This window comes from Sorghum bicolor, chromosome 1 (assembly GCF_000003195.3).
Source record: "Sorghum bicolor cultivar BTx623 chromosome 1, Sorghum_bicolor_NCBIv3, whole genome shotgun sequence".
In the NCBI taxonomy this organism is placed as follows: Eukaryota; Viridiplantae; Streptophyta; class Magnoliopsida; order Poales; family Poaceae; genus Sorghum; species Sorghum bicolor.
In genome coordinates, this window is record NC_012870.2 from 60,461,294 (window position 1) to 60,532,714 (window position 71,421).

General features: G+C 42.5%; 6 protein-coding genes, 1 long non-coding RNA gene and 1 other non-coding gene across 8 annotated transcripts; 3 read left to right on the forward strand and 5 right to left on the reverse strand.

Moving 5' to 3' along the window:
- LOC8062616 (heavy metal-associated isoprenylated plant protein 39) lies at positions 14,743-16,160 on the forward strand. The gene is made up of 3 exons (XM_021459168.1): positions 14,743-14,917; positions 15,128-15,203; positions 15,276-16,160. Exons 1-3 carry the CDS (start codon positions 14,909-14,911, stop codon positions 15,734-15,736), a joined length of 546 nt encoding a protein of 181 aa, XP_021314843.1. The 5' UTR covers positions 14,743-14,908; the 3' UTR covers positions 15,737-16,160.
- LOC8062878 (probable lysophospholipase BODYGUARD 3) lies at positions 23,954-27,350 on the forward strand. The gene is made up of 3 exons (XM_002464984.2): positions 23,954-25,164; positions 26,627-26,944; positions 27,039-27,350. Exons 1-3 carry the CDS (start codon positions 24,095-24,097, stop codon positions 27,100-27,102), a joined length of 1,452 nt encoding a protein of 483 aa, XP_002465029.2. The 5' UTR covers positions 23,954-24,094; the 3' UTR covers positions 27,103-27,350.
- Positions 26,788-28,314, reverse strand: LOC110431809. Its single transcript, XR_002449269.1, has 5 exons — positions 28,101-28,314; positions 27,385-28,020; positions 27,187-27,270; positions 27,024-27,074; positions 26,788-26,929 (listed from the first exon to the last, which is right to left on the reverse strand). It is a non-coding gene; the product is annotated as an uncharacterized LOC110431809 (long non-coding RNA).
- On the reverse strand, positions 30,023-39,038 carry LOC8062879 (lysine-specific histone demethylase 1 homolog 3). Its single transcript, XM_002467551.2, has 10 exons — positions 38,733-39,038; positions 38,555-38,661; positions 36,815-38,374; positions 36,571-36,712; positions 33,981-36,305; positions 33,792-33,885; positions 32,937-33,427; positions 31,250-31,912; positions 30,984-31,058; positions 30,023-30,752 (listed from the first exon to the last, which is right to left on the reverse strand). Exons 3-10 carry the CDS (start codon positions 38,353-38,355, stop codon positions 30,684-30,686), a joined length of 5,400 nt encoding a protein of 1,799 aa, XP_002467596.1. The 5' UTR covers positions 38,356-38,374; positions 38,555-38,661; positions 38,733-39,038; the 3' UTR covers positions 30,023-30,683.
- LOC8062617 (NAC domain-containing protein 105) lies at positions 43,873-51,704 on the reverse strand. Its single transcript, XM_002467552.2, has 4 exons — positions 51,539-51,704; positions 47,936-48,128; positions 47,543-47,826; positions 43,873-44,726 (listed from the first exon to the last, which is right to left on the reverse strand). The coding sequence occupies exons 2-4, from the start codon at positions 48,087-48,089 to the stop codon at positions 44,163-44,165; spliced, it is 1,002 nt and encodes a 333-aa protein (XP_002467597.1). The 5' UTR covers positions 48,090-48,128; positions 51,539-51,704; the 3' UTR covers positions 43,873-44,162.
- LOC8062618 (transcription factor RF2b) lies at positions 61,888-64,732 on the forward strand. The gene is made up of 4 exons (XM_002464985.2): positions 61,888-62,955; positions 63,176-63,308; positions 63,412-63,496; positions 64,225-64,732. Exons 1-4 carry the CDS (start codon positions 62,138-62,140, stop codon positions 64,428-64,430), a joined length of 1,242 nt encoding a protein of 413 aa, XP_002465030.2. The 5' UTR covers positions 61,888-62,137; the 3' UTR covers positions 64,431-64,732.
- TRNAN-GUU lies at positions 67,533-67,606 on the reverse strand. Its single transcript has one exon. It is a non-coding gene; the product is annotated as a tRNA-Asn (tRNA).
- LOC8062880 (probable glutathione S-transferase GSTU6) lies at positions 69,933-70,990 on the reverse strand. The gene has a single exon (XM_002467553.2). The coding sequence runs from the start codon at positions 70,864-70,866 to the stop codon at positions 70,168-70,170; it is 699 nt and encodes a 232-aa protein (XP_002467598.1). The 5' UTR covers positions 70,867-70,990; the 3' UTR covers positions 69,933-70,167.

Consider the following 71,421-nt stretch of genomic DNA (forward strand, 5'->3'; position numbering starts at 1 on the left):
ACAAGCTCATCATCTTAATGTAGATGTCCCCAAGGCCGCTCCTGACCGTGAGCTCGGCTAGTATACCAGTTTTACACTCTGCAGAGGTTGTACATCTTTACCCATGAGTCATGATTTACCCTTTCGCCCGAGGTAGCTAATCTCTTAACCCCCTTCCTAGGGAGGTCGGCAGGGATCACTATGAAGCCTTTCAAAAGTTCGTCTAACATGTTAGGGCCGCAAGGTTTCCTTTGCGAGCAGATATAGATACCCCCCTTCCGAATGGCACAATGACGCGCAGCCTATACACATAGGGACAGGGGCTCGCACTATACCCGTGTCGGTTCAGCCCCTCCGCCCTTTCGGGTAACCGCTAACAAGCTAGAAAAGGTCTTCATACTGAGCTAAAGCCAGAGCCATAATAGCCCTCATGGTTGCACTGTTCTCCCGGGTGATCACGTACAGACAAGATCTCATGTCGTTATTTGTCATTCTTTTATGTTCATTGCATAGCTATTAATCATCTTACAAGATCATGGATTATATCAAGCACTAGCACATCTACTCCAAATGCATATCAAGTAGGTAGCAAGGAATCCAGGTAACAATCATCTATGATTTTGCTAAGGTCGACAAGGTGATAGCATGCATATGACATATATGTGTAGTTATAAGTGAATAGGTAACAAGGATAATCCCAAGTTATACTTGCCTTGCTCAAAGCTCTCCTGAGCTTGCTGATCCTCAAAAGCTTGGGCTTGGTCACCAACGTACGGCTCACCGTCTAATCCCAATCATCAATCAACAACACGCAATCCAATGTAGACAATCATACACGAAGCAAACAAGGTATAATTAGAACAATACACCAAACAGTGGTAAAACAAATATAAAAGTTTATGATAATATTCTACGCAGCGCTACGATCACACAAACGTAAAGTTCACGAAAATCGGAATTAAAACGAGTAAGATATGAATTTTCTAAGATTTCCTATAAAGAAATAATTAATTAAATACTACTGCAGAATTAAAAAGTTTCAAAACAGTAAACTAATATTTCTAACATGTAGAGATCGTAAATACGAATCTAACGCAATTTGAATGGATAAAAACGGAGTTAAAACGAATATTTTATGAGCAAAACAAAATCAGTGGCAATCTTGTAAATAGCAGAAAAAGCATTTTTTTTTTTACCGACCGTCACCAGCTCCGGTGCGGTGGCCACCATGGCCGGAGAGCCGAAGCTCGCCGGAGCTCCTCGACTTCTCCTTTCCGAGCACCGTTTTTTGAAAGGAAAATACCGGGATGAAGAGGAGCTCACCACGATCTCGTCTAAGCGCTTGGTTGGGTCCGAGAGAGAACGGAGAGGGCTTGCCACGGAGAGGAACAAGATCGGCCACGCCGAGATCCGAACTCCAGAGAATACGGCGACTAGGGCTCGGTTTCACAACTTGGATGCAAAGAGGGAGCCGCGGGGTTTACCTAGGGCTTTATAGGGGCTTGATTTGCACAAAAGGCAAGAGAATCCCGCTGTTCCCGGGATTGAGTCGGCCGGTTCGTGAGTCCGGGTCGACTACGAACAGAGGTAGGGGACGAGCGTTTTTTTTTTTTTTCTCAAATCTTTTTTTCAAAAAGGATTTTGGGGACAATTAAATACAAACCAAATACAATCAACACAAAATAAACTATGTCTCAGCATGAATGCACATAATCATGTTACTAAGCTTATGATAATTTTTAATTTTCACAAAAATTGTTTATTTGCTACATTAAATGCTCACTAAAATTCTTAAATAACTCAAATTAAATCCTATTAATTAAAATTCAAAATTTTAGGGTGTTACAAACTCTACCCCCCTTAAAAGAATCTCGTCCTCGAGATTGAGCAGTGTATAAACAAACCACTTGTGGATTTGATTCTCTCCAATCCTCTTCTCTTTCCCAAGTTGTTTCTCCTCGTGAAAACCAATCCCATTGCACTAGCAATTTCATGTCTCTAGTCGAGTAACATACCTGGTAACTCATTTGAAAATTTATTCCCTACACAGTCGTCAAGATCAACACCATCATCCAGCTGATTCACTGTAGCTGTGGGTGGAGCCTGCACTGCTACATCCACACTGATTCTCTCTCCCTTAGGTGTTGTCACAACTACTACTTTCTCTTTGCACTTAATTTCCGTAGCATATTTCTTCATCCAATCCAAACCCAATATCACATCTATGCCTGAGGTTCTCATAACCATGGGACTAACAGGGAAATCTACCCCCCTTAAAGAAAGACTTGCTGAGGGGCAACAATATGAAACTGGTATAGTCCCTCCCGGTGAGTTTACTAGCATATGGGTTTTCAGGGCAACTAGTGGTATGCTGTGAACTCTAACAAATGCTTGTGATATGAATGTATGCGAAGCTCCAGAATCAAATAAAACTGTAGCGGGAATAGAGTTGATACTGAACGTACCCATCATAATCTCCGGTCCCTCTTGTACTGTCTCTGCAGCCACATGGTTCACCTTTGCTCCATGAGAATTAGACTTTTGGTTGTTGTTCCGCTGGTTGAATCTCTCCGGGCAATCATATGACATATGACCTTCTTTCCCACAGCGAAAACACCTAGTAGGGGTATTGGGAGCACTTCTCTTCATAGAGGTGGCATTTGAATCTCCGGAGCGGGAAGTCTGCTGTCCACTCTGTTGATGATTAGGATTACGCTGAGATTGTTGGTTGCGATCCCATTGACTAACTGGTCCCTGGAACCTCTGTTGATTGCTCTGCTGAGAATTGAAACGTTGGCGGTTGTTGCCTCCAGACCCTTGTGCTAGCATCCTCCTCTTCTTATCCTGACCTTTGCGCATGTTATCCAACACAATGGCACGGTTCACCAGAGCCTGGAATGTAGGGTAGGTATTTCCAGCCAGTTGCAATCTGAGTTCATAGTAAAGACCTTTCATGAAGAGACGTTGTTTGTCAGCATCTTCTCTGACTTCGTTTGGAGCATAGCGAGCCAACTGCTCAAACATGTCATGATACTCAGCCACAGACATAGAACCCATCCTGAGAGATCTGAATTCTTCCTGCTTGAGCTCCATCATTCCTTCATTGATATGTCGTGCTCTAAAGTCTCTGCAAAATTCTAACCAAGTGACAGGGGGAGCATTGTTGGGACGAGCAGCTTGATATGACTCCCACCAGGTCTGAGCTGCTCCCTGAAGTTGTCCGGAAGCATACAACACCTTCTCTAAGTCATTGCACTGTGCTATGTTTAGTTGCCTCTCCACAGCACGTAACCAATCATCCGCCTCCATGGGGTCCGCTGAGTGTGTAAATACCGGAGGTCTTCCCTTCATGAATTCCCCCCGCTTATCTCTCACATGAACAGGTGGTGATGTTGGTGGAGGTTGTTGTTGTAGGTGTTGCATGAAGACGTGCATCATCTGATTCTGAGTTTGCATAAGTTCCTCCACAGTAATTGGGGCATTGTCACCATTGCCACGGCCTCTGCCTCTGCCTCTTCCCCTTGCTGCCATCTGCATTCCAAGGTATATAAACACATCTTAGTAATGTCCAACACGACAATTACAAGAGTTAACCGAATCTGAAATTTTCTGGGTAACATCCAACATCAGCAGATCAGAAAATCAGTAATATCTCGAGTTCCAGAATTCAAAAGGATACATGTTGTACACCGTTGGAAAGATAAAGAAATTGTCTACAACTTTCATTTAGATCATATTACCAGATTCCAATGTGAGGTTAACCAAAAACTGGGTACAACCGAAACTGTTCCAGAATTCCAGACTGCGCAGAAACCTCAACTGTAAACAGTCATAACTCTCAGCTCATAATCGATGATATGGTCATTCTTGCGGCATTGGAAAGATATGGAAGTCTACTTGTTCCCAGAAAAATTTGATGGACATTGCATGAACAGATTTTGAGATGTACCAGATTCATTGCAGACTGCTCCATAAAACAGCAAAGGACAGAAACAGAATTTTAACCAACCCCAACTATTTAGTTCATTAATCCTTATGCCTTAAGCCTATAAACTAAATGAAATTGTAGAGGAAATCCACAAGATCATTGCACTCATTACAAAGATCCAAATCAAGCATAAGCATAATAACAAACCAAACCAAGCATCAAAGGTTCACATTTCAAGCATTAACTCAACTTGCGGTACTATCGTTCTCTTCCTATTAAGGGCAAAGATTCCTAAAATTCTCTTTCAACTATGTAAGCAGGTGGTAAGAGAAGGTTCTAAAAGCATGTTCAAAGCAAGGAGTGGGGATGAGAACAAGTCTTTAAAATAAACAACAAGGTGAAGATGAATAGGATATAGTGTAGAAGAAAATATCAAGGTTTATAGAGCAAGGATTTTATAGCAATTTCAAAACCTTAAGACGACCAATTTCTAACTAGGCTTGCGTCCGACAGTCAACAAAGCTCTGATACCAATTTGTCACACCCATATTTTAAGAGCAAAATAGGATGCATAAAAGACTCATATGTGCCCCAGAAACAGTCGCACACATAAGTAGACAAATCTCAAATGTACCATCGCAGTGTTTATTACATAGCGGAATATAAAATATCACATAGTCTCATACAAAAATGATAACATAAAGTAAACAACGCTCTCAACGGAAGCTCCACACAGGGACACTGTTGACTGGTTGACTCCAAACCTAGTACTCATACCGATAATCCTCATTCCAGTCATCTTCATTATCATACCCTGAGGTGTTGGGAAATTGCAAGAGTGAGCACATATCGTACTCAACAAGTATAACCAGGGGTTCATGAGGCTCAAATAGCTGACACTGGTTTGACTGCATTTAGCTTTTAATAGTGGATAGCATGTTCATAATTAAATAGCAATTATCAAGGAAGCATAAATAACCCATTAATCCCATGATCAAATGTAAGCATAATTAACTCATAGCATAAACAATAATCAAATGAACATAATAACATAACAAGCTCATCATCTTAATGTAGATGTCCCCAAGGCCGCTCCTGACCGTGAGCTCGGCTAGTATACCAGTTTTACACTCTGCAGAGGTTGTACATCTTTACCCATGAGTCATGATTTACCCTTTCGCCCGAGGTAGCTAATCTCTTAACCCCCTTCCTAGGGAGGTCGGCAGGGATCACTATGAAGCCTTTCAAAAGTTCGTCTAACATGTTAGGGCCGCAAGGTTTCCTTTGCGAGCAGATATAGATACCCCCCTTCCGAATGGCACAATGACGCGCAGCCTATACACATAGGGACAGGGGCTCGCACTATACCCGTGTCGGTTCAGCCCCTCCGCCCTTTCGGGTAACCGCTAACAAGCTAGAAAAGGTCTTCATACTGAGCTAAAGCCAGAGCCATAATAGCCCTCATGGTTGCACTGTTCTCCCGGGTGATCACGTACAGACAAGATCTCATGTCGTTATTTGTCATTCTTTTATGTTCATTGCATAGCTATTAATCATCTTACAAGATCATGGATTATATCAAGCACTAGCACATCTACTCCAAATGCATATCAAGTAGGTAGCAAGGAATCCAGGTAACAATCATCTATGATTTTGCTAAGGTCGACAAGGTGATAGCATGCATATGACATATATGTGTAGTTATAAGTGAATAGGTAACAAGGATAATCCCAAGTTATACTTGCCTTGCTCAAAGCTCTCCTGAGCTTGCTGATCCTCAAAAGCTTGGGCTTGGTCACCAACGTACGGCTCACCGTCTAATCCCAATCATCAATCAACAACACGCAATCCAATGTAGACAATCATACACGAAGCAAACAAGGTATAATTAGAACAATACACCAAACAGTGGTAAAACAAATATAAAAGTTTATGATAATATTCTACGCAGCGCTACGATCACACAAACGTAAAGTTCACGAAAATCGGAATTAAAACGAGTAAGATATGAATTTTCTAAGATTTCCTATAAAGAAATAATTAATTAAATACTACTGCAGAATTAAAAAGTTTCAAAACAGTAAACTAATATTTCTAACATGTAGAGATCGTAAATACGAATCTAACGCAATTTGAATGGATAAAAACGGAGTTAAAACGAATATTTTATGAGCAAAACAAAATCAGTGGCAATCTTGTAAATAGCAGAAAAAGCATTTTTTTTTTTCTCAAATCTTTTTTTCAAAAAGGATTTTGGGGACAATTAAATACAAACCAAATACAATCAACACAAAATAAACTATGTCTCAGCATGAATGCACATAATCATGTTACTAAGCTTATGATAATTTTTAATTTTCACAAAAATTGTTTATTTGCTACATTAAATGCTCACTAAAATTCTTAAATAACTCAAATTAAATCCTATTAATTAAAATTCAAAATTTTAGGGTGTTACAGGCCATGGCCAGCTTGACATGCATGGGACCGCAGAGAGAAAACGCCGACGAATCGACGACGACGACGGGCTCGATTTGTGAGGACGGAGAGGACGCACGAACTCGGTGGCCGGCTGCCGACTGGCTTGGCCGGCCGCCGGCCCACTGATCGTCGGGTTCCAGAGCTTTCTAATCTTGTTCGGATCGGAGCTTCTTCAGAGTTTCACAAATTTAAATCTATCGGGATTTTGTTTTGCAAATAATGATCGTAAGCCATGGACATAGTGTTAGCGTGCACGGTTTCTCTCTTTCATTCTCTTGTATCACTATGAGCAAAAGTTGCAGATGTTCCTATCCCCGCTTTCGGAACTCAATTATTAGTAGCAGCATAGCATATCATCATCGTAGGCGACCGACCGAGGCCACAGCCTCCTGTTCGAAGAAGCGACAGGTGAACGAAACCTGAAGCAGCAGAAACCTACACCTAGCGATGACTGCTTATCCGCGAGGTACACGTAGCAACAGGCACGTACAATACAAGGTACAAGAGGCTACAATCGTGGAAAAAATGATCCATACTGCAAGCGGACGGGCACCTGTTTAAATTATGTTCTTGACACATTGCCGAGACCAAGCGTGTATATTGTGGAACTTAAATGAACCACGGTAGCTTCAGCATGCAAACCATTTCTGAACTAGGAATTTGGGAAATTAGAGTATAATATATAATATAGTTAATAACAAAGATGTTTGAACTATTTATGAACTGTTTTTTTCTTATAATAAAATTCGTACTTTTAAACAGTAATTTCCTATACAATTATAGTTACAAAATCCTACCCATTTCAAATTACAAATTACTTTCCAATACAAATCTAATCACAGTTTTTTTTCTAAAAAAGATATTTATACTTAGGTTAATTGTTGTTTGTGATGTGATAAAAAATGAGGGGACCGTTTTGACACACTTAAGATTTTTTTTTTTGGCTCAAAACTTGCTACCACAAACAATTTCAAGTAGTCCAATCTATACCTTGATGAGATTCATATTTGTTTCTCCACATACAAGTTGAGTTTAAGTTCAGATTTTATGAGTTCATAAAGGACATGGAATCCTTTGTTAGAAACTAGGTTTAATATTTTTCAAAAATAATTACTTATACAATTTTGTATCTTCAAGGTAAATTTAGTATTAGGCCTTGTTTAGTTGCACCTGGTAAAGTTTAACTCCCGTCACATCGAATGTTTGGACACATGCATGGAATACTAAAAATAGACTATTTACGAAACTAAAAACATAGCTAGAGAGTAATTTACGAGACAAATCTTTTAAACATAATTAGTCCATGATTGGACACTAATTACCAAATAAGACGAAAGTACTACAGTACCTGTTAAACTTTAACACCTCCAACCAAACACCCCCTTATATGTTCATAACCAGTGAAGTAATAATGTAAACTATTAGGGTACTTTTCACAAATTTATGATATCCTATTATTATACGTCCCCCACCCCACAAAATATGAACCTAAAGCTTAGCTTATATAAACAAATCCAAGATGGTTGTATTAACTCATTGCAGTTGTCTTGAAATTTATAAAACGTTTCCTTATAAAAATGTGAAGAAATAAAAAAAAAGAGAAAAACTCATTAATGAAAGCATGGACCAATTGAAATTGTTTGGTCAGTATATCAAGCCAAGTTTCTATTCATGGGGCTAAGTAGACAAAGTAAATTGTTCACAGATCTAGAATGAGCTTATTCCTAAAATGAAATGGAGGGAGTACTAAATGTAATATGTTATTGGAATAGTACCACTCTATCTCCTTATGGCACCTTTAAAAGTTTTAGTTTGGTTTTGGTAGTTGATAGAAAACATTAGGTGAACTTATGTTTTTTTATGTGAGATGGCACGGACATGTGATGAGAAGCTCAACACTTAGTGGTATTGAAGATGGATCAGAGAGCTATGGAAGCAAGAGCCCAAAGGCAAACGAAGGGCTTTGCTTTTGTCCTCTAAGGTATGTAGAGAAGTGAATGGCTAGGTTTATGATACATAGACGTACTATAAAGAGAGAAATTCTTTGGGTAATATGGTTGTTTAGTGCCACTAGGCGAGGACTACCAATGCAAATGTGTCAGATCAAGGGTCAGGTCAGGAAACAAGTGCAAACCTTTGACAAATGTTTTGAAAAATACTAACTCAGTTTTAAAGGATTGGTATTCTTGTGGAAATCCATTTGGAGTTAGTGCATCTCAAAAGGTTTGCTTGGGGCTCTCCTTCGAGTGCTTTTGCACTCACTAGATAGGTCGGGTGACCAGTGGAGTAGGGTCACCGAAGGCTTGGCGCCCCCAATTTTCTTGGTCTGAATATCGTTTTTCACTATGCCAAGGCTATTGAAAAAGTTCAGTGCTCCCGACATGAGGGGCACCAAAGCTTAGGGTTCATAGGGTGAAAAATAGTAAAATTAACCGTGTTAACCTCCTATTCTCATGCTATGAACCTGGTGGCCATCAACAAAGGCATACACACGAGATTCAAAGAAGGGGCACCTGAGAATAGGTTAGAGACATGTGGTGACCATCAACAAAGGCATACATGGGAGATTCAAAGGGGGACACCGAATAGTCTAGTGCATACCAATGAAAGGTCTCGATGCACCTAAAATGATACTACATAGATTGTTTTTAGCTCTAAAATTCTCTAGCAATGACCACTAGAGAGATCACCTGAGTAACAACTAGAGAAGGCTTTGTGCAGTGTTTTGTGTCTTTTGAAGCCACTAACAAACTATGGTGCCATTGGAGAAGTACCACCAGAGAAAAGGATTGTTGTCACTGAACTTGTTGTTAAAGCTTTCGGTGCCTCTCTCCGGTGAGTGTGTTGCTACAGGTTTTGTTACTCTTGGTTGCTGCAACCTAGATAGCTTGGAGTCATCATGACTCTGTTTAAGCATTCAATTGGAGATTGTGAGGCGCTCTATAGGAGGATTGGTTTGAGGCTCTTGTGATCATCTATGTGGGGGACAAGAAGAGCAACTATAGTGGAATCAAGGCTTGTGATGTACCTCATGATTGAGCCTTCTCATAGTCTAGCGTTCACGGTGGAGCCTACCTTGTGGGTTATTTGAGCTAGTGGAGAAGTGGTGATCCTTGGACACGTCTCATTGGGGACATAGGTGATCAGTGAGTCACTGCATCTTAAGATATATGTTGTATCATCCTCTACTTGTGTTTTGTGCAATATTATTCTTACTTGTGTTGTTTCTTAGCCCTAGTGTTAACTTGTTGTCTATATTTGCTCACTAAACTTTAGTAAGGTTGCTTGAACTTAGCCTTTGCTTGTTGTTCTAGTCGTTTTGCTATTTGTTAGCTTCACTACTAGAATTGTGTTGTGCTAGCTATTGCTTTGGCTTTCTTGCTAGTTAAGCATAGTGCTTATTAGGGCCATCGTATTGTCTAACTAATGCCTGAGTGTTGTACTTTGAAGGAATTTTTAATTAGCCTATTCACCCCCTCTTTCCATTAGAGACCCTTTACCGTGTAGATTTAGCATGTTCTGTTGAATGCCATGCTGAATCTAGCTGGTCACTATCGCTATAGCCATTAATAGCGGCAGTGGTTGTCCCCTTCTCTCTCATCTGCCTTGTTTCCCTCTCCCATTTCCCTCACATCTAGGTCATGTATTCAGGTTTAGATCTAGTAGCAATTGGTTTCTTCCTTGTTGGTACATTTGCATAGTCCTTCAGTAAATGTTGGTGATGATAGCATGACTATTGGGGCCTTCCTCTTGCCACTCATTTCTCCACTATTCATGGTGGCAGTCGGGCTAACCATCAACAGCACTACTAGCACTAACCGTTGGAGTTGGCCGGCAGTGTTATGTCTATGGTCGCAACGGTATTGTCAGGATGGATGTGTCTAGATTGATAGGGACTCACTAGTGAAAACCATGCCATGCCATTGGGCGGCCTCAACAACGGATATGTCCATCCTTTAGAATTTATATTTACATTTATTTTCTTCTTTTGTTGGAGGGAGACAGAGTTTTAGAGGCTTTGGCCGTATCACGACACTTCGTGGTAGAAGAGGATAGGGGAAATACATCATGCTATTCTTCGTATCCCGATCGTAGTGGACATGTGGTCTTGAGTTGATTATTGATTGAGACCCAAATGCTTAGAGCTTTTTGGGTACCATTATTCTTTTTCCTTTATTTCTTTTTTTCTTATTGCAATGGCTGTGTATACAGCCTTATTATAAACTTTATTTGTAATATCTAATTTGCATAGTTGATATACCTATGCTATGTATATATATCTACTATCCAAGTTAATTTTTTAATAGATACAACTGTATATATTTTGAATCGAAGGAAATAGCTACTCCCTCCATCTCACAAGAAAGTTAATTTTGGTCAAACTAACTCCAAAAAGATTGAAACGACTTATACTTTGCAAGAGATGGAGTAGCTCTTATACAATTTTCTTGGCATCGTGACTTCCACATTTCAAATTGTACAGCAACTTCAGAAAGGCACAAGCTAGTGGACACAATCCCACAACATCCATACAGGTTTGGTCGGTCCATGTGTTGGTGTCATGCTACGTCGACTTTGCCAGTGGCTGCAGGAATGACAAGAATCTGAAACTCCCGCTACACTACAAGCTAATTACAAGTGGCAGCACAATATTGCTGACGGACTGACGGTGAAACAAATCCACACGAACACGGCTGCGTTTCATATTGCAGGGTCAGTTGATGGAGGTTCTTCCGTCTGCCTTCTGGGCCCGGCCGGACCGGATCCAAACAGCACATAAGGCTGCAAACGGCAAACTAATCCCTGCACCTCAGCGTTATCATGCCACGTCAGAAAAGGTAGGGACTATAGTCTATATGGTGAGAGAGAGAGCGGGAAAAGGTTCAGAAAAACAGTGTGCAAACAGCGTTGGCATCATGCTCATCAAGAACTCCTGATGCCTAGGTTTAGCTCGTGTTGAGGCCCACCAAGCTCATTGAAAAATAATAATTCAAGTATTTAATGTTTGGTATATTCCCCTGTTCGAACCTGTCCTTAGAATAAACCGAAATAGCATGATGATAAACCTAATTTAGTAGACCCCAAACATGGGCGGCGCCAGGGGTATGCCCCTGTATTCCATGGAATACCCATGATTTTTGTAACAAACAAACAAATATATATATATATATATATATATATATATATATATATATATATATATATATATATAAGCAGTATATATGTTAGTTCGTTGAATGTTGCAAATATGTAGCCTATAAGAGCAACTCCAATAGTCTGACTAAAATTAATTGTCAAATCCTATTGTTTAGCTATTTTGTCGAATAGAAAATTTCTAAAAAAAAAGAAGAGATCTACAACAATATTATTATTTTAAGTCTTACAGTTAGCGTCTGTAAGCTATATATAGCCACCGAAAATCAAGGGAAAGCCAACTTCCTATTTTACAAAATTGGATAGCATATTAGTTGGAGTCTACTTTTTGCTATACAAATTCTAAAATAGCATAAACAACAAGAATAGTTAAACTCTTGAAGTTGCTCTAAGCCTAGTAGAACAACTAGTATCGGCATCTATTTTTTATTCTTCAAAGTAAGAATTGAAGGTTTCGTTTTCTTTTTTTTGTTGCGTTCTGATTTTTTTTAAAGAAATGTTGTATTATGTTCTTCTAACATAGATAAAAAAATTTATATATACTTTGACTATTACCAGGGGCGACACTAGGCTCACTTTGCCTGATGCCTTATTTCCAGGATAAACAAATATTTTATCTAGCATATATTTTAAGAAAATTATATGTACTACTTGAGCTGTGCATCAGGATCAATTTTGTATTGATTTTGTCCCCTATTACTATTGCACATATATATTGAAAATTTTTTATACGTGGAATACCCAGCTGCGAAATCCTGGCTCCGCCACTGACCCCAAATGTTTTCGCTGGAATGCTTGATTAAGATCGAAACGAAGTGCGCATGGACAGCTTGTTAAAACCCATGTATTTGTTGGGTTCTCTGTGCACTAGCAACAGTTCACTGAAACTTTACACTGTTAGGCAAAGATGATATATAATTCCTCTATTTTAAATTATAGGATGTTTTTTTATTTTTCTAGATAAATAGTTTTTTATGAACTTAGATATATACTATATCTAGATATATAGGAAAACAATGCATCTTTAAAAATCAAAACATCTTATGATCATTTTCCATCACTTTGCATTTACCGCCTCACTTCGTATCAAAACTCTGTCCTGTATCCGATACCATATTAAACTATATTGGATTATACATAGGCTGTGAAAAGGTTGAATGTTCTATTTGGTTGGTGCATAGCTTTATCATAACTACTACCTCTCCGTCATGAAAAGAATGAGTATAGCTCATCTTTGGTCCAACTCTGTAAAGTTTGATAAAGTTTACAGAAAAGTAACAATAATAATTATAACACAAAATAGATGTACTACAAAATTATATTGTATGACATATCATAAATATTGATGTTTTTTTGTGTAAAATTGATCAAAACTAAAATAGTTTGGTTTAGTAGCTATTTTTTTAGATGGAGGAAGTGAGTTACAGATTTAACAAAGAAAGAGGTTGCCTAAGAATATTTCCATGAGCAACATGTTTTAGCCTCAACGTATAGCAAGACGTTAGAATATTTGGTTGTTTCCCAAATTCAGTTCTAAATGGACAGAATCTTCTTGTTGTATGAAAAAAAACCATTAAGTACAACTATATATATGTTTCTAAATAATCACTTTTACCACTATAAATATATAAAAGGTAGCTCAAAGTAAAGATGCATGATGCATGCTACTTCCTGTTCCTGGAAACTTTAATTCTTAGAGTTGTCTTAATTCAAAATTTTTAAACTTTGACCGAATTTCTAGAAAAAAACGCTAAGATTTACAATACCAAATTAGTACCATTAGATTTATTATATAGTATATTTTTATAAGATATTCATTTTATGTCATAGATATTGATGCTTTTTTCTATAAAGTTGATCAAACTTAAAAGAATTTGACTGACACAGATTTTAGGAATTGAAGCTTTCAGAGACAAATACCATACATATATCAAACATACATGCATGGTAAGTATACATTTCGATAAGGACTTGTTCGGTCAATCTTCAATCCAAGGAGATTAGAAGGGATTGAAGGAGATTGAGGGTATTTTGACTTGAAGAGGTTTGAGAGGTATTTTGACTTCTTGTAGGTGATAAATTCCTCCTCAAGTTCTTTGACTCACCTTGGATTGGAGATTAACTGAACAAGCCATAAGTATGCTTTTACAGGAACTAAAAGTGTGGTTTAAGTTTTACAATCCTTTTTAATAAAATATAACAAGGAGTTTTGTATATGATGAACAATTAGTATTAGATATAAACTTAAATATAAAAAACTTACAAGAGTAAGTCTATCTTTTTTCACCAAACTATTGTTCGATCTTGATTTCAGCATTAAATTATAAAACTAACTAATTTTATCTATCGAACTTATTAGCTTCAAAGGTCCTATACATATTTTAAGAAAAAAAAATATGATTACATCTTTAAGAATTCATAACTAATTCATTTTAAATAAAATATTGAACCAGTATTTTGTCTAAAAACATAGCTTATTTGGTCAAAATCTATAAAGTTTGACTTTTCCTCTAGTCAGATATGGTTACCAATACCAAGGGGTTCACGGCGCAATGGCAAAGGCCATTGGTTGGGGGGCTCCCACCCAGGGTTCAAATCCTGGGTGCGGCACTTTATTCTTGATTTATTCCAGGATTTTCCGGCGCTATGCATTAAGTGGTAGGCGACGTGTCCGTCGACAGCGAGGCGCCTGTGGTGACTTCGTGAACTTCAAGATTTGCCGGCTCAATCCTTCGAAGGTGCTCATAGGGGTAGGGTTTGTGTACGTGTGTTCATAGGGGTGAGTGTGCGTACGTGTTGATTGTCTGCGTTGTACTGTGTAATTTCAAAAAAAAAATATGGTTACCATTTTTAACATAAGGAGTACTTCTATGTGCATTGTGTTAGAAAAATAATTTGTTTAGTTATATGTATTAAATTTATTCAATAACTTGTAACCCTTATGCTATACTATAATTTCGCTTGAAAAATAAAGCACAGGTCGATGAACTAGTGGATCTTATAATAATAATATAATAATAAAACTAAAAAGAGCCAACAGGGTGGAAGAGAACCAAGATTTGCTCCTCACCAACTTTCCCTGGCCACCCCCCCTTTCCCTATTTTCCTCTCTCTTTTTTGAAACGTGACACACCCAGCAGCCACAGCTGACGCTTGCTTTAATTTACAGCTTCACTCTAGTGTTGCCTCTGCCCTCTCCACCATTGCTTTTTATGTCTCTCTGACCCCGCTACTCCTCCCGGCGCCATTATATTCCTCCTCTCCTGCGCTCTCCACCCCCATCCTCCCTCCTCCAGTCCTCCTCCTTGCCTGCAGCAGGTCGCCTCTGGTACGCCGCCGGCCAGTGCTCTCACCACCCCCGGCGAGATGTCGAAGGTAAGCCTTTGCTCCCGCTGCTTGCATTGATCGTGATCTGATTTCTTTATTTCTGCCATTGCACAAAGCTGGTCGCCTTTCCAGCGGCATGGGGAGGATCTTGCTTTGGAATCCAAGAAATGATTCGTGTTGCTTTTCTCTTATTATGGACTCTCTCTGCTTTTTGCACTATATGCTCATCTCTGCTTCCCGGTTCGACTTTGGATGCAGAAAATCGTGGTGAAGCTGCACCTGCACGACAACAAGGACAAGCAGAAGGCCATGAAGGCTGTCTCCGCGCTCACAGGTACCATGTCAGCTTCTTCGTCTTCTTTTCTGTTTCTGATCGTGCGTCTGCTGATTGTGCTTTAATTTGCAGGCATCGACGAGATATCCGTGGACATGGCGTCGCACAAGATGACGGTGATCGGCATGGTGGATCCGGTGAACGTGGTGAGCAAGCTGCGGAAGGCGTCGTGGTCGGCGACCATCGACTCCGTCGGGCCAGCCAAGGAGCCGGAGAAGAAAGAAGCAGGGGAGAAGAAGGACGGCGAGAAGAAGGACGGGGACGGCAAGAAAGACGGCGAGGGGGACAAGAAGAAGGACGGCGAGGGGGAGAAGAAGGAAGGCGGCGAGGGGGACAAGAAGAAGGACGGCGACGAGAAGGACAAGGACGGCGACGGCAAGAAGGCGGCGGCGCCGCCGACGGAGCAGCAGATCATGGCGGAGCTGATGAACCAGTACCGGGCGTACTACTACCCGTACCCGCACATGACCTACCCCACACACTACTACGTGCAGAGCATGGAGGAGAACCCCAACTCCTGCACCATCTGCTAAAACCATGCATTCTCTGCAGGTTCTGGCTGCTGCCATGCACGAGGTAATTAAAAGTTAAACCCGATTATTAGTTACTAGTAGCTGTGTGCATGTATATATGCGTACTAGTACACACCTTATGGCACGGACGATCGATCTAAGAAGGTCAAGGTGATGTTGAACCGTGCATTTTGTGACGTGTAAGAAGAAAAAGTTTACCGAGATTTCACTTCTACTGCATGGAGTTCTGGGCTGCTGCATAGCGCCGCCATGCATGGTGCCATGGACAGGATGCGCAGCGTGTGTGTATTACTGTGTGTGTGTGTGTGTGTGTGTATATATATATATAACTTTGCTTTCTGGTAAACCAGAGCTGTAATGATGATTTGTAGCAACAATTTTGGATTTTAGAGTACTGTTAATTATTGATGCATGTTTGTGTGAACCCAATGTGCTATTTCCGGTTGACGCTTGCTCAGTCGCAGCAGCATGAATGACATGGGAAATAATATCCATAGTTGCTTCATGAAAAAAATAAAAAAATATAATCCATAGCTAGACTGACAACTGGGGCCTATGACTATATGCTTTTTTTGGCGAGGGCCTATGACTATATGCTAAGCTAGGACCGGTCCGTTTTACTTTTTTTCAACAGAAGTGACGTATATCTATAATGTGAGCAAATTGTCGCATGTTCAAAATCACTGTTAACTTTGTTCTTCGTCTTAGTCCTGTCAGGTCATGATATTCACAGCCCGTCCAACAAAAAAAATGGATTATGGGAGAAACAGAATCTTGATACGCCACATAATGCCAACCAAGAAATGTTTTTCACTGGCCTCTTGAGAGACTTATTGGTCTACGACAAGTTGAATAAGAATTGCAAGTTTCAAATCAAAGACAGAGAAAAAAACACACACAGATATGCTAAAAGATAGCAATTAGGAACAGAGTGCCAAACCGACAACTCACACATCTCACTCTCACTCTCTCATAGTCATAGTCTCGTTGATAAGCAAACCTACCCACCGTCCCACGCACACCTTTACTATCTTTCACTTGAAAATTGAAATTACATCACATGGTGGCCAAACATATTGGATGTCATGGCATGGCACTAGTATAATACGCTCTACTATCAATCAGATCAGCGCGAGCTATATGTATTACTGACTTCATTTTAGCACACCCATTTGGAGCTAGATTCACATTCTATTATTCCACAGGCTGGCTCGCCCCAAGTTTTCAGCAAGACCGCTCACTCAAACAGCTGAACTTTATGCCTTAAATTACTCATATTTTACATTAGAAAGATCATTATCCCATAGGCGTAGTTTAATCGCCACAATGAGGGTCTTGCTGCAGCAAGGTATAGTATAAGTTAATAATACAACTCGCATGCCTGTTGCTCCAATCTTGACAGAGGAAACAACAAAGATGCATGAGCTCACTAATTCTTCTGACATCAGCCATCAGGTCCAGCACATCTGAAGAACGGAATTAATGGATTTTTTTGGTAATACTCAACATGGAAACACCAAGGAGATGAAAGGGATAGGGGCGTTTGCGCACACGGGGTTGTGCCTAGTTGCATCCACGAAATGGAGATGGGAGTGCAGGCGTGGCAACTGTCAAGTGACGAAGGAAAATTTGGATGGTCTCAACCAAAACCACTCGTTCGTTCTCTTGTCTGAAACATTTGGGTGCTGGTGAGCCCGGATGAATGATCAGGACGTTTCAGGCTTATCTGACCAAATGTCAACTTTCATTTGCGAGGGGTGGGTGTGGGTCAAAATCTAAACCTGAACATGCTGCGAAATTCAATTTGCCTCTTTCGTTGTAGCTGACCAAAAGTTGATACGACGTGTATTTTTAGTACAAAAGTTTAGTTGTCTCATAACAACGTATTAGCATGCTACCTAGTTGTCTGAAAAAGAATGGAAGGACATTTACAAATTCACAACGAACTGTTCAGTAATTGGGCACAATTACTGCAATGGTTCTAGGAATCCATCATACATGCCACTGAAAGTTGAGCGATGCTGTCTTTCTCCAACAGTAAAATGATCATTGATCAGGACCGTCGTGTTTTTTTTTTTTTTTTGAGCAACGTCAAATGGATTTGTTGGAAGATAGAATCTAAACACAAGGAAGAAGAAGACTGAGCTGGGCTGCTGGGAATCGTTATTACTCTTTGGGCTTTCTCTTTATATTGGGCCCTCGTATTGATCGCTAACAGGCCAGTTGGCCGGGTTGGCAGCGCCTCCAGTCCGTCTGATAGGTACCGACTCCTCTGACATTGCATGTCACGATGCGTCCATTCAACAACGTGCTGTAATTTTGCTAAAAAAACGTGCTGGAATAAGTTAGCTAAAAAATAAACATCGTGTTGTGACATCTTGTTTCCATGTTTATTTTCTCGATTAAATATCATTTAAACTAAATTTTAGTTGGAGAGGTGTAAGCAAGTTTATCATCAAGATACGTCGTCGCACATTGCTAGCTTATCCTGTGGGGCTTATATCCTCAACTAAAAAAATACTCCCTCCGTTCTAAATTATAAGTCATTTCAAAAACTTGAAGAGTTAAAGCATTTCTAAGTTTGATAAAAAATATAGAAAGAAATATAAAGATTTATGTCATAAAATAGGTACACTATGAAAATATAACTAACACAAATCCAATTCCACGATCGTTCATCACTAAGGAATCCGGCCAACCATCAGCTACTCCCGCAACTTTCCTTATTTGGAAATGATAATTTCTGCAACTTTCCATTTTTAGAAGGTAACTAAGTTATACATATATGTTATAGAACATAACTTATTTCTATAAATTATACTAAGAACTTGGTATAACACTTTGCAAAACTTATCGCCATATGACTTATACCATATAACTTACAACTTATGCCAAAACTTTAAAACACAGAATTATAAAACATTTTTTAAATTTTTCTTTTGTCTTTTTTCTCTTTTTATTTTTTATATAGTCTATCAATTTTTTCTTTTTATATATGTTGTCAACCCTTATTTTATTTGGGCGATCGTTCACTTAGATTTGATGTAACAAAGGTTCAAACTACCTCTCCTTCTAGCAGGCCTTTCCATAACCACCGCTGATGTCATAAAAAAGTAAAACATTTATTTTAAAATGCTAGATGTAAATTTTAACCATATAATTTGTAATTATTAACTTTCTACACGTAACTTTTATACTAACTTTCTGTACGCAACTTTTATATCTAACTTTCTACGTGTAAGTGTGTAACTAGTAGATATTAACTTATAATTATTATCTTTTATGTCTAACTTTTTGCAAAGCTATTTGATTTATTATATTTTGTGCTTAACTTTCAGTTATTAACTTATATGTTAAAATGGGTTTAATTAAACTATATGCTTAAGTTTTAATTGTAACTTTTTTGAACGTTCGCTAAATTGTCTCGTCATAAATTATGTTAATAAACTTGTTCCATAAAATATTATAGATAAAAGTTATGCGTATAACTTTATCATGTAGTAAGTTATATGTATAAGTTATGTGTGTAACTTTGTCACAATGAAGGTATATGTTAAAGTCACGTATATGAGTTATACGTAAAAGTTTGTTCCATAAGTTATACGTAAAAGTTGTGAGTACAATTTTTCAAAAAAGAAAAGTAGCAAATTTTTTTTGCCTAAAATAGAAAACTTTCCAAAAATAGAAAATTACAGGATTTTTTTTTGTCAAAAAAGAAAAGTCGTGGGAGCTGTCTGATCGTTCGCTAGATTCAAATCTACTGAACGTTCGCTATTTAGTGAGTCCGACTAACAAAGAATTTAATGATACTTGGTTGGTACCAAAAATGTTATTATTTTGCTATATAAATTTGGTCAAACTTAAAAAAATTTGACTCTCCAAGATTCTTGAAATGACTTATAATTTGGAACAGGGAGTACGTATAAAGAACATAAATAGATTTAACACAAAAAGGCACACATCGATTTGAGTATTTATTATTACTCTCTGCATCCGACAATTGGATGTTGGTGCGATGCTGCAAATATAGCTCACTATATATTAGTTCTATAAGCATGAAAGTGATAATAAATTTGTTGAATTACTATACCAAAAAAACCATTACGCCATGTGTTGCCGGTGACGTTACTGACTTCGCCATATCTCAATTTTATTTCGTCTTCCGCCCCTGGTTGACTCGATCGATGCTGCTCCGTCATATAGGCAGCAATTCGTCAATTGCCAAATTGAAAATGACGAGAAAGCTCTGCTTCCTTGCACGCAATACACACACACACACACACAAACGAATCATCACGCTTGTCACTATATATTTTTTTCAACTCCCACAAACTCTCAACAATCACTGGTGCATGCAGTACAGCTAGTGCACACATGGACAGTGTAGTCAGCTCACCAATGCCATCGATCTCTTTCAGTAGCCGGCGACTCCTGCGCCCAACTTTCTATCGCCGTGTGGCGAAGGGAGAGGCTGCAACTACCTAAAATCTAGAACCAATTTGTGATGTGATTCGAGCTCTGATAAAAAAAAAATGTTCCAGTAGGGGCCTCTGGATTCCGGCTCCTGCTCACCTACACGGGCCGCTCGTCTCAGCTTTCCTCCCGCCTTAGCTCACCTACTAAACAAGTGTAAAATCACGTAAGATCACCGTGTCCTTAGCCCGTACACCGGTTGGTACTCTAATCTCGTTCGCTCCACATGCGCCTGCCATCAGCGGAGATGGTACGGTAGTGGTGATCTATGCTAGATTTAGGATTTCACGGCTTACTCATTTAAGATTATCTGTCGAATCTTCAGGTTAGTATTTTTCTCTTATAATAAATTAGTGAGCAATCAGGCAAAGCGAACAGGCTGTCAGGTTATGCTTCCGGTCAATCTGGTTGTTTCAGGTTCCCCCATCTTTTAACTTCTGTCAGTGAGCTAGTAGCTCATGTACATAAGGATGTTCAGATTGTGGACACTGGAGAGTTCGTTCGTTCGATTACTCAAACACAGAAGTACTTACTCTACAGTAAACCTGTACGCACGTACATAATAATGGCTTCTACGTATACGTGTCTGCACGGAGAGGCTCTTTTTTTCACCTCTTGGAGCACAGCGGCACGTGTTTTCCGGATATGGACGAATCGGATATTGACTAGTGCAAAGCAGGCCTGGGGCTAACAAGGGGTCTCGTACCAAGATCCTCCGGTCCAGTCCAGCAGGTACACCATGTACATTTACTGCACTGCACACACACACACACACACACACTACACAGCCATGTGCGTACGTAGAACGCGGCAAATGCTCGGCCATGCATGTACGCACAAAAGTTCCTCCTCTCACGAAAATGTACGCCGCCGAAAACGGGCGTATGTACGCGATATGGTTGAGATCTTCGCCTCCAGTCGTGTAGTACGTACCTGAGAACCGTATTTGGAAAAGAAATGCACACGCGGCGAGTTTGTGTTGCCGAGGCCTCACCGCGGTGGTGCACTCCGCCGCACCGGCTTGGCTGCGATGAAAGCAGCCTGCATGCAGCTGGGGCCTTTGGGGACACCGATCGAGCACTTAGATCGATTGGAGCAGCCGAGAAAAGGCTGTATCGGAGCGTACGTGTCAATACCGTCAGAAATTCACAACAGATATGGCCACAGAAAAAACATCATACATATTCTTTTCTACTCTATTCGCTTTATGATAAAAAGTATTGTTCGCAGTTTATTGTAAGAAAGAAAATACTGACAGATCAACAGAGCGTACTCCATGTGGACACCGAGCAGTTGATAGAGTATATACTGTACTGAATGTTTTTTGTCGGACGGGGAACCTACGCAGATGCTGTTGTTGCTACGCCTCGTGACTGCCGATCAGGGCGCACAAGCGTCAACGGCGACGCCAACAACAATGGGCTGTGTGCTGGCTCACAAAAATGTTGCGCCTGTGCTTTCGCTGTCTCCTTGTTTCCTTGGACCTGGCCTCCAATTTCAAGGAGGAAAAGGAGTGCTGTACTATAAAGGCCTTGTTTAGTTATAAAGAGGTGAGTGTCATGTTTTGTAGGACGTTGAAAGAGGTGTTCAAATACTAATAAAAAACTAATTATATAACTCGGCTAAAAACTACGAAAAGAATTTATTAAGTCTAATTAATCTATCATTAGCACATGTAGGTTACTGTAGCACTTACGGCTAATTATGGACTAACTAGGTTTAAAAAATTCGTCTCGTGATTTTAAACTAAATTATGTAATTAGTTTATTTTTTTATCTATATTTAATACTTTATGCATGTGTCGAAACATTCGATGTAATGAGTGAAAACTTTTTGGGTTAGAAACTAAACAAGGCCAAAGAATCTCAATTGCAACTTTGCAAATGAAAGGTCCCTGGCAGCAGTACTATCTGATTAAATCATCTTGTTTAGTTCGGAAAAAGGAAAAAATTATAAATATTATATAGAATATGTTAGTATATATTTAAATTATTAAACATGGACTAATAAAAAAACAAATTACATAGCGCATCTAGAAACTATGAGATGAATTTATTAAGTCTAATTAGTTTATCATTAACACTGTTGGTTATTATAGTTATTATGGCTAATCATAGATTCATTACGCTTAAAAGATTTGTCTCACGATTTATAATTAAATTATATAATTAGTTTTTTAATCTATATTTAATGCACTTTGCATATGTCGAAAGACTTTAATGGGATGGGTGAAAAGTTTTTAGGTAGAAAACTAGACCCTGTTCACTTCAACTTATTTAACGAATCTACCGGTCATTCAGCAGTATTTTTCTCTTATAAAAAAATCAATAATCAGTACATTCGGTCATGGCTTTTGAGATAAGTGAACAGACTCTAAACAAACCTTTAGATGTTAAAGTTTAACCGGTACTGTAGCTTTTTTATTTTGTTTGACAATTAGTGTTTAATTATGGACTAAGGGTTTGTTTAGATCCCAAATCTTTACATCCCAAGACTTTTGGCCGTAAACTTTACATTCCAAATACGTGTTTAGATGCTTCTCAAATCTTTTGGTCTGCAACACACAAGACACGGGCCCCTAAGCAAGTTTACACAGTTTTGGGCTCCAAGGTTCTAAATTCCAAATCTTTACAGCCCAAGTTTTACAGGCCCCTGCTTAGATCCATTCTTCCAAAAAGTGTTCATTTCTCCAAAAGTTTTGGCTGTTTGGCTGCATCTAGACAGGGCCTAACTAGGCTCAAAAGATTCGTCTCGCAAGTGTTTTAGTTTCATAAATAGTCTATATTTAGTACTCCATATATGTGTCTATACATTCAATGAGATGGGAGTTAAAGTTTATTGAAGCAAACCAAACATGGCCAAATTCTCGTTTAGGCCTTGTTTAGTTTGCGAAAAAATTTAGATTCTGGCATTTTCGCTTGTATTTGGTAATTATTGTCCAACCATGGACTAACTAGACTCAAAAGATTCATTTCGCAAATTACAGACAAACTATGTAATTAGTTATTTATTTTATCTTTATTTAGTGCTACATGTATGTGCCACAAGATTCGATGTGACGGAGAATCTTTAAAATTTTTAAAAACTAAGGCATTGTTTTGAATTTTTTTTGTTCCGGGTACTTTGTTTAGTTCACCCCAAAAACCAAAAACTTTTTAAAATTCCCCGTCATATCAAATCTTGGAGCACATGCATGAAGCATTAGATATAGACGAAAATAAAAACTAATTACACAGTTTGCCTGTAAATCACGAGATGAATCTTTTGAGCCTAGTTAGTCCATAATTGGATAATATTTGTCAAATAAAAACGAAAATGCTACAGTACCGAAATCCGAAATTTTTTCGGAACTAAACAAGGCCTATAGCATTTTCGTTTTTATTTGGTAATTATTATCCAATTATAGATTAACTATTTATCCCACGATTTACAGACAAACTACGTAATTAGTTTTTTGTTTTCGTCTATATTTAATATTCTATATTTTGAAAAGTTTTTTTTTTATTTTTTGGGTGAACTTAACATGGCCCGGCCTTATTTTACCGCCAGGCACCAACATATACTGCATGGCCTATGAATGGCCTCCGACAGGTGCAGGCAGATTACTTGGGCTGCCTGCCTGCGCCTGCTCGGTTGCTCCAAGCCTCGAGCGCACCAGTTGGCCGTGTCAGTTCAACTACCACCAACCCCTGCGCTTTAATGCCGGAGCACCTTCACTTCAATTCAATTCACCGCTCGCTCGCTGCATCCTCTGCTTCCCTTCTTTACCACCACCAGTCCACCACCACCACCTTCCCTCCCTCCCTCCCTCCCTCTCCTGCGTTGCTGCTAGAGCCTTCGTTCCTGGCGGCGGGCCCCGGTGCTCGTCGTTCGATCGTGGACGACATGGGCGCCGCGGCGGCGCGGTCGGCATTGGCGTCCGCCGGCCGTGCGGCGAACGAGGCCGTAAGCTTCGTGGTGTTCCTGCTGCTGGACGCGCTGGAGGTGCTGCTGTGCGTCGTGTACAAGGTGGCGGACTACGTGGTGGAAGGCGCGTGGCGTCCCTGCTACTGCTCGTCGTCGGCGGCCACGGGCAAGATCGTCGTGTCGGAGCGGGGAGGCTCCAAGGTCGTCAGCATGCTGTCCGCCACCAGGCTCCACCTCGAGGACATCTCCGACACGCTCTACACGCGGCCCTCCGTGCTGGCCTCCGCCGCCGCGGCGTCGTCGGCGTCCTCCCAGTCCCAGCGGCGCGCGCCGGCGCCGGGGGTCACCGTGCACTCCGCCATCGTGCAGATGCTCCGCGGCAAGGTCGGCGCCGGCGCCGGAGACGGCAAGCACAGGCCGTACCCGTCGCCGCGCTGGTCCGACTGCCACTGCGCCAACTGCAACCCGGCGGACACGGACCGCCTCCTCTTCGTCCACGTCGAGGCGCCGCCGCAAGGTACGCCGACGGAGGAGGACGTGCTGTTCATCCACGGGTTCATCTCGTCGTCGGGGTTCTGGACGGAGACGGTGCTGCCGCACGTGAGCCCCGCGGCGCGTTCCCGCCGCCGGCTGTTCGCCGTGGACCTGCTGGGTTTCGGGCGGAGCCCGAAGCCGGCGGACTCGCTGTACACGCTGCGGGAGCACGTGGAGATGATCGAGCGGTCCGTGATCGAGCGCCACGGGGTGAGGTCCTTCCACCTGGTGGCGCACTCGCTGGGCTCCATCCTCGCGCTGGCGCTCGCCGTCCGGCACCCCGCCGCCGTCAGGTCCCTCACCCTCGTCGCGCCGCCCTACTTCCCGGTGCCGCGCGGGGAGGTGGGCACGCGGTACGTGCTGCGGGCGGTGGCGCCGCGCCGGGTGTGGCCGCCCATCGCGTTCGGCGCCTCCGTGGCGTGCTGGTACGAGCACCTCAGCCGCACCGTCAGCATCGTGCTCTGCAAGCACCACCGCCTCTGGGAGCTCGCCTTCCGCGTCTTCACCCTCTACAGGTACGTCACCGTTATTCAGAGCAAGGTGAAATTAGGTCAGCGACCGATCGACCGGCTCAACGGCATTTTCTTGGCATCAGCATCATCATCATCCAAGAGGTTTAAGGGTACTGGTTCATGATCCGCATGGCCATCTTCCATTGGTTGGGTTTGATTTGCACAAACCTAGGGAATTTATTACGGCTTTCAAAAAAATTTTGCAAAACAGGCACCGTAGCATTTTCGTTTGTATTTGACAAATATTGTCAAATCATGCACTAACTAGACTCAAAAGATTCGTCTCGTCAATTTCGACCAAACTGTGTAATTAATTTTTATTTTCGTCTATATTTAATACTCTATACATGCGTCTAAAGATTCGATGTGATGGGGAATGTGAAAAATTTTTGTAAAATTTTTAGGGAAGTAAACAAGGCCTAATCAAGGTCGTAAAGGAGGAGATCACATTGATATCGATAGGATCTCAGGGTGCTCCACTGTCCACTCCACACTCTCTTTGTACTGCAGCATTTAGGAGCTGGGGCGGGGCCCAGCCTGCACCTGCAGCTGCCGCTGCACCGCTGCGTCGATGTGATCAATGGCAGTTAATAGGGTGCATAGGAACCAGTTGACCCGCGGTCAGCAGTTGGGGGGTGCTTTGGTGTAGGAGGGCCATCTGCCGGTCCACTGCCGGTGCCGTGTGGCATGGGCGCATGGCAAGTCCTAGTGATACAAACAGCTACTGTATTCCGTTCCAAATCTGATCTAAGTTTAACTTAGAACAAAAACTAAAACAACTTATAAAAATTAAAATTGAGGCACTGTCATATCAGTGAAGCCTTAGGCCAGGCAAGACAACATTTTTTTTTTCACTAACGTAGCCACGCATAAGCTTTGCAAAAACATCTGGGGTGGAATTTTTCACGTTTCTTGCGGCCGTAGACCTTCTTCTACGAAATTGTTGTTAGATTGGTATGAATATGGTTTAAGAGTGTTTATATTTCTTCAATTGTTTCAACACTTCACAACGCATGTTGGAGGAAAAAATACCAAAAAGTATCGTTCATTTTTAGTACCAACGAACAATAGGTATCTTTTTCACGAAAAAGGTGCATCATCATCGTATTAATGCCTAAAGTTAACGAATGTAGTCATCCGTTCTTTTATTTGGTTGTATATATACTAAGCTTATTTAGCAGTATAACAATAAAAGGAAATAGCCATTACTTTTCAAATACCCTCGCTTGTCGCTTCCAAGATAAGGGTGCCATAAAAGGAGTGGATACATACAGTTCATCCCTCTGTATATTCAGATATAGCCAGCGGGGTGCATGTGCATGAACAAGAATCTGATGAACTGCTCCAACTAGTAGCAGCTAAATCAAAGCACAAGTTTGGTTTGGTTTGACTGTTTGAGAGAGATACGGTTACATATTTCTGGCTAACCAAACCAACCATTCGTCGTGCTCCATCCTCCTGGCAGGGTGCGGACCTACCTCATGGACGGCTTCTTCTGCCACACCCACATCGCGTCGTGGCACACCCTGCACAACATCATCTGCGGCAGCGCCGGCAAGATCGACAGGTGCCTCGAGGTGGTCAGGGACCAGCTCACCTGCGACGTCACCGTCTACCACGGCAGCGACGACGAGCTCCTCCCCGTGCAGTGCAGCTACGCCGTCAAGGCCAAGATCCCGCGCGCCCAGGTGAAGGTCGTCGACGGCAAGGACCACGTCACCATCGTCGTCGGACGCCAGAAGGACCTGGCCAGGGAGCTGGAGGAGATCTGGGACAGGAAACGGTGAGAGAGACTGCTGGGTAATTTTATTTATTTATAGGATGGTGAAGAAGCCACAAGGAGTGTTAAGAGCACCACGCACCTCATAATCAATCAGGTTAACAAGAGGATGGGTCTTCGTAGAAGAAGATGGCTGCCAACAAGCACCAACGAAGAGTTAGAGTTTCCTAATGGAGGCTACAGGAAGGACGTGTTAAGGGCAGACGCGCTCGAGAGAAATGTGAAGAGTACTTAATTACATTTACCTTTTTTTTTTCTTTTGTTCATTGTTTTTCGACTGGTTCTCTGGTTTTCATATTGAAGGCCGAGAAAAAAATTTCTTGCACGGCCTGTGTGTAATTATGATATAAATGATTAGTGGTTTCAGTTGTAATCCCTGAACAGAAAGTGATATGGCCCGATTTGTGGAGCTTGTGTTCCCTCCCCCCAACACATACACTCACCTTTATAAATACACAAACTCTACTCCTATAAACACCTCCGAAGAATCGAGCTGATAGATCTCAAGATTTACTCTTACCCATGCACTCCTGCAAGATATAAAACTATATGACAGTAATATACAATGCAAAATGAATCATAAATGAAAACACAGGATCACGAATCACTCAAATAGTACCAGCAGAACTGAAGAGAAGTTTTTGACGTCTTGCATGCTCGATGCTTCCAACTCAACGAAAGAACCCAATCAATATAGAGATCTCATCAATCAATATATGATGAAGACGATCCAAGGAACCATGGTGAGATTGAACATCCACATTATTCCCATCATCTCATGCCAGTGGGTACGAGTGGTCGGTCCACCTCAGATCTGGCCTCTTGAGTCTAAGTCAACCTGCAGAGATTCAGAGCAAGTTTTGCACACCATACCTTGCTGTACCCTGTGAGCATATTGCGTCTAAGAAATTCATCGTCGCCTCAATGGTTTCCATAAATGATGCAATGAAATTGTGAATGGCCCCAACATGCTCCAAGAATAAATATACATGCCTTCTCACAGCATAGCAAAATCAATATACCTGCGCACTGTCCAACTCCTTCCCATCAACTGTTCACTCAGCTTTCCTAATCTTTACCTGATATGAATATATAGAGATCATAAGAGCCTACCACACAAAGGACAATAAAGATAAAAGACGCAGATACAGTCCCGCACCTCGGGCCACAGCTTTGCTGTAGTTGTGCAGATTTATTACAGCTGTCCTGCCCATGCCTGCACAACAGAACGACCCAAACCTAACAACTCGCCACACTAAGGCCTTGTTTAGTTCCCAAAAATTTTACAAAATTTTTCAGATTCCCCATCACATCTAATTTTTAGACACATGCATGAAGTATTAAATATAGACAAAAATAAAAACTAATTGCACAGTTTGGTCGAAATTGACGAGACGAATCTTTTGAGCCTAGTTAGTCTATGATTGAATAATATTTGTCAAATACAAACGAAAGAGCTACAGTGTCGATTTTGCAAAATATTTTGGAACTAAACAAGGCCTAAAAGTAATTTATGTGTAAGCAAGAGTTGACTGAACTGAATGGCGGATGCAGGACAGACATGTAAAGATTTCATAATGTGCTACAGTGAGCTTAAGCCTGCTCATTCAATACAAGTGCTCTCCATTTTAGGTTTCCATCAATCCTCCCGTGACCACCCAGGCGCCCAGGCAAGTGGCGGACCACAAGCCCTGGACAGTGTCACAGTGGCCTTATGCACCATCTAGGGTTCCTGCCGTTCAAGAACTGGGCAAAGCACGCCTGCATAAAGAACAAGAATAAGTAAGCAGCGCTGTAGCCACGTCCCAACCAAGCTAGGATCGTTGGGAGTGATTTATAGATCCTTCACGACACTTACACGTCTCTTTTTTTTTTTTCACTCCTACACAAGAATTCAGATAGCAAGCATAAGTAAATGATATCAGTTACCGAAGCTATTTAATACTTCCTCCAGTCCATTCCAAATTATAAGTCACTTTCACTTGTTTGGTACATCAATTTTCCTATGTATCTAGATATATTATATGTCTAGATACATAGCAAAATTTATATACCAAAAAAGTCAAAGCGACTTATAATTTGAAACGGAGAGAGTAAAATGGTTTAGATTAAATCTGGAGATCGAAACACATACCTTGAGTCCTGGACTCAGATTTTCTATGGAGCATATTGAAATTAACCCTTGTCCAGCAGGGAGAGCATAGGAAACTGCTGCAACATTTAACAACTCAAGAGCACACAAGATACACGTGAGAAGGCACAGTAATAAAAAAAAACAATACATCAAGAGAAATCTGTGCGGAGTAATTAACGAAGTCAAAAGAAATCACTGGGCAAAAAACTTAGATACCAGCTCTGGAAGATTATGCTACCGAACCTTGTGGGAGCAAAAATTTTAGACAAGAACTCCAATAGGAATAAGTATCAGATACACCCTGGGAACAAAGACCTTTACAGAGTCTCAAGAAAAAAAAGGAGTTTTACAGGGTCTCAAGAAAAAAAAAACAAAGAGCTTTACAGGGTCTCAAGAAAAAAAACAAAGAGCTTTACAGGGTCTCAAGAAAAAACAAAGAACAATACTTGGCATGGGAAACATCCAAAACATATTTGAGAAACAAATATGTCATGTAGTTACTGGAACCTGATGCATGGTACTGCTTCCTCCATTCCAAACTATAAGACGTTTTGCCTTTTCTAGATTCATAGTTTTTGCTATGCACTTGGATATACACTGTGTCTAGATGCATAATAAAAACAATATATCTAGAAAGACTAAAATGTCTTATAATTTGAAAAACGAAGGGAGTAGTAAACATCCTGAACTTGCAGATCTGAAGCACATCCAAGAGGAGAAAGTAAAGTTCTACCGTCAGAGCTCCAGATACATGATACAAAAAGAATAGAAACATGATGCCTTGGTCAAAAAGTTATACAAAACGGCAGTGTGTACTGAATAGACAGACTTCTGCCTCCCTTGAATCCATGCAAAGATCTGGAAAAACTTCAATCAGCTGGGAGAGTCGAATGAAAATCAATCATTTCATACAATTATAAGATATGGAGAGACACAAATCAACTGGGGAACTTCGGGGCAAAACATCATTTTAGGGGGCAATCATTTAGCATTCGAGAATCATCAAGGGGGCTCATTATAAGCAACCAAGGATATACAAAGGGCTGCAAATCTCTGCCAAACTGCAGCCTTTCTATAAGTTAAACGCTTGTTAGAAACTGCAAAACTGTACAACAAAGAGAGAAGAGGATCTACTTTGGCGAAGTTAACTCTGAACAACGAACAGGATTAATCCGCTAGGCTAGACTCAACTACCGCCATGAAAGGCGCAAAAGCCCTCATTGCATATGAGACCACGCTGAATCCAGGATCTTCATATGCCACTTCATCAAGCCACAGAAACTTAACTTGGCATCCAAGCTTACTGCATGCACAACATGCTTGTCGAGTGCACAGAGGTCTAAACCTTTGACTGACCTATAGTTATGATGATGGAAATGATGCCTATCTAAGTACAGAATTACATGGTGTTGATCTGGTCAATGCTCTTCTGGACCACGCTTATAGTCTGGGTAATAGGTGCCCTTGCTGATCTTGAGGCAACACTGATGAGCCACACTGGCTTCTGAAGTGAGGTTTTAGTTCACTTGGATCAACAATCACTGATTGATAGCTTGGTGTTTTAGAGTAGATTCCTTTGCACAAAACACCTCACTACACATGTGAATCTTAAGGTTTGGCAGACTTGCTAACAACATGCAAATGCTTGTCAACCATTTTGTTCACAAAGGATTCAATCTGCATGGATGGTAAACACCATGAGTTAAAACACATAACATTATTCCAATTAATGTAAAAGAATTATCAGAAGACATTATCACGGTGCAGAATGGCTCATGTGGCCAGAAGGCCAAGCCATAAGGCAGAAGTCAACAGAATAATGCTCATGATTGATAGAGAGCTACGCAGTATTAGCAAGGAAGGGTCTCGATAGAACTACAAAACTTTGGTAAGTGAACACCGCTGTACCTTAATTTTCCTTTTAGCATCAAGAAACTCAAGAGTAGTCATCGATTTCTCTCCTTCTGAGCATGTATCAATGATCTGTTGAGGCCAGAGAAAAGAGACTACTGTCAGTATTATTACTATCATCACCTAAATTGATGGAAATAACACTAAAAGAGAATGGAGCAACACATGCAGCATTATGTGGGAAATGAACTAAGTTTTCAAGTTGTCAACCCAAAAATCAAAAGACATTTTTAAAATGTATCTACATATACATGGTATAATACCTTGTTAACAGATTTGCGCATGATTGATTTGTACCCTTCTCGGTCGATCTTTTTTCCTCTATATAATGGCATCAGCAGTGAGGCTATAAAATTCACGAGACCCTGTTTTATATGCTCCACACCTCTTGATTGCCGCTCAGATGCAGGTTTGCTATCGGCACCCTGTGAGGCTGAACTACGGCATGTCTGCTTCTGACTACATGAATCATCTTCATCAGGTATGCGTATCCGACTGTAGAATTCTTTATCAGCTTCCATTGCCTGTGCCTGCCACCTCTCAATGGCTAGAGGATCCTTGACACCATCAATGCAGATTGTATCAGTATCCACCCATGCCCTCGTAAACCGACCGTATACAACACCAGTATCAGTGTTTGCTAGGCAAGCTGTCTCATTTGAGTGGTTCTGCTGAGTACAATTATCATGAGAAATTTTCAAGCTGTCAGCATCAGCGCAGTTGGTGTTGTCAGGCAAATCCTTAGTTTTGACATTCTTGGAATCATTTTCTGATATGCACTCAAGTCTCCCAAAATTATCCTTCAATGCTCTTTTTCTTGTATTGGGTTCGTCCAAATGGTGATCACGAATCACAAAAGATTCGAACGATGGTATCTCTGGAAGCTCACGAGGCACACTTATCTCTGCCTCTACAGATGCATATGCCTAAAAACAGACAGGAGTCATGAGTTAGATGGCTTTCCTTTTCTTTTGTAGAACATGTTCATTATTCTGGACCAACACCACCAACTAGAATATTTGTATATGCAACTCTAATTCTAATTCAAGCCTTATGTACCATAACTGGCCATTGGCCACCTCAAAGTTTGTCAAATTTCTATTGATTATCTCAGTTACTGAATCTAAACAATAAACTAGTCAGTTAAAACTGCTTACAAGTTTGAAATTTCTAAACCTCCAATTTCCATGTTTAATTTTAAAATTTCCATTTTTAGTGATATATTCGATCAACAGTGATAAATATACTTGCTCTAATAGTTGCATGCAAGGTATGTCCCAAAAAAATGCACAAAATAAGGAGATTATAAATTCAAGAAAATAACATGGAAATGACCAAACTAGTTCATTTTAAAAAGGATATCCTTTTAAAAATACTGGAGATAAGTGCTTCACGGTAATAAATGAACAGAAAGAAGGGGAACAGATTGTATTATAAATAAGGAAAAAAATGAAAATGTCTCTGTAGTTTTGCATTCAGAGCTACACGGTACACAATAACACACCATGTAGTATGCAACAAGTCTAACAAAAAATACACGCCCCGAATTTTGAAACAGATAAACAACGCTTAAATAAAAAAACTAAAGCAACCTACGAGGAACAAGGTTGGCTTTGTAATATTAAGAAAATAGGCACAAAAATTCACTTCGATGAGGAACTGAAATTGGGCAAACCCTTAACCAACTGAGCTAGGACCACCTTCTTAATAACGACTAAACTAGCATAAATTTCCATGTCCGCAGTGGCAGGTAATGAAATTGTGAAAATATAAAGAGCCAACTCTGGTGTCAGGTAATGAAACTGCTCTAATATAGAGAGGCAGATAACAATCTTTCTCAGCTTTTTATGGATAATGTTCTTATCAGAGACGATAAGGATGGTCAATGGTAAATATTAAAACCTGATTAGTTGGACAAATCTTAATCAAAAGAAAATTTTAGTCACAGACCTGTGCAGCTGCTATGGCAGCAACTCGAGCAGCCTCGGCAGCAGCAAATGCAGCAGCTTCTTCCTCGGACATAGGAATGCCACACTCCACCTTAGATTCAATACCATGTTGTTGCTTTTGGGAAAGCAACTTGCCATCAGACAAAGCAGCTGTCACAGTTTCCAATTTCATTTCCTTGTTCTCATACTTCTTGTTTGTCTTTGGCGGTGACTGACTACTTGCGAATCTTGTACGCTGGCGCTGGGAAACTACTTTATTATTGTCCAAAGTTTCATTTGGCACACGTAAGGCAGGCTTTACTGATTGCAGATCCTTACTCTTGGTCTTACTCAATTCAATTGATGGTATTCGACGCAGCAATTTGAGTCCACCATTTCTATCCTTTTCTCTACGAAAAACTTCAATCCACACACTGACCAACTGCCGAGCTATAGCACGAATATCTCGGCTTGTGTGCACACAAACCTTTTCCTTTACAGTCTTCCCAATTCCTGCATGAAGTTGAAAAAAGAAGAATCAGGTTTGTCACCAGGCTACAATGACAAATAACTTATACAAACATCCACGGCACGCTCTAGTTATAACAAACATAGATCAATGTAGTAGTGCACTCAGATACTCAGTAGTTCTCCTTTGATCGACCTAGTGAATAAACAAATACATAAAAAGTACAATAGGAAGGGCTTTGCTAAATTGGTAAGGTAAATTAGATTCCTAATAAGAATGTGATAACCTAACCTATGGTTTTGTACCCTTCCAAAGATAAGGCTGGAAGGGAGGAACATGAAAATCATGTCAAGAGACATTCTCTAACGCCATTTAAAGGGACATGGAGATACTGAGCTTTGCACAGACCTGATAAACGTACAGCTACCAGATCAGTGGAAACAAGCACAAGCAAACGCACACAGTGCCGCAGTAGTTGAGTAGCATTTTTCCCAAGTGAATCCTGCCAAAATCAAAATGCAAACATGAAGAACTTCAATATAGGAAAAGTACCAGTGTTATGTAATGCTTAAAGAAACAACTCATTAATCAACTTACAAGTATCCAAGAGTTTAGCGTATGTAATCCTTCTTTAGACCCAGCAAATGATTTAAGAACATCTGTAGGAAGCTTCAATAACTCCTTAGCCAAATGTAGGCGCCCTGATGTTGTCTTTGCACTGAAGAACATTTCTTGCAGCAAAGATTCCTTGCTAACAATTGGATACATTGCATCAGATGAGTTCTTACTTAGAGCAGTAGAAAGTTCACATGCTTCAAGTCTATTTGACATGTCCCTAACTTCATTTCTTTCACTGTCTGACTGCATTTGGTAAGTCTGTAGCGCTTCCACCTCAGCAATATAGTCATTGCCAGTGTTCAGTAAGTCAATGATGCGAACAGCTTCTCGCAAACCACTCAAAATTGCACCACCAACAGTATCTGGATGCTCTTTGCATGTTGCTTCACCCGCAAAGAATAAGCAATTTTCAACTGGCCTTCCAAGAATATCATAATCTCGCCCTGATGCTCCAACTGCAACATAAGAGTAAGCACCTCTACTAAAGGGATCAAGTCCCCAATTTGTCACAACGGATGCAACTGGATCTGGTACAGAAGCATTCCTAAAAAGCTTTCGGAGAACCACCATAGCATTGTTAACATGATCGCCAGAACTGATGCTTTGTCCATCTATAGCAGCCTTCCCAACAAGTAGAGCTATCAGAACTGGAGCCCCAACTGTCTTTCTGAGATTCCAAAACATAAAACACTGTCCTCTTAAATCTGTTTCTTCTGCAGTTGCACCAAAGTAATCCACATTATCATCCCAAAATACCTCAGGGAACTCCAATACTATCTTGTTTAGAAGACCAAACCCAAGCCGGTTTATAGAAGATACTTTCCAGTCTGGCAAGGAAGGTGAAAATTTAATTGTCTCTGCTTTCAAGCAACCAAGAGGAACAGTTATTAACACAGCATCTCCAGTAAATTCACTTCCAGTTGAAGTGGAAACCTTGACATATCTCCCATCCTTACAGCTAGCACCTAACTCCTCAGGTCCATACAGTACTTCAGTTACAACATGGTTTAACCTAATATCAAGTCCTTTAGCAAGATTCCGTAGAACAGTGTCATAGCCACCTTTGATCATGCAATGAGCACCTCCGAATCCTCCATATACATCATCCTGGTTCCAGTATGGAAGGGATAAAGATTTCAGCGTTGCAGCACAACCATACTCTAAATGTGCAAAGTGCCAATTCATAAGCCTTCTCTCAATAGGGCTGAGGACATCTATCTTATCATTCTTTCCACAATGATCTATATCCTTTCCTGTTGAAGCACTTACGGAAATGTCTACAGCTCCAGAATTTGTCATAAATCTCAAGTGGCCATCCTGCTCCACAGAATCCATAGGTTGAGTTGCACGATGCTTCCTGAGAGCATACTCCAGTCCATCCTCCAGGGATAAACCAATTGCACTGTCACCATTTTGCGCAAAAAGCAGCGCCAGCTCTTCAAGAAGGCCATTGTATTCGGCTTCTAAATCTTCATCCACAGAATCAGGAACCTTGTCACCAGTTACTACATCATACAGAGGGCAAGCACTATTCAACGTAGTAAGTTCAAGACCAAGCTGAGAACAAATCAAAGAGGATGGATCAGCCCGTCTTTCAGTAGCTATATCAGCCTCCACCCCTGTAATAATGCTAGCACCCAAATCTACAGGAACCGAAAGTGATGTGCGATCTGTATAAACACGGCCGCCAATCCTTTCTCGTGCCTCAAGAACAGTGACTGAAAAACCTTGACGTTGCAAATGGCGAGCAGCAGTTAAACCAGCAGGGCCCGCTCCCACAATGATTATTCTTTTGCCACGAACAGCAAATTCAACCCTGTCACTTTGACAGTTGTTTCCACTATTTTCAATTTCACGTGCTTCTTGTTGATGAGGGACTTCAACTTTTCCAACAGAACTATCCAGATATAACGTACGTTGGATATCCAAATTGCTGGATGGCAGTGATGCATTTCTAACTTCAGTTGACATGTCTAGATTATTTTTTTCCGTCAGATGTTCATCAGACTTCAAGTGAGGTAGTAACTTCAGAGCACCACAGTGAACAGTGGGGCAATTCTTTTCATTTGATGCTTCTACCAGAGCACATTCAGTGTTTTTAACACTTACAGTTCTGCAGCATTCAATGCTTGTTCCACACTCAAAATCCTCATTCTTTTGTGATACAGAGACAATGCTATTTTGAATGCTGACTGATTCCATTTGATGTGATTCATTTAGCTTGGGTACTTCAACAACCTCATACAGAGTGTCATCGTGCCCCTTTGCCACCTTATCTGACGCAATTCCAGCATTTATGTAGCCCTGAAAATTGATGACATATAGGGTGCAATCATTCGGGCGCTTTCTAATTCAGCAAAACATAGTAACTAAAAGAAAATCTTTAACAAGGTAATAAAGTTAGTAGTAAATTTGAGATCTATAAGCTGGCTGCATGTAAAAGGGAAACATATGCTCAATGATTTTCAGAAAGTCATCAAAGACGTGCAATGCTTAATTTGGAAGTTGATGGCTTAATTTGGTAAGGCAATTCTGGAAAATAATGAAAACTAATGGCAACTCAACTTACATATTGGTCTAAGAATAAAAACACATCACGAGTAAGTGCTTGATGCGGCAACTCATCTTTCAAAGGAACATCTGAAACACCACAGTCTGCAAGATCCAATAAATGTTTAACATCCTTGCTCCAGCGACTTAGTATCATGTTCCTGGAATACAAAAAGAAACAGATATAGGAAAATCATGATGCAGGGTTAATGCCACCAAGCACAGAAATTTGATACTAATATGGTAAGGAAGCATTAACCTACCTGCACTCTAGGTACTCCTGAAGGCCACCCTTGCGCTTCAAAACTTCCTTGAACTTTATCTTCTCAATCGGTGTAATAGTCTTTGCCTTTAGGCCAGCACGTACTGCGGCAACACCAGTATCTCCTCCACCCTCATAAACTTCTGAAGTTTTAATTTGATCTTTTGTTTTTATTGACTGATCTGGAAAACCTGCTGAGGGATTTGAGAACAGCCCCTGCTCTTGCATTAGAGTTTCCCAGTCAACATCGCCCTCATATGCCATGTCACCATGTTTGCGTTTTTTGGAGCCTCGTGTGACACGCTTCAGTTTCACCTTTGATGCACATGCATTCTCCTTGTCTTCATAATCTAGTGGTGCTGCCACATCAACTATATCCACATCTTTCACAGGTGCTGCCATGTCTGCACCTAGACACACAGGATTATTTCCTACAATGTCATGCGAAGAACAAGAATCCTTGGGCCCCATAACAGGCAGCTGATCCAAATTTTCCTCAATAACCATAGTAGTATTTGCTTCAATAATTTCTGTAGTCTCAGTTGGTTTATTATCAGCATCAACAGATAATACTGCCTCTTTTCGTCGAACAGATTTCCCAGGCACCTGTTTTGGTTTTAGAGCAGTTTTCCTTTTTATGGTTGATGTTGGTGACTTGCCTTGAGAACAATCAACATCATCACTGCTTTCCTTCCCTAGCGTTTGGGAACATGTGTGTGCATCAGAAACGCCAACGTTGGTTGCATTTGCTGCTGTGCAAGATGTTTTTTCATCAAGATTTCCTGAATAAGATTCCAGCCCAGGGTGATTGCTTGCCCAAGCTGAGATTTCAAAGTGATCAGTGACCCCATTGAAAGAGTTTATTGATCCATCATTTAGTACTTTGGTGGCTTCCACATCTCGTAGAAGCTCTTCAGCTGATGATCGGTGAAATAATCCATCATCTGCAGCATTCTCTTCAAGTTCATTAAAAACAGAAGACAATCCTCCCAAAGCTTGCCCAGGACAAGCACCAACCTTATAGTGTCTAGTGGACTCGCTACCATTTGCCTTCGCCTTTGCTTTCCGAGGCAATGAGGCTTTCCGATCCTGTACACAAGCATTCTTCATCTCTTCCTTTGTCCGCCGCCTTCTCCTTTTAGTGCCCTTGGAAGCCGTGTCTGGGGCCAAACCAGATCCCTTGTTAAGACCATCCCCATCATGCAAACAAGAAACTTCCATGCCTTCTGCCTCCTCTGAGACCTGCCGTGACTTCCGACCAGATCTTGCAAACAGCACTGACAAGGAGTCTTTCAACCCCAGATTATCCAAACCCTGAGCACAATTCCCAGAAACATCACGCCCCTCCAGTTTCACGACATCTAAATTGCTCTTCTCATCAGCATCAGCATCACCTATATCAACAACACCCTGTACATCTTCCTGTTGAACCAATGTCGGAACCTCAGGTCCACATTCAGCCACTGCACCAAAGTCATTACTCTCCTTGCCTTTCTTCCGCTTCTTCAACTTCTTCCTTATACTAGCCAAGGTGTCCTCCATCTCCCCTGGCACTGTGGAGCTGGTATAGGACATGGGTGTGTACACCCGATAATTTTAGCAAAAACAAAATTGTCAGTAGGTACAATATACATGTATAAACTTGTAACGCAACTGGGTCAGATCCGATACAAAATGCTTATATTAGGGTTTGGGGTGGTCGGTTTCGTGCGGCAGGAAGGGGAGAGAGGGGCAGGCATACCTGACAGATGCTCGTCGCAGGCAAAGGCTGGGCTTTCCGGGGAGCCGTGTCCGTGACACGGCGGTGGACCGAGGCGGGGCGGCGAGGCGGCGAGGTCGGCGCCGGAGCTGCGGGCGGGAGGAGGGCGGTGAGCGGGGTTCGCAGCGGGGGCGTCACGGCGCGAGTGGCGGGGGCATACCTGCGACTAGGGGAGGACGGCCTCGAGGCGGCGGCGGCGGCGGCGGCGAGAGCCGCCTGCCGCCGGTGGTGAAAGAGGGGCGGTGGCGGCGTAGGATGGGCGCGCGATGGCGGCGGCGACGACGATTGGGAGAGCAGTCGCGCGCTACCCGAGCTCGCGACGGGTAGCGCGTTAACCTCCCCTTTATTTATCGACCGCAACTCGGCGGCGGCGCGGGCGAGGTCGGCAGCGACGACGAGGGACCGGATGTTTGCTCGGCGAGGGGTAGGGGTAAGGAAGCGTGGCGCAGGACTGCAAAAAAAGAGGGGGATTAATACGGTTTATGCTTTGGCTTTGTGTTTCGGTTTTTGTTGCAATGCTGTGTGCGAACGAACACACCCACAGTTTTTCACAATTCTGCTAGCTTTTTTTCGAATCAAAAACATGTGTACGGTTTTGTATATGTTAGCGCAATATGGAAATATATTTGGAGATGTCTTAAAAAGCGTTAGTTACTTTGTGTTTATTTCGACTAGAAAAAACAATAGATGTTTATATGTTATATATGATAATGATAATATTGTGTTTGATGTGGTGACAATGTGGATGTTCTTCTTCGTAGACATGTTATTAAGTATAAAAATGTGAAAGATTTTGTTTTACTATTTTTGCATGGGTGTGTAGTAAAGCGCGGGAAAAAGAAAGATGACAAGCGTAACTTATTATATTTATACAAATATATCGGCCAAGGTTTTTGCATAATTAATACTCTAAAGAAGTATATAAAACGACAAAAGGAGATGGTAGACGTGCAAATCTCGTAGAACGGAGCAGGTCCAAAAATATAGGCCAACCATAACAAGTTAGCGACTAAAGTTCATTTAATTCCATAACCCATCATGCATTTTAAACTAAAAATATATCAACAACGGTTATGCTCTGGGAAATTGCTATATATATGTGGCTTGGTGAGCACTAGAAGAAAGTGGTAGGCATCCATTCTTGTTGGAGCATCAAGGAAAGAACAAGGGACTAACCAAGTGACAATACAACTATATATTGTTGCAAATATTAAATATAGAGTTTGTTTTTAAGACGCTGAGGATGTTTGTCATGATGTTAAGAAAAAAGAAAGAAATAACTCTACTATGTCCCACGTGCGTAGACGCCCACGACTCGATCAGCACGCCTCCTCCTCCCCTCTCCCCTATGCAGACGCCTCCTCCTTCCTCCCGCGCTCCCCCACAACCTTCTCGTCCAACTTCGGAGACATCCAAGTCGCCTCGTGCTGTCCTTGAACACGGCCAATCCTAACCTAAGCTTCTCATCTAGATCCGGCGTGAGTGGACCCTACCTCTACCACCTCCCATGCTCCCGCAGCGTGTGGCCACCCCGCTATGTTAATCCCAAGCTTCCCTCCTTCTTCTCCGATGGACGTCTACCGCCACTAGCACCGTCCAACCGGCCTCTTTCCCACTGTCCCACAGGTGGTTCCTCTGCTGCCTCACCCTCCACCGCCGTCTTGACCACCACCACCACCGGTCCAGCATCCTCCCTAGAAGCTTTCTTCTAAGATTGAAGAGTATAGAAAACCCCAAACCCTAATGTCGCGGGCTTCTTCTTCTCCGGCAACGGTGACAACTTGAGTCCATCTACAATTTTGTGTGGCTTCTAGTGCGTGCACAATGAATTTCTCCACAAGCGCATGCGGAAAGATGCAATTGCAAAAAAAACATATGACGAAAGGAGATAAAGCTACAACTTATAACATCTCACAACATAGGATGAAAGGGGGCAAGGCTACAACTTACATAAAAATACTAAACTTACATCATCTCATAACATAGAAAAAAAGCAAACAGTCTACACCAACAGACAATACATATCATAATAGTACTATCGAAACCAAATTATATGGAATCATAAAGAAGTAGATGCTCATAAGTACATATATGCACTTACCTATATAAATGTGTGCACACAAACATAGCCTATCTATATCACTTTTGAAAGATTAAGCCAATATGTCTTGAGATTGATAAAAGTATGGCTAGCGAAGGGCACATCTCTTATTACTAAAAAATAGTTCTATTAGATCATCATATAGGAACACATATACCAAGTCAAGGATTTAAACTTGAGCACAAGTTTCATGTAACTTAACCAAAAGCTCACAGAATGATGCTCAGTCTAAATAATACTATTAAGAATGCAACCTTTTCTATCTGAGAAATATGTTTTTCATGAAATGCCTCTATTAAATCAAGTGGCTTTTAACACTAATAAAAGTTGTGTTTAAGATGACATCTAGAGGCAAAGATTTGAAACAAATGGAGCATATACGGAAACAAAAAAGATGCATTCATGTGTATTACCTTGAAACTATAGAGTAATATTGGATGTTTAGTTTTTTTCCCTAAAGTTTACTCCTTATCCCATCAGATGTTTGGATACATACATAGAATATTAATAGACTAAAGAAATAGCTAAATGCACAGATTGTGACTATTTTGTGAGATGAATCTTTTAAGCCTAGTTAGTCCATGATTTGATAATATAGTGTTACAATGAAGCTACAGTAACATGTGCTAATGATGGGTTAATTAGGCTTTTAATAAATTCATCTCACGGAGTACTGAGGACTTTTGTAATTTGTTTAATTATTACTATCCGAACACTGTAATTTGTTTAATTAATTATTACTATCCGAACACTCTCATGTGACTCTCTGACATGACAATCGATGTGACATCCCAAAACTTTACTCCTTGAGTTTAAACAAGGTCTGACATAATATGTGATAGTACCAAAAAAACATTGAAATGAATTAACGTGAAACTATATATATGAAAGGGGACAATATATGGCAATACCAAAGAGTGTTTATGATTGAATTAAATTTCGTTCCAAATTAGAAGTCATTCTGTTTTTTCTAGCATGTATATGGACATAACTTATATCTTAGTGTATAGCAAAAACTATATATCAAAAAAAGTTAGCACTGCTTACAATTTGAAATGGAGAAAGCATGATATGTGGTAGTACCAAAAATGCATCCTATATCATCAGAGTCTACACATTAATATTTAGCACATGTAAACTACCTAATTCTAAAACCACCCAAGTCAAACATGGGCAGCGATGAGTAGATATATATACACACTGATTTAGTATCTAAAAGACTACTCACTAAAAAATATGCAAATATATCCAATTAATGTTAGAATGATACTTTATCATTTGTTCTCTCTCTTTTTCTTTTATATTGCTATAATCTATAGGTCAATCTATATATAGCGATAAAAGAGGGCGATATCTATAGCACGAAAACTCTTATACCACGCACCAAGAAGATTTATTAGTAGGCGCTCAAAATTTTTAATATTAAGACACTCTATCATTATCCAAACTTGAAAAGATAATAAAACAATAATAAAAGATTTTTTTAAGAGAATTTTAGGTGATCCAGGAGCAAGAGAAAAGATCATATTTTTGTTTTTTGATGATGTTAGTGGTGTGTGTTCAGGACAGGGTAATAGATGGCCCCTCTGGAGTGTTATTTTCTAAAAGAGCCCCTCTGGAGTGTTATTTTCTTAAGCCCTATTTTTTTGGAGTGCAAGGCTGAGGTGGAGCTCCTTGTGCATCAAGCCACCATAGTCATATGTTAAACTGGGCTTTGGTGTCTGATTTCCAAATTTCGATATAGATCTCTAGCCACACAACATATATAGTATTATAGGATCTAGATAAAATGCAACAAACGTAACATAACTAAAATCACTCATCTAGAGAAACACAAATTTTTTCCTTCCAAAATGAAAAAACAGAAATCCCTTTAAAGTTATTATGCAAGAACACACAATTATTTCCATAGTATTTGCTCTTTTTAGTTTCATCTCAAGATTAATCAAACCATATACAATACAGAACTTGCTACTACCAATTTCTTCTTTAATTGATTTATACACTTTTTGTGTAAGTATGTTCAGATTTTCCTTTTAGACATCTGGTGAAATGTACTTTGCACTTTTAGGAGCTTTTTTTAACATAAGATTTTACCTCCTTCTTTTTTTTGACAATGCTTTTTTGTAACCTCCTTGTTATGAGGCCAAAATCCATTTGAACAAAATTACTCATTTTTAAAGAACATGGAGATTCATCATGGCCTTAAAGGGTCGAATAAGTGATACACTTTTGCAATCAGTTCATCCTAAAATTCAAAAACTTTTTAAGATTCTTCATTACATCAAATCCCATGGCACATGTTGGAGCATTAAATATAGATAAAAAACTAATTACAAAGTTTATTTGTAATTTGCGAGACGAGTCTTTTGAGTCTTGTTAGTCGATGGTTGAACAATAATTACCAAATATAAACGAAAGTGCTACAGTGTCAAAATCCAGAAACTTTTTGGATCTAAACCAGGCCTAAGATGCATTTGCAGCATAATAATAAATACTCTCTCCTTTTTAATTTATAAGATTATTTGATTTTTATGGATTTATGGTTTTTCTATGTACTTAGATATACACTATGTCTAGATAAATAGTAAAAACAATATATCTAAAAAACCAAAACATCTTGGGGTCTGTTTGGATACACTAAACTAAAACTTTAGTTGAGATGTTTAGATGCTTCAGCTAGTAGACTTAGCTAAATTTTAACTGACTTTAGCTGGGTTGGAATCCAGCTAAACTTTAGCCATGGTGCTTGAGTGCTCCAACTCATAGACTTAGCTAATTTTTAATTGGCTTTAGCTGTTTTGAAATAACTAAATCTAGCTAAATTTTAGTTGATCTTTTTGGATTGTTTGAATCTCTAGCAGTTAAATTTAGCCAGCTAAAATTTAGGCCTTGTTTAGATGCAAAAAGTTTTGGAATTTTGACACGGTAGCATTTTCGTTTTTATTTGACAAACATTGTCTAATTATGGAGTAACTAGGCTTAAAAGATTCGTCTCGTGATTTACAGGTAAACTGTGCAATTAGTTATTCTTTTTATCTATATTTAATACTTCATGCATGTACCGTAAGATTCGATGTGACGGAAAATCTTGTAAAGTTTTGGGTGTATCTAAACAAGGCCTTAGCTGGTGCACCCAAACAAGCCCAAGACGAAGGGAGCAGTAATTAACAAAATAATGCCGCTCTGGTCTCCTGCATTTATTCATGATATGATTGATTATTACGATTTGTTAAACTGTCTTGTCTTATCTTTTATATACGCAATTACTCCTACCATATACCAAGATGGGCAAAATAAGCTCCACTTCCTGCAGACGACCAGTACGCGATCCAGACATGCATGAAACGAAAACGATGGGACGACGTTGAAGGCTAGCGTTCAGCTACATACATGTATATATGTATATGTATAGATATAGTGTGCTGCCATGCATCTGTGTGGTTCAGCCGTTCAGGCCGTGGATGCCATATATTGCCGCCGCCGCGTTCATGTGTGCAGACACGCAGGGTCGGCCACGGAGCCCAGCAGGCCGGCTTCCCCGTGCCGGACGCCGTCGAGGAGCAGAAGCGCCGCCATGTCCGAGGCGTCCTCATTGTTCCCGGCAGCATGCGTCCCCAGCGGCGGCTTGCCGCCGCAATATTCCGGGTGCAAGCCCGGGCCCTGCCCGGCGGAGCGCTCCTCGTCAGGGCTGAGCTGGGACGCGACGAACCTGTCGAGCGCCCTCCAGTCCGTGGTCGCCGCGGAGTCTCCCTCGCCGTCAACCAAGGCCATCAGGTGGCTCCCCTGGTGCGGCGCCATCAGCGGCGGGCTCTCGAGCTGTGGGAGCTCGGCGAGGCGGCTGGAGTACTGCAGGAGGGCGGCACTGGCGGCGGCGGCCGCCGCTGCACCATCCGGCTCCGCCGGCGACTCTTGCTTGAAGCGCGCCGCCGCGCTGGCGACGATGGGATCGTGGTAGTACGAGTAGCTCCGGTCCCATGCTCCAGCGACGCTGCTCCGTGGTGGGTGCATTGTTCGCTTCTTGAACGCTCGGCACACCACCCAGCCTTCTTCCTGCGTGCATACAGAGTTCTTGCCTCAAGAAGCTGATAACAACGTATCAATGTGGATGAATTCAGCTAATTGGTGCTACAATTTCATTTCTAGGATAAAATTGTATTCCAACGTTCACCAGCTATATCTATTTTTACTTTATTTATTAAATAAAATAAAATAAAAAACCTCGAAGTACGTCTACACTTATACTTCCTTACCCGTCCTGTTACTGATTGGGCCCAAATCTTTTACAAGTTGGGAAATTTAAGTGGTCCTACAAGGTTGTGTGTGTTCAAATGTTATGTTTAGCAACCTAGCTAGGCCAATAAGTAATACTAAGAGCATCTCCAGAATTTCTATAAAGAAAACTCCTAGTTTTGATTTTTAGTAAAAAGGGCAAAAGTGTCTTATTACAGTTTAGTAAAAGAACTTCTAAAAAAAGATACCAAATATCCTCTCTAACTCGTAAGTTTCCGCAGTTGAGAGCAACTCCATATCTGCTCTCTGTTCATCAATTTTTTTGGGAGATAGAGTAAACCGAATGCATGAATAAATTAGGAAAATAAAGGATTCTAGATGAGAAAATTGAAAGAGACAAAAAAAACTATTAAAAAAGTTTGGTTGGTTAAAATTATTTCAATTTCCTGATATAAAATCTTTTAGGAAGCTAGCATAGATGGTTGGAGAAAGTTTATTAGTTTAGCAAGTAAACTAAGGGTCATTTGATACAGCTAACTTTCACGAGTGAAATAGCTTTTTGTCCACGAACAGTTTTACTAGTGTCTAGAGCTATTTTTAGAAAAATATTTGGTAGAATAAGTTCTCTTGATACATAGGATAGAGAGAGAGGTATGAGAAGCTAGTATTTATGGCTTCATCCGGTACCCACTCTATATGAGAAATTGAGAATAAATTTTAAAAAGCTCCACTTGAAAAACTGTTTCATTTTACTTTGTTTAGAAAATAATAATAAAAAACAGCTCTAAGCAATTCCTCGTACGACGGACTGCAGAGATGAGGAAACGACACTATCTGAGAGCCGGTCTTTACCGTGTGTCCGCTTCTTTATCGTGAGCAACACACGACAAAAGTTGGGTTTGTCGTGTATCCAGCCCACGCACACGGCAAACGCCAAGCACACGGTATACCTGGCCTTTGTCGTGTGTTGCACACGGCAAACAACAGACACACGACGAACTCAAACCTTTGCCGTGAATAACACACGGCAAAAACAGAACACACGGCAAAAGCTAACCCCACGCTAACACCCACTCCCGAGCGTCAACGTTTGCCGTGTGCGGCGTTAGGCACACGGCAAACACAAACTTTACCGTGTACCAGGGGTGCAGCACACGACAAATAATTTGTCTTTTTTTTCAGATTTACCCTTCAAATTTTTTCTTCTCTACACACTCACCATTTGTAACTCCATACTCAAATTTCACAAAATTTGAAACATGTTTGCTATATTTTTGCAATTAACATAATTTATTTTCATTTTTCCGGATGCGGTCAAATTTGAACTACGAGTTAATGAAATAGTTGGAAAAAGATATCGAAAGAATGATATTCATGTTACCCAACCTTGTGTGAGAACACACATTCGAAACAAAAATGACTTTCGAATGTCGTGGTTAGGAGACACGACGTCGAACGTGCGTCGGTAATTTTCAAAAATTCTAATAAATGCTATTTTATTTCATAATTTCTGAAACTTGTACATATGTCATGTTATCATACATAGAGGCCATAGAAAAAGTTTGGGAAGATTTCGAACAAGTTGTCACGTAGGATGTGTAGAAACGGACAATCGCTGGAGAAGTTTCACGGAGTTTGAAGGAGCATGAGTTGGAGTAGGATTTGACTTTCATATTTGAGTTTGATTTCGAAACTTTTTCTATAGCACTACACCACATAGGTTGTGTCGTGTCCAAATTTGAAATTTTTTTGAATCGTTTGCTATTTCTTAATTATTTTTAGTATTTTAATTGAAAATTTTAAAAATTGAATTTTTTAAATAACCTTGGATAGAAAAACTCTCTAAATAAACTATGTAGATCTCAAAAAGTTATGAAACTTTATAGTTAACAAGTTTTTGTTTTGAAATCATCTTGTTATGCAAAAACTACGTTTGAATTTCTCAAATTTGAAATTCAAATTTTGTAAACGATTTCAGATGGAGAAACTCTCTAAATAAAAATTAGATCCCAAGAAGTTATGAAACTTTGCAGTTGATAACTTTTTAATTTGAAATCATTTAGGACCTCAAATTATTAATTTAAACATAATTTGGTATAAGATTTGAGGAACCGAAATGCAATATAAACACAAGTATAAGTATAGTGTGGTGCAGTGGTTAAGAGTGGAGGCACATGAGAGAGAGGTCATGGATTTGCCGTGTGGCCACAATTTAGCCGTGAATAAAAGTAAAATTCACCGTGAAAGAGTTTGTCGTGTGTTCTTCGCCGTAAGCAACACAAGACAAAGCCTTCGCCATGTGCGATTTGGGCTTTGCCGTGTGCGCCATGCATATGGCGAACCCCCTCCCATCACGTAGTGCGAGGAGCGGAGGCTGGTGAGCAAAACTGCTGGCCGATCCGGGGTCCCCCGTACGTCCTGGTGCCCTCTGGCCTCGTCTCCGGCGGACAGCAGCGGCGGCCGGAGTAGGAAGCAGCAGAAGCAGCACGCAGTTGACTGACTAGCTACATATATAGTATGCAACAATGCCAATGTATGCACGGAGCCACGAACGAATGAAAAGAGAGACGATAGATCGATGATTGCCAAAGGTGATAGGGATGCAGTGCCATCAGCTAATAAGAAGAAGGTCTTGCCTGAGGTGCGGCGTTCTCGTCGGTCTCCAGCCTATACTCGTGCATGATCCAGTCGGTCTTGCGGCCGTTGGGCGCCCTCCCCGTGTAGAAGACGAGCGTCTTGCGCATGCCGATGAGCCCGCCGCCGCCGTGCTTGGTGTCGCGCACCGCCTTGTCCCGGCCGGTGGCCTTCCAGAACCCCGTCAGCGTCGCCCGGTTCGTGCGCGTCCCCGTCGGGTACTTGCGGTCCTTGTAGCTGAAGAAGTACCAGTCACTCTGCTCCTCGTAACCAATCTTGCAGTGCTCTTCACACATCATCCACACAGAGAATAATTAAGATGATATATAGCAGTGAGATCTACTACGAGCATTGTTCAGAGACATGTATATTGCGATTAAAATGCTGCCACTGACCTTGGAGATCCCATGGCTCAATGCGGTAGAGGTCAACGTCGCGGATGACGTCGAGGTCGATCTTCTGCGAGGCCACCTTCTTCCGGAGGTAGTAGCCGACGAGCTCCTCGTCCGTGGGGTGAAACCTAAAACCAGGAGGGACGCATGACTCCATGATCAGCACCACACGCTACCAGCAGCTCGTAAAATCAGCCTGCATCAAATTCAGCAACGCCTGCCTCAGTCCACCTGACTCAGACACAACAAAGTGGTGCTCGAATCATTCAAACATACAGTACACTGAAAAACGCAACATGTGTGCGTAGCAGGGCCTGCATTTTTATAAGCTGCAGTTTTGAAAAGGCACTCACACACTCACACTCGCACTCACACGTACAGAAGGAGAGACAGTAGTACTGCAAGCTTGACTACTGGTTGGCTGTGGTGTGGAGTAGAACTACTGTGCAAACGCAGGAGGCCAGGATGTGCATGGACGAGGATGTATGGGTTTCAGTGCTTTTGGAAAAGTTTAACGCAGGCGCAATGCACCCATGCCGCATGCTGGAGTTCGACTGTAGTGTAGGTCAGTCTCAGTATTGTGAAGCCGGCATGGACCTGGACATTATTATTAGTAGTACAAAGGGTACGGTAAAAGCCTGGGAAGCAGGCCGGGGCAATCCACAGCAATGTTGCAGGCAGTGAATGATGGTGTCGAGGTTTGATCAGGAGCACACAAACACATTGGCCATAGTCAGCAGGGAATGATAGCTGCCACAGCGGACAGCGCCGTGGCCGTAGGCGAGTGTATGGCCTCGTTTAGTTCCCAAAAATTTTGCAAAATTTTTCAGATTCCCCGTCATATCGAATCTTTAGACGTATGTATGAAGTATTAAATATAGATAAAAATAAAAACTAATTGCACAGTTTGGTCGAAATTGACGAGACGAATCTTTTGAGCCTAGTTAGTCCATAATTGAACAATATTTGTCAAATACAAACGAAAGTGCTACTATTCCTATTTTGCAAAATGTTTTGGAAGTAAACAAGGCCTATGTATCTGATTTCAGAAACCAATAATGCTATTTTGCGCAATCTAAAATCTATCAGCTGAGATGGAGCTCCTTGCTTATTGCTTATTTAAAAGAAGAAAAACAGAGGTTTTCTGCAGAAAAGTGTGGTATATATGGTACACCTTACTACTAGTAAATAGTAGGAGGAGGAGGAATTGCTAGAAATCTAGTATGTATGCCAGCAAACTCCATTGCAAATTATGCGGGTCTTGGCATATATCAGTACCAATGACGTGAGCAATGCGCCATATGCAGACTTGGCGACGCACATGGGAGTGAGAGACTGAGAGAGAATACATATAAGTACGTATATAGAGATTCATATGTATGTATAAATGGAGATGAGAGACACATTCAGAGGGGAAAGCCGTCTTTTGGATGATCACTTGATCAGGCTTGTTGCCTGCTGCTCTGGGGACTGGAGGGGCTGGCCCTATAAAGTTAGCAGGTAGTAGTAGGGCACAAACACAGTTGGGTCCTTACACACGGCCTCTGACCACTCTGTCCCTTTGTCTAGAAATTCCTTGGCAAAGCTCTGCTCCTTTTGTGGCCCCGCGCGCTGCATAACGAACTTAACTAGAAGCTTGTTGCATGTCTTGTTACCTATATATATGACCGCATGCAGTTGTATGCGTGTGGCACACAAAGACAGATAGAAAACGCTTCATTGAAACCAAGGTGAAAACTCTAGAAAGGGATTTAGTCTGCGAAAAAAGGCTTTATAAGAGCATATGCAAGAGTATCTCTTAAACTCACACTCTAAATCATCATTTGGAGAGTCATTTGAATAGAAATCCTTCTCCATATGTTTCACCCTCCAACGGTTTCTCTATGTTTTGTGCGCATTCTAGAGAACCAATCCTGCGGTCTCCACTTTAATTAGCGAGAAATATAGATGGTTATATTTGCTAATGAAAGAAAGAAGAAATTATTGGAGGATATTCTTTTTCACCAAAACTTTTATCATGACAATAAGAAAGGATATAAAGAGACTCTTAAAGTTACTCTAACGCGCAATAACCCCCTCATCCCCACCACCACTGCACCACCCCCCAACCAATTTCAAACATCTCCGTGACTCCGTCTAGTTCTTGTCGTCTCCCTCCTCCAATCCTTATTAGACCAAACATGTCACTTATTAACCCCCAATATGCCAATATCTCTCATATTCCTTGACCTATATACTCCTCTCACAACCACTCGTTAAATAACCTACTCTCCTACAATAACATCCATTGTCAATTTTATTTCTCCTTCTTTCATCTCAGATGCTTGCATGCATGCTATTAGTAATGGCCAATGTCAACACTTAGGACAACACATTACGGATTTAGGCCTTGTTTGGATAAATCGATTCCCTCCCAATACGACGGGGATTGAAGGGGAAAAATAAACTAATTTTTCCCATCAAGCTCCCTCTGAATTTCGCCACTGCATTCCAATCCACACAGTGGGGAATGGATTTATCCAGCATGGCCTTAAATAATAAGTCACAAGCACGGAGAATAGACGGTTTAATTGACGTAGTAGCCATGTATGGATCTAGGAAGCACGTACGAGTAGTGGGAAGAAGTTGGTTGGCTAACGTAACATCGTTGGCAACAATATTGGCATATACCGAGCATTGGTATAGTGTGTGTGGCAATTATTTGTCTCAATGCTGCACTATCTTTCCATCTAAACTGAGGTTTACTTTGGGCATGCATATGTCCAGCACCAGTGCCTTGGCAGCAGCTCTAAAAATGCGCTCCTTCATTCTTCCATCAATTTGGCAGTTCTTGGTCATGGAAGGTGGAACAAACATTGGAGATGCCCTTAGAGTTTCACTGCCCATGTCCATTATATGAAGAAAATGTTTTAATTATTACGAAAGAAAAGGAAGAGATAGAAAGGAAAGGAAAGCGAGTTGTTTCGTTCATGCTATCTATATAATGTGCAAGATCACTCCAGAATGCAGCCCAACTTTTTAAAACGAAATTATATCTATTTATTCAGAGAATGGATTTTGCAGATAGGAGTACCAAATGAACAGCAAGCAGCAAAATAGATCAATAGGTATTGAAAAAGCCTAGCCTTCTCATATATATATATATATATATATATATATATATATATATATATATATATATATATATATATATATATATATATATATATATATATATATATATCTGACTGGCCAGTACGAGATCAGCAAGAGAACGTAAGAGAAATGAAATACTAGGGTTATACGAGACGAATACAGTGATCCAGTCATCCAATTAAATAACTAAAACACAAAAAGGTCTCGTGGACATGGACCCGACAATCGATAATCTCATATGCATCTCCTTACCCACAGAAAGGGGGGAAAAGAAGGAGAGATCACTCCAAATCTCTGATAACACAAAACATGATGCACAAACAACCCCCCAAAAATTGCAAGAACAATGCTTTCATAAAAAAGGAAATAAAAGAAACGCAAGAACAGATCCAAAAACATAGATCCTTCTACTTAATTATGCACAAAATTGATGATTTTCATGAGCCGTAAATAGTAATGTCTCCAACTGACCTCAAGGGATCAAATACTCTACACACAGCGGGAGTACTTTCTTCAGGCTAGCTAGCTAATAACTAGTTTGAGATCATGAAGAGGCAGGCCGGGAGGGAGAGGAAGTGCATGCGTGTGAGCCTGTATTGGAGACTGGAGGTGTGAAGAAGAGGAGAAACAAATAACTAGTTGAAGGGGAATGAGAAAGGTGGAGGAGGGTGTTTAAAAAGGAGGGAGGAGGGCTTCCCTTTCCTTCGCGCGTGGGTTGGGGAAATGAAGCCCGTGGGCCCTAGGGGGACCCTTTTGGCCACCAAGCTGATGTCACGTTGTCTTCCCGGCAGAGGCCTCTTCTGCTTCTTTCCTTCATAAGCCACACTACAGTATACACGGTTCCAATCCTATACCTATACTACTGTGCTTGTGAAGGTACTGCATGACTGTGTGCTATATCGTCGACGATTGAGAATGCTTTTCGAGAAATTTGAAGAAATCGACACTACAAAATATAACATATTGAAGCTGAACTACGGGGATGGTTTCTGCTACGGATGACACCTCTCCTTAGGGCGACAACTAGCTATCAAATTCATTCATCATCAGTGAAGTGAATGGAGTTTGGAAGTCTTCATCATCAGTGAAGTGAATGACTCCACCTCCTTAGGTCTGCAAGTTCTTACAGTGATGCAACCAAGAATGAGTGAACCTGAGGGGATAGGTTAAGCTTGTTTATCTTAAATTATTTTTTGTTCTTTTGGACAAATTTCCAACCATTTCCATCTATATGGGATTGGCCTTGCATAGTTGCACTTGCATGTGCTGTCATTGTTGTTTATCTCTGATAATAAAAATAAAAGTACACTTTCAGACAATCATGATGAGATGAAAGCAATGACTCCTTAAGAATAACTGTTGCAGTCTTAACCACTCATAATATTTATCGCTGTAGATGCTTTTGAAATTTACTGCATGTGCACTCCATTAGTAATATCTAGCTTTATACACCAGAATCCAACTATAACAACCGGTATAATGAACATGTAAAGGACCAAAAAGGCACGAGCGGAAATAATGTGCATATAGAATGGCATGATTAAGGATGATTACTAGAAACAATACATTACAGTTTTGTACTGATTACTGGTCAAATTCTTGTGCAACACAACTCCACCTTTCCCCAAAAATAATTCTAATGAAGCATACATTGCAAATTGTACTTGTGCTCATATATACTATAGCTACTAGTAGTACTTCACAATATTTGTTGTTTGAGTTAGCAGAAAAATTACAGAGATAGCTAAAATGATCATCTTACCCTTAATATTAATATCCTCTTAAGTAGTATGAATGAATGAGAAAAGAAGCCAGTTATTAATGGTGCAATTAAGAGAGGTAATAAGATTGGAAAGGTAGTCTAAATTTGCCTATATAAGTTGCAGAACAAGAAGTAGTAGTTTGAAGATTTTAAAGGAAGCTAGACAATAATTAAGGCCTTGTTTAGTTCTGAAAAGATTTCGGATTTCGGTACTGTAGCATTTTCGTTTTTATTTGACAAACATTATCTAATTATGGATTAATTAGGCTCAAAAGATTCATCTCATGATTTATAGACTAACTGCGCAATTAGTTTTTGTTTTCGTCTATATCTAATGCTTCATGTATATGACTCAAGATTCAATGTGACGGGAAATCTTGGAAAGTTTTTGGTTTTGGGTGAACTAAACAAGACCTAATTCGAATAGGAATAGTTTTCCAACATGAGAAATGTAGAACCATCTGTTCCTTGTATATAGAAAAGACAAAGATAATACAGTGAACCAAAAGTTCAAATGAAAACTGAAAGGTGTATGTACTCAGAGATCACCACTCTTTACACACCAGAGGACAAATTATTATTAGTTCCTAAATGTAACCATGCAACTAGAAAAGGAATAATAATCGAACATAAGAGGATTGGTGGAGACCCCTAGGATCAGGGTCAGCACTGCAGGACTATTCGCCTGGCGTGCGTCGTTCTTTGTGGCTTTTTCTGCTCATAACTACTGCTGGGCGATGTCAAAAGGGAAAGCTTTTTTCTCGATCGACCAGTCTCCAGTTGCTACTGCTAATGATCGTGCGTCCTCGAGACGATTTCACGCGCACTGATCCCGAGGCCTACTGCTTTGCTTTGCTTTGCGCAGACCCGGACGCACCCACACACACTCTAATTACCCTTTGATCACTTTTCTTATCCGAGCGACACGGCTCACTAACTTAATCGATCATGAAAAAGGTACACTGTACGTACGTGTCAGGTTTGTACTTCAGTACGTAATTCAGTGTACGCGCGTGAGAACTGAACAACATGTGTCAGTTGAACACAACAGTGAGTGATCAGCGAATGCAAACTACTCCCTCCGTCCCAAAAAGAGTAACGTTTTTGACTTTTAGAAATCGTGTTTGACCGTTCGTCTTATTCAAAAATTTTATGTAAATTATAAAATAAATAAATCATTAGTAAAGTATCTCTAATGATAAAATAGATCTTAACGAAATATATAATATTTATGTAAAATTTTTAAATAAGACAGATGATCAAACAAGATGTGTGAAATTCTAAAACGACACTCTTTTTGGGACGGAGGGAGTAAGCAACTGAGCTTCCAGCTGGTACACTACTCTTTCAATTTCAGTCAATCAAGCAACGCATGCAGCTATATAAGCAACTGAACTTTCAGGTGCACTGCTCTTTGTAATCACTTTGTTGGACCCATCTCCGATCTCGGGACATCATACACTGTGATCGATGGCAGCGATCGATCGAGCAGCACAAGTCAATGCAAATACCCTGTACTGTACTCGATGAGCACGAAACTGGGGGCCGGCTTCCACATGGAGCCGCCATGATTTACACTGAATCGTTCCATTCGTTCCAGCCATTTCCAGGTGCTGAATCCCACTAGCTAGCTAAGTGGCGTCGTGTCAGTAAAACTCGTGGCGACGATATGGCCGACGAGGTGACTACTCCAAAGAGCAGGGCTTGGCTGATGACAGCTGAACTTGTGCGTACGTATATAATGGGGCGGCCTTCTCTGCTCATTGCTGCCCCCATTTCAGCGTGTTTCATGCCACTGCGTACCGTATATGCATGGATCGATCGACCAACCACTAGTCCGGAAGCAGGGAGAGAAAAAATATCTGCGACGGCGAACGTCTCGATGGATGCTAGCTAGCGGCAACCATGCCTGCCTGCTGTTCATCCCGAAGTGGGGCGGTGCATGGCCACCGGACCGTCGGGTGCTCGATCGGGGCACGGACGTCGACGTACGGCTCGCCGGCCGGCCGGGCCCGAGCATATCTCTCCCGGGGCGGCACGGTGGGTACGGTGCAGAACCCGGCAAACTCGCGCGCCCGATGGTTCGCGAGTTCCAGAGCCATGCGCGACGGCGCCGGCGGTGCACTGGGCGGCCGCAGGTTGGCTAATAATGCGCTCGCGCGCGCGCCGCCCCAACATGGCGACGCGAGTGAGTGAGGTTACTTGGCTTGCGACCGTGGATACATGTTGGCGTATGTGCAACCGGGTTAGCTACGGCAAGCAAGCAAGCAAGAAGTTCAGTTGTTCACCTAGCTAGCTCGTCGACGCGATCCCTTTCTCTCTTTATTTATTTAGTCACGAAAATGGATGCCCTTTTCAGCTACATATATCACCTTTGTTTGGTGCAGAAAGGTACGGTGCGTGGCAAGCTAGCTAGCATGCATATGGAATGGAAGATCCTTGGCGTAAGCGGCAAAAAGGCTACTACAGTCACGTTTGTGCCTGCTGCTGTATGGATCGGAGTGACATGTGTGTGTATATGACAGACAGCAGTAACGGCCGGTGTGGCACTGTCACCCTTTCCACATAAAAAGTTCAAGCTTCATCAGTTCACTGCTCCAGAATAAAAGTAAAAGCAGTGTACGATTCGATTCTATGCTTAGGTGATACTACTAGCACTAGTATGACAGGGCATCCACACATTAAGTTATTGGAGCGACATGGAATTTGCTTCATTTACGTTGATAGTAATACTCAGAAGTTTTCGGTTGATTCGTTCCCATACGTAGGATAGGCGTCCAAAGAGATCTAATTATTACATGACCATCATATCGATTTTGTTTCATTGAATTGTGCGATGAAACCAATTCGAACCATGGATGGATGGGTTAATGTGACCTTAAACTCGAGACCCATTGTAAGATATAGGTCGCGCTGTGCAAAAGAGTTCCATGCTTAAAAGTTGCTTTCTTCAACAACAGACGCAAATTTGGAATCGTAGCTGCCGCACACCCCCTTTCCTGGCCGCCAAGCCGCCGCGCCGCGCCGCGCCCTCCCGGCCTTGAAGAAGTGGCGGCGTGCCTCCTCCCTGGCCCCAAGCAGCGGCGGCGCACCTTCTCCCCGGCCCTAAGCAGCGGCGGCGCACCTCCTCTCCCGCCCCAACAGCGGTGGTGCGCCTCCTCCCTGGCCCCAACAGCGGCGGCACGCCTCGCACGGGCCCATATCGGATATTTACGTCGAGGACAGAGACGATAGAGAGATGACGCATATTTCGGTTTCCTCTCGCCCCGCACGCAAAATAGATCTGTGCTTTGCCTGCTCTGTTGGACAACGTTTATTCTCTGTGAGCGATGCAGTTTAGGTTTAGGTAGCAGTTTGCATATACTGTTGGAGACGGTCTGTGGGAGGAAAACGGACATTAGCAGCAGCAGGCAGCGTTGCCGTTCACCATGGAGAAGGGAAAAAAAAAGCACAGAACGCGCGCGTGCGTATACAGGTGGCAAAGCAAGTCCTGAAATGAAACAGGGCGGCCGGATAGCAGCATGCATCATCATTGTATAAGGAGCTTGTTGCACACTCTTGTACCACCATGTGAGCTGCTAGGGACGGACAGGCTTCCTTCTTCCTCCCCTGCCGCTGATTGTGCACGCACGGCGATGCCATCCGGCCGGCCGGCGAGCAATCATCATTACTTCTCGCCGCGCTCTGTACGCACGACCTGCTGTCGATGTCGAGGATCAGTCGATCTCACACTGAGGGATTGTTTAGTTTCCACAAAAATAATTTTTTTTTAAAATTCTCAGCATATGTATGGAGCAGTAAATATAGATAAAAACAAAAATTAATTACACAAAATCGTGTGATAAATTTTTTAAATCTAGTTATTTTATAATTAGATAATATTTGTCAAATAAAAATGCTATGACAGTAAAATTCAAACAAAATTCACAACTAAATTTTTCTTAAAAAAAAATTCGCAAATAAACAAGGTCTCAGCTCAACCATGCAAAGGGCCGGCCGGCTCTCGTGCTAGCTTGATCGGGCGGCGTGCACGCCGTGCCTACGCATCGATACATCCCTGGACCAATTACTTGCCGAATGATCGCGGCAAGGGCAGCCATCCAGTGAATGATCATGGTATATACATATATGTATATATCTGCCGACAGAGAGCACAGATCTTCGCGTTCGAAAGACGAAGAGAATTAAACTCGAGTCTGCATGCAGTTTATGGTGCCGACGGGTGTGATTGGAGCCTCGCGTGCAGCGTGCAGGCCGATACGCGTAATGTTCTGTTCTTTCTACTGCTGTACCAACTGGTCAATTATTCACCTTTTGATCACCGATCGTATGGCACCAAATCGTGATGGTGACGACGCTGATCGCACGCTCTGCTTTTCTTGCCTGCGACTCCTCTGCCCCGGTAATTATTCGCCATGCCCATGCACATTTCTCTGCTGCCTTTCTTTCACTCTTCCCCTCTCGTAAGTTGACGGCTCACGATGTCAGGAAGGGCATGAGGTAGAGGAACACAGGAAACAAAGAAAAAAAAAAAGGAAGAAAAGGATTGAGAACCACGTCCCATATATAAATAAGTAGGAAAAAGTCTCTACTTTTTCTCTTCCAACTTTCACAAAAGTCCATTTATTCTCCCTCAACTCAAAAACCAGACAAATCATCTCCTCCAACTTTTCAAATCGTGCTTTTAATTAATTATTTTGCCACGAAGCCCGGAGCATATGTATTGGGCTTTGTCCAAGTGGCCCAAACTGTTCTTTGCTTCCACACCCCAGAGCCCATGGACACAAAATATCCCTCTGAAAGCATGGAAGGGCCCACCAGGGTCACCGTCGCCGCGCCGGAGTCGCATACACAACTTCCCAGAAGGCCCGAATCCCAGCCCGTGAACCGCGCTCGCCTTCTCGCCAAAATTAAACCGCACACGGCTCACGCTATTTTATTTTTTTTGTTATTATATATATATATATATAGTATAAGGGTCCTTTTGTTAATTAATTATCAATGACAAATGCCCGACCGATCCTTTCGGCCGACACACGAGCACTTCACTGACACGCCTCCTAAATGAGCAACAGTGAGTGAGGCCTGTCGATCCCCGGCCAAGCTTCCACGGACGACGGCGGACCGGTCCAGCCATCCCATTGCCATTGGCGATGGATCGAGGTCGATGGCCAAGCTGAGAGACACCGTCACGCACGACACGACACACCGGCTGAGATGAATGGATCGGGAGGGAGTCCCCGTCACGCGTCACGTCCGTGTGCCCCCGTACGCCGAGTCGCCGTCCGTCGGTCCTCCATGTGATGGGAGGGGAAGGGAAGAGAAGGCACGGGACGGGACGGGACGGGACTCTTCATGAGGAATGACCACCGCATGGGGTCGTATCGTACGTACAGTACGCTCGCGCACCCTGAACGATCCGCACCGAACGCCACGTGACTAGACCGCCGTGTGCGCGCCCCGTCGGAGTACGCTTTTCATGCCCTGCCACACACCGGCCCGTCCGTCCGTCCGTCCGTCCGTCTTGGCTCTCGTCCTCGGCCAAACGAACAAATGGCGGAGGCGGAGTTCCCAGCGAGGATTTCCGGACGCGGGACGCGCAGCGCAGCACCGGCTTGGCTTGCCGACTTGGTCCGGTGCGCGGCCCCGTGCCCCGTGCCCTTGCCCGTGCCCGCCTTGATTTGCGGCGACGAGTCCGATTTGCCCGCGCGCACGCGTCGCTGTCATCGTGCCCCCGCTGCCCCTGCCTTTTGGACTTGATGATGATTGCCACGCTGCTCGTTCGTTCGATCGCTCGGGTCGGGGGGGGGGGCCAGGGCCGGGCAGCATCGCATCGCATCGGTTGCTCCACCATTCGCGGGACGGAGCACGCCCTCGTCTACGTCCGTTCGCGTCACCCCCAGCCCGTTGTCCGTGACGAAGGAACCGACCCGTCCATCCAGCTGGTTAGTTTTTTTTTTCTTTGTTAGAAGAAAATCCAGCTGGTTAGTAAAATGCCCACAGACGAGGACGACGGTCCGCCAGGCATGTGCAGGGGCCTCGATTTGTCCTGGTCCGCGTCGGCCCCGGCCGCGGCCGGCGCGTCCTACACACACCCCGGTATCCATCACCGTCGTCGTGTCCCAAGACTTTCAGAACTTCAGACTTCAGAGCGTGCCAGCACTGTGCAAAGCGTCACGAGCTACAGGTCACCTTGTGCTCCAGTAGTAGTAATCTGCACCCATAGGGAGCTGCAGAATCATATTGTTCATCGAGTACGTAGCCGTCCCTGCCTGCGGACGTCATGGGCTCCACACGGTTTCTCAAAGGCACCTTTTCCTCTGGTGCCCCTTTGCCTTTTCCAACGATGAAAGTACTGTGCCCTGTACCGGCCGTGCCCAGAATCCTGCGTCCCTCCCCCCGGCTCCTCTGATCCGCTGAATGTGGCATCGTGCCTTCCAGTTCCACGGAGTATGTTCGCCCGAACAGGTTTACACACAGTGATGAGGTGTCGAGTGTGAATGGGAGGGATCAGTTGCGCTGCCTGGCTTTGTGCTGTTTGGGTACACACATCTTCATCGCTAGCTACGTGCTGTCTGGGCTAGCTTTGAAGCCCGGCTCGTTTTTGTCAAAGCCGGATGCCAGATGATTGCATTTCGGCGGGCGTTTTTCCAGTGTGCTGAGATAGGAGCTTTTGCCGTAGCATCGGCAGTTCGGCACGTGATCTGTCGCTCGAGACAACATGGATGCACGGCCGAATAAGGAAACATTTCCTCTCTAGTTATATATTAATTGGACTACAAAAGTAATTGCCTAACTTATTAGAGTTCTAACAAGACGGACTCGAGCATGCAATAATTCGAACCATGGGAGAGATATATACAGCCTTCAGCAGCAGCAGCAGCAGCCGCTGCAACAGATGCAGGAACAAGCGTTGAAGGATGGTCCAAGATCAATGTCGATGGATCATATATATAGAACAGACATGGGAGAATTGCACTGGGCATCCCATTGGGAACTCTCACAGGTGATTGTTGAATCTGACTGTGTAAGAATTATTTCGTCCTTGAGTAGAGATTGACAAATCATAGAAGGGGCAAGATGCTTGAGTCAGCCTGATGAATGACTGGAAGTGTTCTTTAGTAGAGATCTGGCTGCAATCAAGTAGCAAATGCCTTAACTTTATTAGCTAGACGTTGTGTAAACATTCCGCGGCATAGTGAGGACAAGCTCCAGTTTGCGCTTGGTCCTTCTTGAATGCTAATTGCAATCTGGCTATGGCTAGCTAATAAAATACATATCTCTATGCTTGGAAAAAAAAAAGAGAAAAACCATAGTACTTTAAGACCGCTACAACTGGTGCAGCTAGTATATAAGCCACATGGTCAATTTTACACACTACAAAACCATGAGGCATGTATGTTCGCTCTCCTTAAGATTATTGGGCCGATTTACAACTTAGTCAGATAAGTACCCCACTTGATCCACCGAATCAAGGCGCAAGATTCCAGTGGGTAGCATTATGTGTTCTAATCAGCTTCATCGAGGAGCACCTCTCATAACCAGGGAAAGGAGAATGAACAGCCTAATCATTGTCCTTATAGGGATATTTAGGGGTGAAAACTTGTCATGTTAATGGCCAAGTGGTTCATCAACCGGGGCGAACCTAGGTAGTTCCAAGTGGTGCAAGCACCGGCCACCCCCCCCACCCACCCCCAAGAAAAAAAAGTTATGAGAATAATCTCCTGAATTTTTAGCATATGTGAACCTCTGAAGCACAAGTCTCTGCATCCGCAAATCACATGTATCTTATTTAGCTTTGCCACTATTCATCAACCCATCAACACAATCCATGATGCTACTGCTTGGTACCACCTCCATCCCAAATTATAAAATGTTTTACTTTTTTTATCTCAAGTTTGACCACTCGTCTTATTCAAAAAAAATATGCAATATAGTAAAATTTAAGTCATTCTTGAAGAATTTTTATTAATAAATCAAGCCACGACAAAAGAATTGATATTTTGCATAAATTTTTGAATAAATTAAGTAGTCAAACTTGATGTCAAAAAAGTCAAACATCTTATAATTTGGGATGGATTGAGTACATAGTAGTATTACTTTTCACCAAAGTTCCACAAATAATACAAATTATGGTCTTTGTCCTAAACCAAACTATCTTACAAATCTAAATAAGAAGAGAATAATTAGGTACAATATAAAAGTGCAATTCATTGTGAGTTTAATGGTACTTATTTGGCATCCTAAGTATTGATAATTTTTTCATAAATCTCGATATATAAACTTAAAGATGGTTTGATTTTAAAACAAAATCAGCACTGCATTTTCTTTTCAATGGTCCGGCAGTAGTACAACACACTACAGTAGTACCGCAGACCGCAGTGATGACAGTTGACAAACACAACTGATCCTTCTGACATGTCACCACGGTGTTTCCTGTGCAGAACTCTGCTGTTCTACGCTACACTGCGTTCTGTGCACGCAGCTCAGGTCCCCCCCCCCTTTTTTTTTTTTCCAGAGAGAGAGGGCATACGCAATGGTTCCTTGTTTAGTTCCCAAAAATTTTAGAAAATTGACACTGTAGCATTTTCGTTTATATTTGACAAACATTGTCCAATCATATACTAACTAGACTCAAAAGATTCGTCTCGTCAAGTCCGACTAAACTGTGCAATTAGTTTTTATTTTCGTTTATATTTAATACCTCATGCATACGTTTAAAGATTTGATGTGACGGAGAATGTGAAAAAATTTGCAAAATTTTTTGGGAAGTAAACAAGGCCCAAATGTCCGTGCAATCCTGTCAGGCAGCACGTTAGCTCCTCCCCCCGGGCGGGCGAGCAGACCGAAGATGATGCTGCGGCTGCGGCGGCTGCTGCTGCTGCCGGCGCGCTGCGAATCCCGGAAAGACATGGGCCTCTCTCTCTTTTTTTCGAAGATAGTGCTACAGTGCCGTTTTTCACTCTTTTTTCCGAAGATAGTGCTACAGTGCTGTTTTTCACCCTTTTTTCCGAAGATAGTGCTGCAGTGCCGTTTTTCACCCCACGCCACGCTGCTGCCAAAAGGCTCTCTCCCTCTCCTCTTCAGCGTTCGGCAAGCAGCAATTAAATACCACCACGCACCACCCTTCAAAACCGCGTAGAAACACCGCGCGACACAAACCCGATCGGGCAGGCAGCCACCGCCACTCCACCGCACGGCACCCACACCGCCACGCGCAGCAGCTTCAGCAGCAGCAGCAGCTTGTGCGCGCGCGCGACGCGAGACACGGTCGGCGCGGGCGCGGCGTCCTCGACTCGACAGTCGACATGAACACCGCGAACGGGCACGGGCTGATGCACCACCACCACCACCACCACCACCACCACCACGTCCAGGCGTCCATGCCTCCGGCGCCGCTGCCACCGGCGGCGCAGCACCAGAAGCAGCAGCGGCCGCCGGGACTGCCGCCGACGCCGCCTTCCGCGCCCGCCTCCCACTCTCAGTCTCTGCACGCCGACAGCATGTGCATGGACGACAGCTCGGCGCCGGCGGGGCGCGCGGGAGGGCTGCCACCGCGGAAGGCGCACCGCAGGTCCCGCAGCGACGTCGCCTACGGGTACTTCCAGCCGCTGCCGCCGCCGTCGCCCAAGATGGAGGCCGCAGGTGGGTGGGTCCTTGCCCCCGCCGCTGCCGGCGCCGGCGGCGGTGGCGACGATCTGTTCAATGCGTACATGAGCATGGAGGGTATGGACGGGCTGAACAACTCCGACGGGGATAGTCGCGGGAGCAGCGGCATGCGCACCAACGGAGCCGACAGCAGCGAGAACGAGTCCGAGGACTACGGCGGCGGCGGCGGCGGCGACAGCCAGTTCCTCCTCTGGGGCGGCGACGGTGGTGGCAAGAAGAAGAGGAATGCCTCTGGAGAGCCCGCCGCCGCGCCGGCTCCGCCGCCCGCGAGGCACGCCAGGAGCCATTCCATGGACAGCATCATGGGGAAGCTGAGCTTCTCGTCCGCCAATGGGGAGCCCGGCAAGTTCAGCCTCGAGTTCGGTGGCGGCGAGTTTACCCCCGCCGAGATGAAGCGGATCATGGCCGACGAGAAGCTCGCCGAGATGGCCATGGCCGACCCCAAGCGCGTCAAGAGGTAGGCACCGCACCACCGCCACCGCACCGTTTCTAACAAATTCTATCCTACCATAAAAGCCCGGATCCGATCGATCATCCCATAATAGCCGGATCCTCCTTCAATTACAACCTCCAGAGACCGCCAAACGCAAATATCTTAATAATCATCACAATGCTGTTTCGTTCCATCGTGATCGTGATTGTGATCGTTGCTGCTGGGTGCGCCGTGCGCGCTGCAGGGTTCTCGCCAACAGGCAGTCGGCGGCGCGGTCCAAGGAGCGGCGGATGCGGTACATCGCGGAGCTCGAGCAGAAGGTGCAGATCCTGCAGACGGAGGCCACCACGCTGTCCGCGCAGCTCACTCTGCTACAGGTATGATCATGAACTGCATTCCGAGGGAAATGTTGCGGTGGTGTGCTCAAAAGTTCAGAGCTTGATGTGTGTTCTTAATCATCGTGCTCTTCTTCGCTCGCAGCGCGACTCGGCGGGGCTCGCCACGCAGAACAACGAGCTCAAGTTCCGGCTGCAGGCAATGGAGCAGCAGGCGCAGCTGCGTGACGGTGAGAACCAATTCCGCTAGCATTTCTTGGATAGCAGTTGCATGGTTGATGGAACCCAGAATGAGTACTCTGTTCGTGTTCAAAATTCCAGTTCAGTTGCGGTTTGTTCTGAGTTCCCAATGTGTTCGTAGGATCGTAGTGCTAGCTGGACGTGATCGCCGCACTGCCATAGGTAGTTGCCATGGATGCGGCATTTGGCGCCTGCGCATTGGCACTTAGTCGTCGTCATGTAGTGCTCGATCGATACGCTTACCAGTTCGCCTTACAAATTGCTTGTTTTTTTAAGGGGACAACCTTTGTTCTCTGATGCTGTTAGTTGCCAGCATGTCGTCCAAAATCAGAATGCGCCTGAAATCTGAATGATCAAATTCCCCGGCGACTTCGTCAGGCATTGGCGACATCGCCCTTGTTTTGGATTCTCGTATCAATAACATATATACTTAATAAAATAACAAGTGTTTGTCAATGCAAACTGACACCGCGTTGCTTAGTTCGTGGACCCATGCTGGTGGCCACTACCCCTGTCACAAGAGGCCGGCCCCTCTTTGGATAATACAAGCGAAGCAATTATCTTTTTATTAAGACTGTCAGTTGCAATACCATTTGAACCACTCCTTTCATATGTAGCATACATCAAACATGTGCTGCACCGTATAGAAAGCAATTTGTTTTTCAAGAAATGCAGCCATTTTGTTCTGACCACAAACAATTTCTGTTTCACTGAACAGCTCTGAACGAGGCTCTAACAGGTGAAGTCCAGCGCCTGAAACTCGGCGACACAGGCTCGTCCGGCAATAATCTATCCCAGCAAATGCAGCTCCGTTGCCAGAACAACCAGATGGTGGAACTGAACAAACAGCAGCAACAGGGTGAGCAGATACCCTTCTACCAGCTGGAGCAGAACGGCGCGTCAAGGAACCATGAGCCTAAATGAGGATGGTACCTCAGCTACCTGCACTGGGTGATTATACAGAAAAAAAAAAACCTTAGTCCCATAGATGATATGGAAATTAAGTTTCCTAACCCATTTATCTTGAAGCTGTGATCTCGTTTATACAGTAGTATACTATGTTTGTTGGGCCGGCAGGGACCCCGTACGTTTCTGAATGTTTTTTATGTTCTTCTCAGAACCATGGTTGTCGCTGGAGTTGTCATAGCTGGTGAAAAATGTAATGAATTCAAATTCTTTTGTAGTACTGTCATTTATGAATTCGTTTGGGCACACTGTTATTATAATATAATCTTCTGGTATGTACTATCTATTATCTAATTCTTGAATAGATAATGAAAATCATTGAAACTTTTCATAATAATGGTACATATAAAAACAAGCATAGATATTTTAAGGGTCATACTTAGGCTGTACGGTACAAAGGTATGCTAGAAAAGTCTCAACGGGTCTCGTGGGTCTAGAGGTCACGGCCCGAAGTAACACGAAACATGAGAGAACCAAGCAATGCAGGTCTGAACCAAATCACACCACTGCCACATCTTACCTTGTCGACTGAACACTGGTACGCTCTGCAGATGCAGAGGTGCTTACCTGAACTAAAGGCATGACCAATACAGACATTATGGTAGTGACTTCATTAAAAAACGGTGGATCTAAATAGGAATGAAAATTTTAAGCCACTATCCATCCAACGTAAGCATACTCTCATTGTCCCAATAACTTTCGGTCCCCTATTCAACACGTTGCTTTCTTTCTCACAATTTTTTGTGATTCCCTGTCTCCTATCTCTAAGGCCAGTCTTAATATAGAGTTTTATGGTATTGTTTCGAAGACTGCCATGTCATGTGAAATCAAATGAAACTTGGATGAAACACCTAGTTTCATAGACATTTAATTCCAAGACTCATAAAGAGTTGGTAATCGTGCCAAGAGAGTTTCATCTAGATGAAACTCATTTCTTCTCTCTCTTCTTAAATACACCACCATGTCATCAAAAAAGCTTATGTGGCAATCTATTTAATGCAAATGAAACTCACATGAAACTTCCATTGAGACTGACCTAAGGTATTGTCTATTATACCTCGTTTGGATATCGATATTGGAGCCCACACATTGGAATTGGAACTAGATTTCCTTAGTGCTGCTGTTTTTGTCTATTATACCTCGTTTGGATATCGATATTGGAGCCCAGACATTGGAATTGGAACTAGGTTTCCTTAGTGCTGTTGTTTGGATGCATGTGGAATTGAGATTTGGCATTGGAGATCCATTTTCTTGGAGACCCACATCTAGAGATGGCAACAAATACAAACTTGCTGTGTTTTATTAGCCTAAACCCATATCCATGAACATAAAATTTGGCCGCTAAAAACCCATGATCCGTGATGGGTTTAATTTGGTGCCCAAACCTGTGCCCATCGGGTCACGGGTAACCATCGGGTTGCCCATGAGCACATCCACATAAAAACAAAGAGAAAAACAGAACATGAAAATCATGTCTCCAAACATGAAATTGTATTCATTCTTCTCATTTTTCACTTGAATGGACATATCATCTTATATATGTCTCTAAATGTAGTAGTTTAGTAGAAAAATTTAGGATAATATGGACTGATATGATTGCTTCACTATGATAGATCGGGTTTTAAAAACCCATTGGTATATGGGTTTGGGTACTACATCTCTAGACCCATACCCACAAACCCGTTGGGTTTGAACTTTTGCCCATTAACAAAGCCATGGTAGAGAAATTGACCCATACTCTTATCCTAATAGAGTAAAAACCCATCAGATTTCAGATTTCGAGTACCCATTGCCATCTTGACCCACATCCAGATCCTTTGCTACCTCAAGTCCGGCGGACGAGGCGGGCGTCTGCAACCCCGTCAACTCGAGGCAAGGTGTGGTGAGCGGCAGCGCGAGCGTGCGATGTAGTGTGACGTAAGCGGCAATGCGAGCTCGCATGCGACCTCGATATCTTCTTTGTGTCCGGCGCATCCCCTACCTTTCTTCCCCTGGCCGATTCCAAATGGCAATTTCCTCTACATCCAAACATGATTTGGTATTTGCCAAGTGACTGGATTCCAACTATCAATTTCATCTTGATATTTTCCCCGAATAAATCAATAAATCTTGATATTTTTTCTAACAATTTGGTCAAAGTTTTTAGTTAATTAACTTTATAGAAAAATAACAACATCTATGACATAAAATAAGCACATTATGAAAATATATTCTATGGTACATCTAATGATACTTGTTTGATATCATAAATTCTGATATATATTTTTCTAGAAATTCGATTAAAGTCTAAAAAGCTTGACTTAAGATAATTCTAGAAATATATTTATTTAAGGACAACTATAAACAACATGAAAGTTGCACTCTTTTTTGGGGTGGAGGTATTACTTCTTAGGAAAAAGGACTATCAGCTACATGGTGTTCTTCATTATAGTCAAACAATTCGAAAAATACTAGGAGATTGCAAATAAAAAATATCCCCATGTTCCATGTAATATACGTCCTCTTAAGTTCTGAATTTGTTGATTTGTTCAAATTTGGCTTGCATCCCATAATTCCTTTTAGAATGCATGGAGAAAAAGCTGAAAATAGAAGGAAGCAAAAAATAGCGGAAACCACTAGGAGATTACAACTAGAAAACATTCCCATTTCCATGTGAAGTATATGTGGTGTTGTGTTCACATTTGGCTTGCTTCTTATAGTTCTTTTAGAGTGCACTTTTTTTTTAAAAAAAATTGAAAGTTCCATTTTCCATGTGAAACATATGGTCTCTTAAGTTTTGAACTTGGTGTTTTGTTCAAATTTGGCTTCCTTCTAGTTCATTTTGAGTCTATGCAAAAAAAAATGAAGAATGCAAAATAACTTACTCCCTATAGTTCTTTTTGAATGCATGCAAAAAATGAAAGTGGAGAATGGAAATAATGAAGAATTTCCTTATAGTTCTTTTTGAATGTTGAAAAAAAATGAAAGCGGAGAATGGAAATAATGAAGATTTTCCTCATAGTTCTATTTGAATGTTGAAAAAAAATGAAAAAGAAGAATGCAAATTAATTAAAAAATATCCGCTAGAAGGAGGGCTTGAACCTCCGACCTTATGGTTAACAGCCATACGCTCTAACCAACTGAGCTATTCCAGCAATTGATTTCTATTTTTAATCGGCTCTTTCATGTATTGGTCTGATCGTCCTAGCTCCCTAGCCCATTTAGAATACAGAGTGATATATTGTCTGACTCTCCACGAACGCTTATAAGGAGTTTAAGACACATTTTGGTAATATCAGATTAAATGGATTATTCCACCCATGTTTTCACTTATGACATTGCCCTCACGCTTTTCCTTCTACCTTACTTATGTGTGACCCTAGACTCTCAATCTGTATTCATACGAGCTAGAATCGTGCGTATTCGTGTACCTGACGACAGTATGGAGTCAGATTCCGAGATGTATTGGTAATATTTTTAACATGTATAAGTCATGATCATGTGACCACACAACAGTGCGTATGTATTTATTGTTGCAACACATGAACATATTTTGTTGCTAATTCAATATTAAAGGTAGTCTCACAAGGGCACGCCTAGGCGCTTATGTCGTGTTATAGACTGGCAAATGCCCGCCCATGACAAGTACTTAATAAATCCCAAATTATAAAATGTTTGACTTAATTTTTAACACCAAGTTTGACCACTCATCTTATTTTAAAATTTATGTAAAATATTACTTTTTTTTATCGTGGCTCTAGTTTATTAATAAAAGTTCTTTAAGAATGATTTAAATTAATAATTTTTGTATAAAGTTTTTGAATAAGACGAGTGGTTAAACTTGTAGTAAAAAAAGTCAAAGGTTGCATGGAGGAAGTATGAAACTGCACGGTGTAGTAAAAAAAAAAAGACTGGGTGCCACTACTAGTCCCCCCGTTGCCTGGTGCTTAGAGCATCTACAAGAGACTTTGTATATTATCCCTAAATGCTAGGAATAACAATTTTGGTGAAAAACTATCCTCCAACAGTTTCTCTAAATGGTCATCCAAATATAGCCATTGTCTATTTCGGGTTTTTCGCTAGCCAAATATAGAAGACGAGACTTTCTAGAGTGCGCATGAGATTTAGCAATACTGTTGGAAAGTACAAAAATATAGAAAGCGATTTTTATACAAATAACTCTTCAAATGGTGATTTAGAGAGTGAGATTTAGAAAAGCTCTTGGAAATGCTCTTAAAGCGCTAGAAAAGTACCCCAGCATGCCCCTAGCGCACCGGCACAACCACCCTCGTGGCGTCGGCCGCTCCCTCCCGTCCATACATGCCCATGCGGCCAGGCGCGGTGTCTCGCGTCGCCGCCTCCGGCCATCTCTCATCAATCACACGTACGTAACCGCCGCAGGAACCCACTGAGCATAGTGTCGACGACGTAGCCGACCCGTCGCCATCGAAGGCTGGAATTGAGTTGCGCCATTGAGGCCTTGTTTAGGCCTTGTTTAGTTCGCAAAAAATTTTGTTTTTGAGCATTTCGTTTTTATTTGACAAACATTATCCAATTACGGAGTAACTAGGCTTAAAAGATTCATCTCACAAATTACAGGTAAACTGTGTAGTTAGTTTTTATTTTTGTCTATATTTAATGCTCCATATATGCGACTAAAGATTCGATGTGACGGGGAATCTTGAAATTTTTTGCGAACTAAACAAGACCTAGTTCACCTCGAAAACCAAAAAGTTTTCAAGATTCTCCGTCATATCGAATCTTTCGGCACATGTATGAAACATTAAATATAGACGAAAATAAAAACTAATTATACAGTTTACTTGTAAATCGCGAGACGAATCTTTTAATCCTAGTTAATCCATAATTAGATAATATTTGCCACAAACAAACGTAATTGGTAAAGTAGCGAAATTTAAAATCTTTTCGGGTAAACAAGGCGTGATCCGCCAGGTCCTCCTCGACGTAAACGTGCTGCACGCGCCTTACGCAGATGCAGAGCGCGACGCGCCGACGCCCAGCACTGCCACCACCGGCTGCTGACACTGACGCTGCACCGTGACAAGTAAGTTAGGTGTGCACTGTGCACACCGTTCACTGACGATTGATTTGTGGTGTGATCGTGACGGGGGTTAGGATTGACTGCTAGAGGTCGACGTGGTTATTATTCTGGATGAACGTGATCTGTTCGAATCACGGCCCCGACAACAAAAGTGGTCAGCACTCAGGACTTTGTTGGTCAGGCCAGGGCATCACGATCCACGGCACTGCACCTGCAGGGTTGATGTTCCAGGCCACCACCGGCGGCAACGATTGCGCCAGCACTTTCGTCACTAGAGGTTCCAAAGCCCGCAAAGGATTCTTTGTGGTCTCTTGCCTGCCAACCAGTTTATGAGCACATTCTCGTATCTGTGCCTGAGATTTTGTGTCCAGCTTCAACAAACTGAGACTGAACTCTGCAGTACAAATCCAAAAAAAAGGTAGAAGAAGAAGAAGCAAAATTATAATAAAAATCAGCCATTGTTACAAGACAACAACAGCTGTTGTACATTTATTAAGCACACCGATTATTGACGGACGAACAAAGCAAAACTGAGTGACACAAGGGATCGAGACGAGCTCATCGTACTAGGTCGGTCGTACACACGTCGTAGTAACGCGACGAAAATTAACGTGATCTCACTTGCAGGAGTACGTACTCGGTACTCGCTCCTACCTAGCGAGCAAGCAGGACCTGCAGGAACGCGAGCACCTTGTCGACGTCGTCCGGCACGACGCCCTTCGCCACATCGGCGGCGCGGAACCGGTCCTCCCACGCGGCCAGCAGCGGCGTCCTGGCCGGGTCGATCACCCTGCGCCCGATGATCTTCGCGACGGCGCCGAACCACCCCAGGTACCCGCCGAGCACGACGTCCACGAACCCGATGCCGTCGCCGCCGAAGAAGGGCTTCTTCCCCGCCTCCGTGCACTCCCCGAACGCGCCCTCCAGCGTGTCGAGCGCCTCGCCGGCGCGCGCCACGGCCTCCGCCCTCTCCTCCTCGTCCTTGCACGTGAACACCATCCCCAGCCACGCCGACCTCACCTTGTCGTCGATGTACGCCGCCCAGAACCTCGCCGTCGCGCGCTCGTAGGGGTCGGACGGCAGCACGGCCGGGCCGGTCCCGGAGTACACCTCGTCGATGTACTGCAGGATGATCTGGGACTCGTTGATGGCGCGGCCGCCGTGGAGGAGGACGGGGACGGTCTTGTGCACCGGGTTGGAGCCCACGAGGAGCGCGCTCTTGCTGCCCAGGTCCTCCTCCACGTACTCGTACGCCAGGCCTTTCAGGTTCAGCACGATGCGGACACGGATCACGAACGGGCTCGTCCACACGCCCAGCAACTTCGGGTCGTCGGCGTTGCCTGCTCCCGCCATTGGCAGAGCTCTATAGCTTTGGCTTCTGTTCGCACGACGAGATGCACGAACGCAGAGGATGAGGATCGGGAGAATGTGTTTTGGCTTCTCTGTGGTGCTGCCTGTTTAAGTGTGCCAGGGGGCAATGGGCTTTATATAGGGGAAAAAAGAAGAAGGAATGAGAGCAGTGAGCTGTTGCCATTTGATTGATCGACTGTACACGGGAAGCTTCGTTTGAGACAAAGTGTGCACGAGTTGTCGATTGCATCTCTGCACCTGGCCGTCTTGACGGGTATGTTGTGGCTGCCGGTGATACATGTGCGTCTGGAACTCTTGACCTCGCTTTATCGATTTCGCCAGCATGGTCGTCACGGGTCAGTTAGCAGCCAGCCACAGCGACCAAGATGCATGCTAACCAAATTTGTTTGGAAAGCAAGGAGTATTATTACTTTTATTTGATGTCCTTTCATGGACGAAGATGCATGCTCTTCGGCCTCTTCCTCGCCCTTTTCTTTGCCAGTTTATGTCGACTACGCCGTACAGCTTTAGGGCCTGTTTGGTAGAGCTTCAGCTCTG

Coding starts and splice junctions, on each gene's coding strand:
- LOC8062880 (XM_002467553.2), bottom strand. CDS start 70,866: ATGGCGGGAGCAGGCAACGCCGACGACCCGAAGTTGCTGGGCGTGTGG.
- LOC8062618 (XM_002464985.2), top strand. CDS start 62,138: ATGAACACCGCGAACGGGCACGGGCTGATGCACCACCACCACCACCAC. Junction 62,956..63,175: donor GACCCCAAGCGCGTCAAGAG/GTAGGCACCGCA, acceptor TGCGCGCTGCAG/GGTTCTCGCCAACAGGCAGT. Junction 63,497..64,224: donor GCAGGCGCAGCTGCGTGACG/GTGAGAACCAAT, acceptor TTCACTGAACAG/CTCTGAACGAGGCTCTAACA.
- LOC8062879 (XM_002467551.2), bottom strand. CDS start 38,355: ATGGAGGACACCTTGGCTAGTATAAGGAAGAAGTTGAAGAAGCGGAAG. Junction 36,306..36,570: donor TTTTATTCTTAGACCAATAT/GTAAGTTGAGTT, acceptor ATCAATTTTCAG/GGCTACATAAATGCTGGAAT. Junction 33,886..33,980: donor CGCTAAACTCTTGGATACTT/GTAAGTTGATTA, acceptor TGATTTTGGCAG/GATTCACTTGGGAAAAATGC.
- LOC8062878 (XM_002464984.2), top strand. CDS start 24,095: ATGGGCGCCGCGGCGGCGCGGTCGGCATTGGCGTCCGCCGGCCGTGCG. Junction 25,165..26,626: donor CGCGTCTTCACCCTCTACAG/GTACGTCACCGT, acceptor TCCTCCTGGCAG/GGTGCGGACCTACCTCATGG. Junction 26,945..27,038: donor GAGATCTGGGACAGGAAACG/GTGAGAGAGACT, acceptor ATAATCAATCAG/GTTAACAAGAGGATGGGTCT.
- LOC8062616 (XM_021459168.1), top strand. Junction 15,204..15,275: donor GGCTGTCTCCGCGCTCACAG/GTACCATGTCAG, acceptor TTTAATTTGCAG/GCATCGACGAGATATCCGTG.
- LOC8062617 (XM_002467552.2), bottom strand. CDS start 48,089: ATGGAGTCATGCGTCCCTCCTGGTTTTAGGTTTCACCCCACGGACGAG. Junction 47,827..47,935: donor TGAGCCATGGGATCTCCAAG/GTCAGTGGCAGC, acceptor TGATGTGTGAAG/AGCACTGCAAGATTGGTTAC. Junction 44,727..47,542: donor ACGAGAACGCCGCACCTCAG/GCAAGACCTTCT, acceptor GTATGCACGCAG/GAAGAAGGCTGGGTGGTGTG.